Genomic DNA, 50,849 nt, shown 5'->3' with positions numbered 1-50,849 from the left:
AAAAATTAGGGTAAAAGAACACTCAAATAAGCATTCAATAGGATAAGGAAAGTCGTGTGATGTTCACACCAGATTTTTAACTATTTTTTCATTTGATAAACAGATTAAGAATAGGTATCTGCTTAGGCATTTTATACTACTATCTCCCTGCTACTAGAAGAAGACAAAAAAATACGAATAGATCTCTTTGGGATCTTTGCATACCTAGCCGTTTTTTTATACCTTGATCTACCGAAAAAGCTAAAAGTTTAGGCCGTTTTCACTCATTGAACTTTCTAACTTTCTATTATTAAATATGTAAAACGTCCGTCCGAGAAACGAGGCGTAAAACATTTTAAAATACCTAATAATTAATTGTACTGATAAAAAAACAGCATTTTTTCTACATAGGGTGTCAGTATCATTATCACTACTGTTGCATTCTGCATACTGATTACTGAAGTGTTTTCTTAGAACAGTAAAAACAAAAACGAACATAACGGTAAACAAAAACGGTAGACGAACATAACGGCAAAAAACGAACATAAGAGTAAAAGTACCTACTTACTTAGATAATATTGCATTTTTTTTTTTACCTATTTTTCATTTGATAAACAGATTAAGAATAGGTATAGGTACCTGCTTAGGCATTTTATACTACTATCTCCCTCATTAAAAGATATACCTACAATAAGTACCTACTTTCTAAATAAATAAAAATTCGAGTCTATTGAATCGGTACAATTTTACCACAAAAAGAATTGGAAAATCCTTCGAGCTTAGAGGTCAATGCATCTCTCCAACTTGTGAACTTGCTTCACGCCAGTGTAAAAAATATAAGAACTGTGTCAGTATCATTATCACTACTGTTGCATTCTGCATACTGATTACTGAAGTGTTTTCTTAGAACAGTAAAAACAAAAACGAACATAATAGAGTAAGTACCTAAGATAGGTAATATTGCATTTTATTTTTACCTATTTTTTCATTAGATAAACAGATTAAGAATAGGTACCTGCTTAGGCATTTTATACCACTATCTCCCTGCTACTAGAAGAAGACAAAAAAATACGAATAGATCTCTTTGGAATCTTTGCATACCTAGCCGTTTTTTTATACCTTGATCTACCGAAAAAGCTAAAAGTTTAGGCCGTTTTCACTCATTGAACTTTCTAACTTTCTATTATTAAATTAAACGTCCGTCCGAGAAACGAGGCGTAAAACATTTTAAAATAGGTACCTAATTCTACTGATAAAAAACCAGCATTTTTTCTACATACCTAGTATCTACTGAAGTCCATAGTGAAAGCATTAAAAGAGAGATCATACTTCCCCTCTCCTCTTGATAAACATGTTCCTCTTATTGGGGTTCATAACTAGATAACAACATATTCCTCATATTCATGGTGTTCGTTACTAGATAGTAAAAGCTCTATTATTACTATGAACTACTATAACAGTTATGCAAATAAGGCACCTCGGTATCCGTCTATATCCGAGTACACAGTGGTGCGCCAAGTTCCATCTACCTGGGTGGTTTTAACCTTGATGTTGAAAGCTCTCATGATTACGTACTTTCAACTAAGCCAGCAGCCAGCATCGTGGCTACAAATTTCACGAGTACGAATATCTATGTCTAAATTATCTAGGTATAATAGATATTTTTAAGCAAGCCTAGTTAGCTCGGTGGGTAGCGCGTCTGCCTTTCAAGCGCTACGTCGCGAATTCCCTGCCGGGGCGGATTTTATCCTCAACAAATAAGGTTCGTTTCCGGTAAAAAGAACCTGGTTTATTAAATAAAGGGGAAATTAAATAATATTAAGTCTATTTTTATACTGTGCCCTAGGACCAGGTAGTTGCATCACTTTCGTACGCCTTTAATCCGCTAACTGCTGCGATTTCCGGTCCCCAAGATTATTCCTCATTAGAGTGACAAGATTAGTTCATTTAACATTATCTTAAAAGTGCAGTATATTGCTTAATATGAGTTTATCTAATCAATATAAATAATAAAGAAACTAAAAAAAAAAACTCCCTAGGTATTTATTAATACAAGTGGCTAATGGTAATAAAAAAAATAGCATCAATGCTCGCGAACATTTGAAAAAGATTGATTTGGACAAATTTATGTCTTTTTTATTAATATTCTCTTTTCATTTTTTACACATAAAACAAAGTTGTCCACTCGTCCCAACCAGGTTCCAAGCTGTGCCTAGTAAGAACTCCATTCTCCCAGCAGAAATTGGTTGGAACACATAAAACAAAGTTGTCCACTCGTCCCAACCAGGTTCCAAGCTGTGCCTAGTAAGAACTCCATTCTCCTAGCAGAAATTGGTTGGGCCACTCCAGCTAGCAACCTAGGTAATAATATAGTCAGGAAGTACTTTGGATATCAACATACCAACTTGCAATTCTCGTTGTCCCCTTGAGGGACACTATGTTCCATGGGAAGCTAAGACCAAAACCAACTTGCAACTTTCTCTCCATCATACCTTGCTCAAATGAGGAATTTATTTCGAATTTACTTGTTTGTTTAATTTTTATATGAATTAATTGTTGTCCAAAGAGAAAACATGGTGGCCTTTTGGGAGTGACATCTCATAAAATATTGTAAAATAAATAATATTCTACTCTAACTTTTCTAAATAATTTCTAAGAAATCGACATGATGTTGGTCTTTTCTTATTCTTCAGTGCTTTCAGAAATCCCTTTGAACGAATCTCCTAACCACTGAGATCATACTTCCCCTCTCCTCTTGATAAACATGTTCCTCTTATTGGGGTTCATAACTAGATAACAACATATTCCTCATATTCATGGGGTTCATTACTAGTTACTAGATAGTAAAAGCTCTATTATTACTATGAACTACTATAACAGTTATGCAAATAAGTTACCTCGCAGTGAGCACCAAAGTTGTGACATAATAACACAAAGAAATTGCATTTACAAATAAACAATATTCTATTCTAACTTTTCTAAATAATTTCTAAGAAATCGGCATGATGTTGGTCTTTTCTTATTCTTCAGTGCTTTCAGAAATCCCTTTGAACGAATCTCCTAACCACCCCAAATCTAGATTAATAAAATTAATATTCCCCTACAAACTATAACAACTTGGGACCTCATAATAAAGAAAATGGAAAGATTCCTAGTGAAAGTTTGGCTACCATCGTAAATTAATATGATTCGTGCTCATATTAATAAAGAAGCAATATTTTAATTAACATACATATCTTTATGAATATAAAACCTAATCCTACACTAACTCACCAGAACTTGTAAGTCCCGTGAGTATTCGTTGAAAGTCTCATATAAGTGAATGGAGAAAGAAACTCATCTGCCAATGGTGTTATGTAAACAAATGTCTAGTGCATAAGATGAGAGATAGAGACATTCTTCAGAATTTGCCTAGGCTTGAAATTTTTTAGCCTTCTTTAAACGTGGAAGAAATATTTTCTAATTTTTTAGAGATAGACAATGGCCGTCCAATGGGCATTGCAACATTCTGCGCGACCGCAGAAGCATAGAAAACGCCAAATAAAAAGGCATAATGAGAATGTACGTAAACCTGGGGGTTAATTTTGATACACCAATACATATTACTACCACAGTGTCATGTTTCCTACAATCTGAGTGTAACCCTTGATTACCTTAATTCATTTCTGATTCGCTAATGTCTAAGCTAAAATAAAAACCAATCCATCAGATCTCATAATCAGTTCAACTTGAAAGTTTATACCCAATTTATGGTCCGGGGTGTAGGGGAACGCGGGGCAGTTTTTAGCTAAATCCCCTTTAGGGGTGAGCTATTTCGTTAAGACCTCAGGAGCACTGAGAGCGCCATTTTGCCCGTGTTCCCCTGAGTATAAATGACCGATGACCGTACGAGTTGTTATCACATCACAAACATTAGTTTTGCATGCCAATAATCATGAGGATATACATACATCATGCTGATATGTGTGTTTATAATGTAATAAGACATCGGCTTATAGTATCATGTCATAAGCACCTAGTATATATAGTATCTTGTTACAGGGTGTCTAGAGAAAAGAGTTATTAAGGTCCACGCACGCTTATCCGTCACGGATACGTTCCGTATCCATCAAGGAATAATCACGGATAGTTACTGGTTCTAGGTAGCAATGGTAAGTGAGGTATCCCCTGCATAACATCCGGTATAAAAGTTCCGGTGATTTCGTTCTGACCATCAGTAATATCATTAGACGCGTATACAGGGTGGTCAATATTCAGTGCAGTCATACAGGGTGAATATGCTGTCAAAGTAACTGAAAATTAGTGAAAAATTGAAAATACATCCTGTCCCTAAAATTATGCCGAAAAATCTGGTACAGTGTAGTGTCATGAAATATTCGGCAGCAAAGTCTATCAGTTCTATAATTTAGTGTCCTTCGTAATATTATGCCCACTGGCCGAGCATGAACATGAATAAACGTATCTAGTATCTAGAATTTTAGACGACTTTAGTTCTTGCGGGGTGTTACATTCAATAAAATCCTGTTATTTATTATCCAACCGGTACACTTTATCCAGGATAAAGTCCGTTTCCGTGCTCTTCACACGTCCAAATCTTTTGACTTGGACCTGACGCGTATTAGATGGCATGGTAAGGCGTAAGATACGCTAGACGGTATAATCCCACGCATTGACTTCCAGCTTCCAGTCCTCGATGATGAAGTCACTCTGTATATCTAATTATTCCATGGACCGCAACCATAGCTATGAAAGTCCTGAGTTCATATAGGATACCCATTCCTTCCTTCCTCTCTAAATGAGTCATCGAGCTGGTGCCCAGTAGTAAATTCCCTACCTAACCTCCTCTTTCTGAAATACAACTTTCCATGTCCAACACCGTGAGATAGGTGCCATGCCCATCTCGCGGTGTTGGAACGATTGGGGGGTTTAAAACACTCTGCCAGCCTAGTTAGCTTGGTTGTTAGCGCGTCTGCCTTTTTTAAAATCTTATTTAGATTTTTTGGTATGACTTAATGTAAGTTTCAAATGGACAGCAACCATTTGCATTAGTAAACTTCGACCTGAGATGTTCTAACGGAAGACTAGTATGGCTTCTCTATTATGCTACTAGTGACGTCATGGCTAACAATACAACATGAGTATAGGAGTATGACTCTCATCACTCAGTATGAATTTCTATTTCAGTATTAAAATAAATTTCATTTGCGATGTAGTTCCTCTTAAAAAAGTCCAGATTCGAACCACCAACCTCCAGATTCAAAGTTCACCGTGCTAACCGCTGCACCACTGAGATTTGCATTTAGGTATTATTCATTTAATTCATTTCGAATTGAGGGATAAACTCTTGAGTTTTATCCAGACTTGACTGTGTCTAAGGTACCTAATAGCGATGTTTGATCTATGCTCCCATTTAGAGGGGCAATTTGGAGCTTTTTGAGGCCAAAACCAAATGTCAGCCCAAAGCAAACACAAGAGGGCTGTTTGAGAGGCTGACAAAAAACGGCGACCCCGTCTGAACACGGGAAAAGGCGAATGAAATTGGTTCATCTCTAAAGCGGATTTGACTAAAAAGAATAATGGTCGACAACAGAGAGTTTTATCTATGTTGTTATATGCATTTAAACTATAACATAACTCATTATCTGAGGTAAAAAGAGGCCTACTGGTTTTCTGTCTAGACCTCTAGGTCTAGTTTTACCTGCTAATCGGTTGCTACCTATTTGACAAATAGGATATCTACAACTACAAGTGCTAAGTAAATAGATAGGTATAAAGTATACAAAGTGTAGACATAATGGGACTTGGTGTCTGAAATAGTAACGGTAAAACCAACCTCAGTGGTGTAGTGGTTACCATGGTAAACTCTGGATCTGGAGGTTGGTGGTTCGTGTCCAAGCCAAGTTATGAAATTTAACGTAGTAGGCATAATAAGAGGGGAACGATATTTGTGACAAGCATTTATGAACAACACAGTTGAAAATCCTCCCTTAGTAACAGTAAAACCTCGGTGACCGTGTGGGTACCACACTAGGCACGGGTGAGTGTTATACTAGGCTTACGCTCTGGAGGTCCCGGGTTCGATTCCCAGCAAAAAACTCGAAATCAAAATACTTATCAAAATAGTAAATTTAAAGTTAGACATGGGAAATTAAAGATGAAAGGAAAGGAAGAGAGAGAAAAATAAAAGAATAGGTCAGAGCTTAAACGTAGAGAATTGTGTTCCCTGTTCCCATGTACTTAAACGTATGTACATTTTAACATCTTGTTAGAATGTGGCCAATGTGGCCCGCGGAGTACCTGCCAATGTAGCATGTGGCCCGCATACACATGGAAGTTGGAAATCCCTCTGCTAGGTAGCACGAGGTAATGGTAGATAGGTGTCTCCTATAATCCTACATCCTACCTCTGGTTACTGGTTCTAGGTAGCAATGGTAAGTGAGGTATCCCCTGCATAACATCCGGTATAAAAGTTCCGGTGATTTCGTTCTGACCATCAGAGTAATACCATTAGACGCGTATACAGGGTGGTCCATATTCAGTGCAGTCATACAGGGTGAATGTGCTGTCAAAATAACTGAAAAAAAAATTCTGTACCTGAAATAATCCCGAAATAATTACCTGAAGTCGTGTAGTTTCATAAATATTCGGCAGCAAATTTGAAATCCTCAGAGAAAAATGTCTATTAATTCTGTATTTTAGTGCCCTCAGTAATATTTTGCCCACTGCCCGAGCATGAACATGAATAAACGTATCTAGTATTATAGACTATGTAGGTACTTCTGTTCTTTCAGGGTGTTACATTAAATAATCTCATTAATAAAGAAGCAATATTTTAATTAACATACATATCTTTATGAATATAAAACCTAATCCTACACTAACTCACCAGAACTTGTTTTTGAATTTCAATTTCATTTCTTCGGATGATGTAAAACATTGTTTGACTTGACTTCTGTTATCTTGTTCACAAACATTTACAGAGTGGTATATGGTATAGGATTAATATGACCAGAAAGCAGAAAGTACCCACCGAAAGTTATTCTTTAAATTTCAATTTCATTTCTTCGGATGATGTAAAACATTGTTTGACTTGACTTCTGTTATCTTGTTCACAAACATTTACAGAATGGTATAGGATTAATATGACCAGAAAGCAGAAAGTACCCACCGAAAGTTATTCTTTCATTTTTTAAAGAAAATATAAACAAAGCTAAGATCAGAATTCGCCGAACAACTAATGCTTAAATAAAACCATCTCAAGAGCTCAGGACAAAAGGACGGTTCTTACATGACCGTCTTTTTTTTACATAAACCAGGTCATTTATTGATTTTTTAAGGAAAAAAAATATACAAAACGATCAATCTACAAATCTTAATAAGGGGATTAAAGTTTTTTCTTTATTTTTGTAATGGGTAATTATTACTATTAGCTATTTATTTTATTTATTTTTTACTACTTTATTCGCAGTCTTACACCAATAGATCAAATCAACTTTCACCCAGCATATTATATAGATACATACGAATTTCAATTTCATTTCTTCGGATGATGTAAAACATTGTTTGACTTGACTTCTGTTATCTTGTTCACAAACATTTACAGAATGGTATATGGTATAGGATTAATATGACCAGAAAGCAGAAAGTACCCACCGAAAGTTATTCCTCAATTTTTTAAAGAAAATATAAACAAAGCTAAGATCAGAATTTGCCGAACAACTAATGCTTAAATAAAACCATCTCAAGAGCTCAGGACAAAAGGACAGTTCTTACATGACCGTCTTTTTTTACATAAACCTGGTCATTTATTTATTTTTTAAGGAAAAAAAAATATACAAACGATCAATCTACAAATCTTAATAAGGGGATTAAAGTTTTTTCTTTTTTTTTGTAATGGGTAATTATTACTATTAGCTATTTATTTTATTTATTTTTTAATGCTTTATTCGCAGTCTTACACCAATAAATCAAATCAACTTTCACCCAGCATATACATACAGTGCTTGGAGGAATTCATGGGTGGAATAAGATAATGCAGTGTGGTCGAATTACACACATTGGAATAATTGGTTGGCCAATTAGAAACTTGAATACTGGAGTGGTAAGTAATGCTTCTGAATTATGCAACTATGCAAAGCACGTAATGTAATTCTTAATATTGGCTATTATGTGCAAAATATCGGATTAATATTGGCCATAATTACAGCTGAATCTATGAAAATTACGACTGCTCTTATTAGAGGAAAAACCTGTTTATTGAAATTTTCACTTTCAAGATAGAGCTTATCAAATTAAATCATAGGTATGGAAAGAATTTGTAGGTACCTACATATAGGTAGAAACTTGAATACTGGAGTGGTAAGTAATGCTTCTGAATTATGCAACTATGCAAAGCACGTAATGTAATTCTTAATATTGGCTATTGTGCGCATAATATCGGATTAATATTGGTCATAATTACAGCTGGATCTATGAAAATTACGACTGCTCTTATTAGAGGAAAAACCTGTTTATTGAAATTTTCACTTTCAAGATAGAGCTTATCAAATTAAATCATAGGTATGGAAAGAATTTGTAGGTACCTAAACTGGAACTACTCATCTGAAATTTGAATGGAATGTGTTAAATGCAGTACCTAATCTAAAGAATAATTTGGTGCTGACTGGTAAACCAGAATTTTCTGATTGATCTGCAGCAGTCACAGCACCTAAAAGGAATATAAGAACTCAGGATGCACTTACTTAAATCAATCGTCCAGCCAGCATTGCAATCCAAAATAATGAAACAGAAATCACACAAGGGGGGAAAACACCACTCAATTACGTAATTCTAAAAGAAATTTACCCTAAAAAATAAACACGAAAAATGTGTAAAAAATACACGCACTCTCACAGATTAGGAGATTTTTTTTAAGAATAAAACAATAAAAATATTTTATAAGAACTCAGGATGCACTTACTTAAATCAATCGTCCAGCCAGCATTGCAATCCAAAATAATGAAACAGAAATCACACAAGGAAAAATATTTACAGTTACTTCCGACGTAAACACAACATACCGGTCGCCATATTTGTTTCACCTCGGAGATCACAATAACTACTGAGGTCTGAGGTAAGGTAGAACAGGTGAGATAGAGGTAAAAATATTTACAGTTACTTCCGACGTAAACACAACATACCGGTCGCCATATTTGTTTCACCTCGGAGATCACAATAACTACTGAGGTAAGGTAGAACAGGTGAGATAGAGGCATGAATCACATTCATCTCAGGTAAAAAACACCAATCGTGTGGTGGGGGATGGTACTATCAGACAACCAACCTCAGTGGTGTAGTGGTTGACGCGTTGAGCTTCGGACCTGGAGGTTGGTGGTTCGAAACCAAGTGATGAAATGTATCCAGGTATATTAATTGGGTAACATTTATGACAAGCATTTAAGTACGCTGATTCATCTCAGGTAAAAAACACCAATCGTGTGGTGGGGGATGGTACTATCAGACAACCAACCTCAGTGGTGTAGTGGTTGACGCGTTGGGCTTCGGACCTGGAGGTTGGTGGTTCGAGACCAAGTGATGAAATGTATCCAGGTATATTAATTGGGGAACATTTATGACAAGCATTTAAGTACGCTAAACACGATTAAAATTCTTTTTTAGTGCTGTTAGACAGTGGTCTATGATGAAAATATATAAAGAGAAGCTGTTCTTTAATCTCGGTTCACAACTTCACACCTTCACAACGCTCGCCTGGTACACAGGAGGGCGCAGGTACGCTAAACACGATTAAAATTCTTTTTTAGTGCTGTCAGACAGTGGTCTATGATGAAAATATCTAAGGAGAAGCTGTTCTTTAATCTCGGTTCACAACTTCACAACGCTCGCCTGGTACACAGGAGGGCGCAGCACATTACCGACCGCTAGATCAAAAGTCCACTGACTGGAACGTTTTTCTTTTTCGTTCGAAGAGAGACAAAATAGGAGAAAGCCAGCTGCTCCGAGAGCGAACCTCATCTGTTTAGGATGAAATTCGCCCCGGGCCGGAATCGAACCCACGACCTAGCGCTTACAAGGCAGACGCGCCACCCTTCAAGATACATAACTAGGCTGGCCAAAGGGATGAGGAGAAAGATGATCTTTCTCTCTCCTCTTTCTTTAGAAAAGAAAGAGCATTTTCCATATGAGAGGAATAATAATAATAAGATACATAACTAGGCTGGCCAAAGGGATGAGGAGAAAGATGATCTTTCTCTCTCCTCTTTCTTTAGAAAAGAAAGAGCATTTTCCAGATGAGGGGAATAATAATAATAGATTTATTGATTACTTTCTTTTTACAACAATCTTTTCATGTTCCACTAAGTACACGTAGGTAGTACTTTTCGGGAACATGGATGATATCATAGAAAAGCACTAAACTGAAAACACTCAAATAAATTGACACTTGAGTGTCAGTATCATTATCACTACTGTTGCATTCTGCATACTGATTACTGAAGTGTTTTCTTAGAAGAGTAAAAAAAAAAAACGAACATAATAGAGTAAGTACCTACTTAGATAATATTACATTTTATTTTTACTTTCCTTATCCTATAGGAAGGAAAGTAATGTAATCGGGTCAAAATTTCGATGGTCAATTTTTAGTGCCAAAACACGTTTTGAGGTCCCTAGAGCCTAAATCCAAAGTTTCAGCCATTGGTCCGTGTGTGTGTCTGTGATCTGTTGTACAACAAAAATGGCAGCACCACAAACGTACCCAAAGTTCCTGGGTGTGTTGCACATTGCCTACACGGAAAAGTATTCAGGGTTTCATACAATTTCTAACTATAGGAATTTTAATTGTGTTAAGCATAAATGCTTGTCACAAATGTCGTTCCCTGCTTAATGCACTACGCTAAATTTTATGACTAGACTTGGACTCGAACCACCAACCTCCTGATCCGAAGTCCACCGCGCTAACCACTATACCACTGAGGTTCCATCTGAAGAACAACACTAGTTTAGTTCCACAGACAACTAGTTTAGGTCTATGATGATACCGTTCTTTGACTCTGATAACACAATTTGGGACACAAACATCAGACAGGACATAGACAACTATTTTTTACAAGGATAAAACCTCTACCTCACCCCAAGAAACAAATTTATGATAGGATTGGTAAAATCATCTTGGTGCTGGGTCGCAGGTTAGGTATTGGAACTCAATTATGTCCGACCAGACAGACCTGAGTAGCCTCGAGCCGACAGCATTCCAGACCTTGAGTCTTGAGAGGATACTAAACAGCTAAACCTAATACTTGTGGTCATACAGGCCAATCTCAAGACTAACTGTTTCCTAGCACGTCGAATCAATCAAAGCTACACTAGTCAAAGCTGCACTCAATGGTAATTGCTTCAAGAGTGCAATACAAATCCACTGCAAGAGTGCAATGCAGTTACGTGACAAGTCAAGATATAGGGAAATCTGCATGTAACCTACACCAGACCATATGCACCATGTACGTGACAAGACATACATGTCGGATCCTTAATGCTATCCGTGTCCTGGGTGAGAAATCTGGAGAATTGCAAGATTAGAGAGGATTTTAGAAAAGAGAAAGGACTTAAGAAGAAATGCTCCAAAGTAATTTTCTTCCTCACCATCAGAGGGCTATAAAGATGGCAAAGGATTTTAAATCAAAAATAGGTGCGTACAAAAAGGAACATGTATACTTCTGGAAAAACACTGTCCTAAGAACAGAAACTGAATGGAGCAGTGGTCAATCTTTCAGTTGTCAGTTTCCCGAAAGGAAAATACACATCAGCTAATGCCACTGCAGAGTTTATACACCTTTCCCGGAATGGAATTCCATGACTTTTCCAGGTTTTCTTTAAATTTTCACGATTTTCCATGACTTTTTGGCCGATTTTCAGATTCCATGACTTTCCATGTTTTCCAGGTCGCGTATAAACCCTGCACTGTAAACCGAGCTCATGTGAAAATTACATAAATCGCCATAGACATTATATTCATCAATCATCATACTATTTACCATGACCACACACATCCAGTACAATACAACCCTCACCACTGACCATCTACTTGTAATGCAGTGGAATGAGGTAATGTATTTGAGCATCTGATGATCCATTTCTCACACATAATGGTGTTAAGAGTTCGATATGTTACAGATGAATTACAATGCAATGTAGATCTAAGTAAGTTACTTACATTGGTTACAAAATAATAACATTGCAATGGAATTCCATGACTTTTCCAGGTTTTCTTTAAATTTTCACGATTTTCCATGACTTTTTGGCCGATTTTCAGATTCCATGACTTTCCATGTTTTCCAGGTCGCGTATAAACCCTGCACTGTAAACCGAGCTCATGTGAAAATTACATAAATCGCCATAGATATTATATTCATCAATCATCATACTATTTACCATGACCACACACTTCAAGTACAATACAACCCTCACCACTGACCATCTACTTGTAATGCAGTGGAATGAGGTAATGTATTTGAGCATCTGATGATCCATTTCTCACACATAATGGTGTTAAGAGTTCGATATGTTACAGATGAATTACAATGCAATGTAGATCTAAGTAAGTTACTTACATTGGTTACAAAATAATAACATTACGCAATACCTTGTGGCGCTCACAACAACACTCAACGCATAATGGTGTTAAGAGTTCGATATGTTACAGATGAATTACAATGCAATGTAGATCTAAGTAAGTTACTTACATTGGTTACAAAATAACATTATGCAATACCTTTTTAGGGCCACGTTATGTAGGGTTTGTGGGATGTCAATCATGTCAATAACCCTTTTTATAAAGTGGCTGTACGGGTTTATTTCTGGCCGGGAGGTAACGAATTCACTCCCGTTGACCTTTTTCTACCCGAGTTCACTCCGGCTCGTGGAAAGGTTCACAAATTCACAACGAGCTCACTCCGGTTCTTTTTTCCTGGTTCATCAATGAGCTCGGGTTTTAAAATCTTATTTAGATTTTTTGGTATGACTTGATGTAAGTTTCAAATGAACAGCAACCATTTGCATTAGTAAACTTCGACCTGAAATGTTCTAACAGAAGACTAGTATGGCTTCTCTATTATGCTACTAGTGACGTCATGGCTAACAATACAACATGAGTATGACTCTCGTCTTTCAGTATGAATTTCTATTTCAATCTATTATTTTCAATCTATGAATTTCTATTATAGGTATTATTTATTTATGTTATTTAGAATTGAGAGATAAACTCTTGAGTTTTATCCAGATCTGACTGTATCTCAGGATACCAGCCTGAAATTTCCCTTGCTAAATAAGTAACAAAGATTGAATGCGAAGGGCCCACTCTTAAAAATTTTGTAGCCAAAACCAAACAAATATAATCTTACATAGAAAACGCAGGTTCTCGTTTCTCCACAATTTCCATCTCTGAAGTATAAATAACACTTCCAAATTCTTGGCTTAGGCTGCTCCCAGGTGTTGGCTAAAACCTTTTTAGGGCCACGTTATGTGGGGTTTGTGGGATGTCAATCATGTCAATAACCTTTTTTATAAAGTGGCTGTAGGGGTTCATTTCTGGCCGGGAGGTAACGAATTAACTCCCATTGACCTTTTTCTACCCGAGTTCACTCCGACTCGTGGAAAGGTTCACAACGAGTTCACTCCGGTCCTTTTTCCTGGTTCATCAATGAGCTCGGGTTTTAAAATCTTATTTAGATTTTTTGGTATGACTTAATGTAAGTTTCAAATGGACAGCAACCATTTGCATTAGTAAACTTCGACCTGAAATGTTCTAACAGAAGACTAGTATGGCTTCTCTATTAAGCTACGCGTGACGTCATGGCTAACAATACAACATGAGTATGACTCTCATCTTTCAGTATGAATTTCTATTTCAGTCATTTAGGTATTATTTATTTAAGTCATTCATGTTATTTAGAATTGAGGAATAAACTCTTGAGTTTTATCCAGATTCGACTGTATTTATGCATACGGTACCTAATTCCTATGTTTGATCTTATGCTCCCATTTAGAGGGGCAATTTGGAGCTTTTGAGGCCAAAACCAAATGTCAGCCCAAAGCAATCACACGAGGGCTGTTTGAGAGGCTGACAAAAAACGTCGACCCCGTCTGAACACGGGAAAAGGCCAATGAAATTGGTTCATCCCTAAAGCGGATTTGACTAAAAAGAATAATGGTCGACCACAGAGAGTTTTATCTATGTTGTTATATGCATTTAATCTATAACTCATTATCTGAGGTAAAAAGAGATCAACTGGTTTTCTGTCTAGACCACTAGGTCTAGTTTTACCTGCTAATCGGCTGCTACCTATTTGACAAATGGGATATCTACAACTACAAGTGTTAAGTACATAGATATAAAGTATACCTACAAAGTGTAGACATAATGGGACTTGTCTAAAATAGTAACAGTAAAACCAACCTCAGTGGTGTAGTGGTTATCATGGTAAACTCTGGATCTGGAGGTTGGTGTTTCGAGTCCAAGCCAAGTTATGAAATTTAACGTAGTAGGTATCACAAGAGGGGAACGATATTTGTGACAAGAATTTATGAACAACACAGTTGAAAATCCTCCCTTAGTAACGAGTGAGTGTTATACTAGGCTTACACAAGGAGATGGCAGAAGAGGATGATGATGGTTTCCCTTGATTTATTAGTCCATTTTATATTTTATCTGCATTTTAAGTATTCATAGCCTTTCCTCCTTTGATGAAATTCAAATCACTTGCCTTCAGCAATAAAACAATATTTTGTCCTGGGAATGCAGACAATACCAGAGTTCCAGTGTTGACTGTCATGATGACAGGGTCATCTTTAAATCTTGAATGAACATGGAAATTAAATTAATAAACTGACAAAGAGGCACAGATTTTATTCAATTACTCTGTAAATATTTGTATGAACACCTCTCCAAAAAAAAGTTTTCTTGTTTTCACTTCTTTTTTATATTAAGTAAAAAAATAAATAAATAAAACAATCTTAACAAATTATTTAATAGATTGCAATGTGTGTTATTTTATCTGGGTACTGATACTGTTCTTGATTCTAATCTAATGGTACCTAATAGAAGATTGTAAATTTCTTTTTTAAGACGTTTGATAGTAGTAGCCCACCTCTGTGGCTGAGTGGTTAAGAGCACTCTCAATCTGGAGGTGCTGGGTTTGAATCCCGGCAAGGGCAGAACTTTTCTAACCAAACTTTTCCATTCTTGGATAGGCATGGATGTAGAAGAATGTGCCTAGAAGTAAAGTGAAAGCAGTTAAAAAGTACAATATCTTTCTTTTTTTCAAGGTTTGATGTACTTACCTTGTAACTAAGGAGGTCTTAATTACCTTGTGAGAGGCAAGTATATCAACAGGTAGAGGAGAGGTGCGAGGTAGATAAGGTACACTACGGAGTATGTTGGTGATTCCCTGTGCTTTGCCTATATGAGACAAAGTGTGGTCCACTTGAATATCTTTAACACCTGAAAAAAAAACACTGATTGAGTAGTCGGAAGAATTGGTCCGTCGCGTCGTGAAATTTGAAAGCAAGAAACCAGAAACCTGTTACCTGAGTCTTGAAATCTGAGCGGCTGTTTGTGTTGGTATAAGATAATAGTAGACAGTGAAGCTGATGTCTATGTGCCGTGTTGCGAACATCAAAGAAAAAGAATTGTTACACACAAAAACTTTGGAACTCTCTCACTAAATTAGGAAGAATTGGGAGTGGATGTCTAGCATTATTGCTAAATCACACAGTCATTGCCAGTCATATCTGCATTATGTAGTAGTCCAGTCTGTTATTAAACTGATTTATGGATGTAGAAATTGCCAAATTATCTGGTAGATTGTTCCATTTGTGAAACACTAGATTGGTCAAGAGAAGATTACCGACCGCTAGATCAAAAGTCCACTGACTGGAACGTTTTTCTTTTTCGTTCGAAGAGAGACAAAATAGGAGAAAGCCAGCTGTTGCGAGAGCGAACCTCATCTGCTAAGGATAAAATTCGCCCCGGGCCGGAATCGAACCCACGACCTAGCGCTTAGGAAGAATTGGGAGTGGATGTCTAGCATTATTGCTAAATCACACAGTCATTGCCAGTCATATCTGCATTATGTAGTAGTCCAGTCTGTTCTTAAACTGATTTATGGATGTAGAAATTGCCACATTATCTGGTAGATTGTTCCATTTGTGAAACACTAGATTGGTCAAGAGGAGAATAGGAAAATGTGACCAAATTATCACAAAAGCAGGCCAAAAACACACAACAATAAAACAAAAATTTACAGATGACTCACCTGCTACTTGCAATTGAAGGTAGAATATGCATGATACCACATTCTCAGAATGAGCTTCCAATTCCTCCAAGTTACAAAATCTTATGAAGGGAGTAATTTTTTTTTCTTCAGGCATCTAGCACTTCTAAAATTGTGTACACATATGTGTACACTCGGTCTGTAGAGGCTAGAAATCTAGACCATTTTCCGGTTGTGACTACTTCGGTCTCGGTTCGCAACATTTTTGTTTCACAAAATGATGAGAAAAAAAATGCTTGGGGTTCTGTGATTCTTTTTCAATTAGCAAATAATAGCAAGATGTGATACTTTGAATTTGTCTGCCTTGAAGTGCTGTTGTGGATTTTATCCCAAACAGATACGATTTGTCCTCAGAACAGCTGGCTTTCTCTTATCATGTCTCCTCTCTCACTTTGCTTTATAAGACCTTGGCAGTTACAGTTTCCCGTATCAAACCTTCACATCAGAATTGGACACAACAGTGACAACACTAGCAGAAGAAGGCCCCTTATTCTCACCTGACTAATTGGATACAATATTGTAAATCAGATCCTCTATGGGTAGATTTTGTTGAAACCTTCCTCCAGTGCTGTGCAGTAGGAACCAAGATGTTTCTGACACCTAAAAGAAAACTGGGGTTCACCATTATCCTTTGTGGAAACAGAACTGTCCTTTATCTGATAAGTCTGCAAGCATGGCTATGTAGATAAGGGTCAGGACATGAATATTTCTAAGGTCAGAATTTGAGGAAAACTTGTATAACTTGAGTTAAATGAAACAAGGCAAGAAAACACAGGACTTAACTTACAGTCTAGAGAAATACCTGGGAAAAACACTACAAAATAACTGCTCTTGAAAAAAGATAATCACTTGAATTTTGAAACTTTTCCCGTTTTTTCTTATCTGCAATCTGCTCTTTCGTAAGTTTTTCTGCATTTAATTTTTCCCGCCCTCGAACTAAATCGTGTGTACTGATCTTTTTAGTTTCAAAAAATTCCGCTAGTCTGTGCTTTGAAGTTGCTGGAGCGTGGTTGCTGTAATCTGAGTGCTTGTTGCTATCTTCACTTACGTTACTCAGCATTACAAAAAAAAAGAAAATCCCCCAGGATTTTTTTCTCTTGCTTTTTCTGATAGAAGTTTTCCAGTTTTCCCTGGAAAATAAAGTGCAGCAAGCCGCTTTTCCTGTAAATTGAAGATCACAGCAGTCAAAATAACTCTACATTAATACCTGTTTCTGAGAAATCATTTGCTGGTAAGTAGGTTGTCATTCATCTCTGCTCTAACGGGAAGTGCCCGCAGGGCATTTCACTGATTCCCACAGAAGTTTTAAAATTGATAGGAGTAGGTATATAAATGTTCTCACCAGAAGTACTGTACTTGGAGTATACTCGGTATACTGGCCAAACCCTGGGTGTTAAGTCTATCCTTTCAAATAGGTATTGAAAGTATCATATGCACGGAATAAGGGGCTTGCACAGTAATGTGACAGTGACATTGTTTAACATGTAGAATACATTATCATTCTGACATCAGATTATCTGAACAGACAGAACATTAAACTAGATGTCCCAATTGTTTAGGAGGTAAACTAGAATACATTATCATTCTGACATCAGATTATCTGAACAGACAGAACATTAAACTAGATGTCCCAATTGTTTAGGAGGTAAACTTATAATATAAAATCTTTCTTATCTATTTTCAGTGTGAAAAATGACTGTGTCTACTGATGTGGAAATGAAGAATGCCAGTAGTCCTGCTGCAGAGAAGGACAAGGAGAAAACCAAAGTTGATGTGGATGCTCAGAGCATTCAGGAGATCAAAGATCAAATCAAACAGATTGAAAAAGCTGTCCAAACTAAAGAACAGAGATTTGTATTGAGAGTGCTAAGAGCTCTTCCCAACACTCGTAGAAAACTGACTGTTCCAGTACTGAAAAGTCTCATATCAGATAGTTCTCTAAACTCTTTCTTGGAAGATGAAATGGAGACAGATGATCCCAGTGGCAGCAGCCAACCTAGCAGTAAATCTGGAAAGGTTTTACCTGAGGTAGATGCCTATATTCATCTGTTAGTTCTTGTGAGACTAATAGACAACAAGAGATATGAAGATGCTGTCATCTCTTGGAAGATGAAATGGAGACAGATGATCCCAGTGGCAGCAGCCAACCTAGCAGTAAATCTGGAAAGGTTTTACCTGAGGTAGATGCTTATATTCATCTGTTAGTTCTTGTGAGACTAATAGACAACAAGAGATATGAAGATGCTGTCATATGCTCCAACAAGCTCATGTCAAAAATCACTTCAGAAAACCGTAGAACTTCAGATTTGATTGCAGCCAAGTGCTACTTCTATCACAGTCGTGTGCATGAGCTTACCAACAACCTGGATAAGGTGAGATCTTTCCTCAATGCAAGACTCAGGATTGCTACATTGAGAAATGATTTTGAAGGCCAAGCTGTGCTGATCAATTGTTTGTTAAGAAACTACTTGCATTACAATCTTTATGATCAAGCTGATAAGTTGGTAAAGAAGTCTGCCTTCCCTGAGAATGCTAGCAACAATGAATGGGCCAGGTTTCATTTCTACCTGGGACGCATCAAAGCAGTAAGATTAGAGTACTCTACAGCACATAAGAACTTGGTTCAAGCTCTGAGAAAAGCTCCTCAAACTGCAGCTGTTGGTTTTCGTCAAACTACTCAAAAACTTGCTGTTGTAGTTGAGTTATTGCTTGGAGATATTCCTGATCGTCAAATCTTCAGACAAGCAGTGCTGAGACGTGCTCTTTCTCCCTACTTTCAACTGACTCAAGCTGTACGTATGGGAGAACTTCAGAAGTTCAATGAGGTTCTGACTACCTATGGAAATCAGTTCAGAACAGATTATACATTCAAGCTTATTCTGCGGCTAAGGCACAATGTCATCAAAACAGCAATACGCTCAATTGGTGCTTCATATTCAAGAATAACTCCAGCTAAAATTTAAACTATAACTCATTATCTGAGGTAAAAAGAGGCCTACTGGTTTTCTGTCTAGACCTCTAGGTCTAGTTTTACCTGCTAATCGGCTGCTACCTATTTGACAAATGGGATATCTACAACTACAAGTGCTAAGTACATAGATATAAAGTATACAAAGTGTAGACATAATGGGACTTGGTGTCTGAAATAGTAACAGTAAAACCAATCTCAGTGGTGTAGTGGTTATCATGGTGAACTCTGGATCTGGAGGTTGGTGGTTCGAGTCCAAGCCAAGTTATGAAATTTAACGTAGTAAGTATAATAAGAGGGGAACGATATTTGTGACAAGCATTTATGAACAACACAGTTGAAAATCCTCCCTTAGTAACGACTGAGTGTTATACTAGGCTTACAGTCTGGAGGTCCCGGGTTCGATTCCCAGCAAAAAACTCGAAATCAAAATACTTATCAAAATAGTAAATTCAAAGTTAGACATGGGAAATTAAAGATGAAAGGAAAGGAAGAGAGAGAGAAATAAAAGAATAGGTCAGAGCTTAAACGTAAACTCCCAGCAAAAAACTCGAAATCAAAATACTTATCAAAATAGTAAATTCAAAGTTAGACATGGGAAATTAAAGATGAAAGGAAAGGAAGGGAGAGAGAAATAAAAGAATAGGTCAAAGCTTAAACGTAGAGAATTGTGTTCCCTGTTCCCATGTACTTAAACGTATGTACATTTTAACATCTTGTTAGATAGGTAGTAAATACATACTTAAAAAAGTAACAGTAAAAACCCGATCTATCTTCACTCACCATTGGGTTAATCGGATTGTTTGAAGAGCCCAGACCAATAATTATCCCAATAATTAAATATTATACTCTACCTATTAATTAATTTTGTATTTTATTCTTCATCTACCTCCGTCGCGTCGTGAAATTTGAAAGCAAGAAACCAGAAACCTGTTACCTGAGTCTTGAAATCTGAGCGGCTGTTTGTGTTGGTATAAGCTTCACTGTCTACTATTATAGTAGACAGTGAAGCTGATGTTCTGTGAATTGTTACACACAAAAACTTTGGAACTCTCTCACTAAATTACCGAAATCTTTTGTTCTTCAATAGGGCAACACGAGATGTAACAAGCCTTCTCAGATTTCTTTTGGACAAATTTTCAACCTAAAAAAAAAAAGGAGAAAAAAAAAATATTAGGTAACATAGATACGGGGATCTTGGATGAGAATCATATACATCACACATAACATATTGCATAGTGTTAGGGGTGAATTTTGCCTTTCAAGGAAAAGATTATGACGAAAGAAGTGTATATTTTTCACAAACATAATTTTAACAAGGATTATCCCACTATACTAATCACCTTGTTTAATTCCTGGACTACAGGGTGAGCGGGAACTTGATCTGTGTAGAGTTTATCAATAGCATTTTCCCAGAATGTCAGCCTTGCTTGACCAGTGGTGACATCACTGACATTGTCTTGAACCTTGGCTGCTTCTATGTTAAATGCTCTGATCACAAAAGAAGCATTCTGTAAGGGTTTTGGCAGCAAGAGAGTGCAGAGGAAATTTTCATAGTCAAATTTTCTGAAAATGAGAAAATAGATGGTTATTATTATGAGGAAATAAGAAAAATGAATATCTAATATGTAAATCTAAAATGATGAGAAAAAAAATGCTTGGGGTTCTGTGATTCTTTTTCAATTAGCAAATAATAGCAAGATGTGATACTTTGAATTTGTCTGCCTTGAAGTGCTGTTGTGGATTTTATCCCAAACAGATACGATTTGTCCTCAGAACAGCTGGCTTTCTCTTCTGTGATTCTTTTTAAATTAGCAAATAATAGCAAGATGTGATACTTTGAATTTGTCTGCCTTGAAGTGCTGTTGTGGATTTTATCCCAGATAAGATTTGTCCTCAGAACAGCTGGCTTTCTCCTATCATGTCTCCTCTCTCACTTTGCTTTATAAGACCTTGGCAGTTACAGTTTCCCGTATCAAACCTTCACATCAGAATTGGACACAACAGTGACAACACTAGCAGAAGAAGGCCCCTTATTCTCACCTGACTAATTGGATACAATATTGTAAATCAGATCCTCTATGGGTAGATTTTGTTGAAACCTTCCTCCAGTGCTGTGCAGTAGGAACCAAGATGTTTCTGACACCTAAAAGAAAACTGGTCTGTGATTCTTTTTAAATTAGCAAATAATAGCAAGATGTGATACTTTGAATTTGTCTGCCTTGAAGTGCTGTTGTGGATTTTATCCCGAACAGATAAGATTTGTCCTCAGAACAGCTGGCTTTCTCCTATCATGTCTCCTCTCTCACTTTGCTTTAAAAGACCTTGGCAGTTACAGTTTCCCGTATCAAACCTTCACATCAGAATTGGACACAACAGTGACAACACTAGCAGAAGAAGGCCCCTTATTCTCACCTGACTAATTGAATACAATACTGTAAATCAGATCCTCTATGGGTAGATTTTGTTGAAACCTTCCTCCAGTGCTGTGCAGTAGGAACCAGGATGTTTCTGACACCTAAAAAAAAACTGGGGTTCACCATGATCCTTTGTGGAAACAGCACTGTCCTTTATCTGATAAGTCTGCAAGCATGGCTATGTAGATAAGGGTGAGGACATGAATATTTCTAAGGTCAGAATTTGAGGAAAACTTGTATAACTTGAGTTAAATGAAACAAGGCAAAAAACACAGGACTTAACTTACAGTCTAGAGAAATACCTGGGAAAAACACTACAAAATAACTGCTCTTGAAAAAAGATAATTAATAATTAATCACTTGAATTTTGAAACTTTTCCCGTTTGAAAATCAAAAATTCGAATTTCCCGCCAACTTTACACGCAAAAAGTCCGACGATGTCCTACGATGGCCCTGTTCATAACCACGGCCTGTGAGCCGCCAAATTTATTACGGAAGAGAAATGCGTATCGTGTGAACGACCCTAAAAGTAAACAAAATTTCGAGATACCGCGAAAATTTGAATTTTGATTGAGTTTTTGATTTTCTACTGCAGTGAAGTGCTGAAGTGAGTAAAATTTTGGGTTTGTGACATTTTAATCAAAAGAGGAAGGAAACTAGGAAAGAGAGAAATTGAACTTGAAAGTAAAAGCTTATTATATTTTACTCAAATTAACATCCCCAGAGGAAGTTGGATAATAGGGAAATTCAAGACATTTCTTTGGTGTTCTTTCTACGATTCTACTTCAGGTGAGTTAGGTAGTTTATTTTAGGTAGATGGCTTCTCAAAGGATTGTTTTAGAAGTGATTCAACCATATCCCTCCAACCTAACGGGAGAAGCTTACTTAGCCATGTAGCAATCAGCACTAACATAAACCCCTTAAGTTTGATCAACAGGGACATAGGTAGGCCCCTTGAGCTGATATAATTAGGTACCTAGGTATTAAGTGACATTAATAAACCCCTATTAAATAAACACAATACTAACTTGTGTCCAATTTCACATCACTGCTTACTCATTGTCAAGGGTTTACTTTGACATCAACCATTCGATTTACACAGGCCATTATTTCTTTATGCTCCTTACTTAATGTTCTTAATTCATTCATAAAGTAGGTACCTACAAATAATGGAAAACGCAGTTTTACTGTCAAACTATGCCAAGGTAGGTATATAATGAAGCTTTTTATTTATTTTTGTATTGATGCAATTATTATTAACAAATAAGTTGCATTAGCTATTTTTATATTCCTATAAGTACATATCTATAGGTATTAGTGAACCCAGTAAGTATTAGACATTTTCTTTATTCACACTTCATTCCATTGGCAAATTAGGAATTTGGAATAGGTAACTTCCTATTTATAATGTAAGTTAAAACAAACTTATACCTAGAATAGTAATACTTTAGTGTCACATATGTCACATGCTTATTATTCTAATTGAAGGAAAGATAAATATTAATAAATAAATAAATAAAACTACTTAGTTCACAATCCTAAATTTGAAATAATAGGTAACTTAAGTATAATTTATTAAAAAGGTATGTGTATATCAATAAATATTAAAAATAAATACAATAAAGCTAAAATTTAATATCTAAAATGTAGTAAATTCGTTCGTTACTTCTAAATTCCAAAAAGAGAGAGTAGGTATTGATTAAAACTAAGGCAAAGGCAGAAACAATGCCGATATTGTATTTTGCATTAATTTACATGCATAGAAAGCAAAATAATATTAGGAGACACACATTCATTCTTTAATTCATCATTCATTGAACTAGGTGTAATAAATTATTACTTACGGATTGTTTTTAATGACAACATTACACATAATCATGATTTACACGAAGAGAATAACAAAACAACAGAAAAACTAATCTTATGAATGGAAATTTCACTCTGAATTTTTGTTGCAAAATTTCCTTGTATAGCAACCTAACTACCTATAAAGGTCCATCTCGAAACTGAAATTTTCTCTTTCAATCAGAGTTCTTGACATAAATATAACATGAATAGTGTCATTTTGGATCAAGTGCCTATAAAATATGGCAAGAAGAGAAGTACGAGAACCCATTTGATTAAGTTATTTGAGTTCTTTTTCCGCGCAGTGATGAAATAAACACCAAAAATGTCTTTGACTCTCTGCATGGTTTTGGCCTTAGCTCCGAGCAGAGCTACTAGCGTAGCTTCACTAGCTGTACCCTGGGATCAGAATAAGAAAGGGGAATTATTTAATATGTTGATGTTCATGGCGGTAATGAAATGTCCCGTGATTTCGTTGAAATATAAGAATGAGCAGTGCTTTGTTTAGAGGTTTAGACTGTCAGCTTGTACGGGGCCCTCTCGCCCCCTTAAATACGGCCCTGCGTTTAAACTAATACTTGAGTCACCAACCTCAGAGGTGTAGTGGTTAGCACGGTGGACCATAAAATTTAACATAGAGTAAAGCGGGGGAAAATCCTTATAAATACCAAAGATGAGAGTCAATTTAATTTCTCTAACAGGAAGCTCAGCGCTTTCCTCGACCAGTTGAAAGTTCAAGCTTTTTCCTTTTCCTCCTTGAGTAGTTCTTCGGTGAGAGTTTTGATTTCGTTCCACGAGTAAATCATATCTGAAGATTCGCTGTAACGACTGCATACGGCCATACGCAGGAAATAGACATCACGGATTTTCGACGGCACTAGATGGATCTTGCCGTTCCCGTTGATACGTTTGAGAAGTTTCTCGTTGATCTCGTTTGGTCCCTGAAATGTGGAGATTTCGACGGCACTAGATGGATCTTGCCGTTCCCGTTGATACGTTTGAGAAGTTTCTCGTTAATCTCGTTTGGTCCCTGAAATGTGGAGCGTAAATTGTGCTTACACACACCCATCAAATATACGACACCTTATTTAGACTGCCGGGGTAAAGGGACTTTTCAATCCTATTCGGGCAGGATAAACAAGATACAAATATTCTAATATAAATTCTATTCTACACTAACAAACTATTCTCTCAACCTTGCGTACGTATTGATACCCCCTTACACACACCCATCAAATATACGACACCTTATTTAGACTGCCGGGGTAAAGGGACTTTTCAATCCTATTCGGGCAGGATAAACAAGGTACAAATATTCAAATATAAATTCTATTCTACACTAACGAACTATTCTCTCAACCTTGCGTACGTATTGATACCCCATAAAATAAAGGGGTAACTTCTGGGGTAAAGGCACTTTTCAGTGCTATTCGGGTACGATAAACAAGGTATATTCTACAGATAATTACTTATAGGTATATTTTGTACACGATTACTTTAAGTGACGATAGTGATCCTAAAATTATCGTTTATTTCGAAACCCACCTACCACGATGAAATATTGACCAAATTACCAAAACCAAACCTCAGTCCTACCTTGGCAGTCTAAATAAAGTATGTACTATGTTACTATGTATTTGTAAAGAAAGTACCTACACCTATTTGTAAAGAAAGAACCTTAATAATAAGTTCTTATCTTAATTTTATATTTGTATCTCTTAGAAAGAGTTTATGGACCTATGTAATTTATTGTAATTGTAGATAATATTAAGTCTAAAAAAAAAATTCATCTAAATATATATCTGTCTAAGATCTTACCTTGAGTCGGAAACACACCAGTCCCATGAGCACCTCATAGATGACCTCAAACCTGTCATCCGATCTGACCAGCTGTTCAAATTCCTTAGCCAGGCTGATCTGTTTCCGGATGTACTCCTGAAGATATTTCACTCCCAGGAGACGAAGTACGAACCACAGCTTGAGGGATCTGAACCTACGGCCTAGTGGTATTTGCCAATGCTAGACAGAGCAGAGACAATGAATATCGTTTATTTCGAAACCCACCTACCACGATGAAATATTGACCAAATTACCAAAACCAAACCTCAGTCCTACCTTGGCAGTCTAAATAAAGTATGTACTATGTATTTGTAAAGAAAGAACCTTAATAATAGTTCTTATCTTAATTTTATATTTGTATCTCTTCTTAGAAAGAGTTTATGGACCTATGTAATTTATTGTAATTGTAGATAATATTAAGTCTAAAAAAAAAATTCATCTAAATATATATCTGTCTAAGATCTTACCTTGAGTCGGAAACACACCAGTCCCATGAGCACCTCATAGATGACCTCAAACCTGTCATCCGATCTGACCAGCTGTTCAAATTCCTTAGCCAGGCTGATCTGTTTCCGGATGTACTCCTGAAGATATTTCACTCCCAGGAGACGAAGTACGAACCACAGCTTGAGGGATCTGAACCTACGGCCTAGTGGTATTTGCCAATGCTAGACAGAGCAGGGACAATGAGGGCCTTAGTATACTATCTCTTGATAGTGTTTGTTAACCTTGGAGCATGCTCGAAAACTACGCCCTAACAGGAGATTAAAATTGAGGATTCATCCATCGAACAGTCAGAGTTTAACACCGTTTTGTTTTGTTTTTTATGTTTTCAGCCATCTCTACGTCAAGTTACTGGCACAACCTCTTCACAACAGAAGTTGGAGCATGCTCGAAAACTACGCCCTAACAGGAGATTAAAATTGAGGATTCATCCATCGAACAGTCAGAGTTTAACACCGTTTTGTTCTGTTTTTTACGTTTTCAGCCATCTCTACGTCAAGTTACTGGCACAACCTCTTCACAAGAGAAGGTCTAAGGTTTGAAGACGACACTTCACAAGAGAAGAGGCATAAGGTTTTAAGACGCGAATTCACAAGAGATCTTATATAAATCTTTAATAAGCCCGGCTTCGCTTCGATCTTTTGACGTTCGCGCACCTCCCGGCACACTAGATTCTACTGTTGAAGTAAGTATGTCGTTCAGTGTTTCTTATCAAGGTTTTTCCAAAATATCCACCTTAATACACCTACATATTTTGTATCAAATACATAAGACTGTGTTTAGACTGCGGGAGTAAAGGGACTTTTCAGTCTCATTCTTTCTCAGAAGAGGTCTAAGGTTTGAAGACGACACTTCACAAGAGAAGAGGCATAAGGTTTTAAGACGCGAATTCACAAGAGATCTTACATAAATCTTTAATAAGCCCGGCTTCGCTTCGATCTTTTGACGTTCGCGCAGCTCCGCACACTAGATTCTACTGTTGAAGTAAGTAGTCGTTCAGTGTTTCTTATCGAAGTTTTTCCAAAATATCCACCTACACCTACATATTTTGTATCAAATACATAAGACTGTGTTTAGACTGCGGGAGTAAAGGGACTTTTCAGTCTCATTCTTTCTTGTTTAGACTCAGGGAGTAAAGGGACTTTGCAGTCTCATTTTTTTGTAGTATAAACAGGGTATATTCTATTTTAATACTGTTCAATTTAAAAGTCTTACCCTGTAATCGGGAGCAGATCCTTGCTGGTCGTGCTTCAGATAAAGGGGATCCACATTGAACGCATTGACAACCCAAGAAGGATCCTTCAACCTGTCAGCACAAAGTTAGTTAATAAAGACCAATCTGCCCGGAAAGCTGAGGTTCTTCTGAAATGACTTGGATTTCTTATTTATCCTTTCTGGATTTCTTATTGATGTCGATCTACCATCGACTTCGCCCCGAAAGCGAAGAGAGAAGGAATACAGGATTGGAGAAAGCCAGCCGTTCCAAGAACGAACCTTGCCTATTTAGGATAAAATTAGCCCCGGGCGGGAATCGAACCCGCGACCTAGCGCTTACAAGGCAGACGCACTACCCTCCAAGCTAACTAGATCCTTCAACCTGTCAGCACAAAGTTAGTTAATAAAGACCAATCTGCCCGGAAAGCTGAGGTTCTTCTGAAATGACTTGGATTTCTTTTTAACCTTTCTGGAATTTCTTATTGATGTCGATCTACCATCGACTGACTTCGATTCACAATAAATTCACATCGATCGACGGCCGTCGGCTATGAGTGGAAACACCTTTATCGTCCCGAAAGCGAAGAGAGAAGGAATACAGGATTGGAGAAAGCCAGCCGTTCCAAGAACGAACCTTGCCTATTTAGGATAAAATTAGCCCCGGGCGAGAATCGAACCCGCGACCTAGCGCTTACAAGGCAGACGCACTACCCTCCAAGCTAACTCAGCCATGTAGCAATCAGCACTAACATAAACCCCTTAAGTTTGATCAACAGGGACATAGGTAGGCCCCTTGAGCTGATATAATTAGGTAGGTATTAAGTGACATTAATAAACCCCTATTAAATAAACACAATACTAACAAGCTAACTAAGCTCATTAGTTTCTTACCACATAGCAGAGCAGTCGAATGTAACCAGCATCCATTTGTGTGGATTGAAATTGAAGGAATCTGCCAGCTCCACACCTTTCATGAGATAACGATTTTCTGGGCAGATAAACGCAGAACCTGGAAAATAAAACCAATGGAAAGAATAGTGAAAAAGAACCCTGCACTTCAAGGCACCTTTTTTCCTGCTAGAAAAGTATAGGTAAGCAATACTAACTTGTGTCCAATTTCACATCACTGCTTACTCATTGTCAAGGGTTTACTTTGACATCAACCATTCGATTTACACAGGCCAGTATTTCTTTATGCTCCCTACTTAATGTTCTTAATTCATTCATAGACCTTTCATGAGATAACGATTTTCTGGGCAGATAAACGCAGAACCTGGAAAATAAAACCAATGGAAAGAATAGTGAAAAAGAACCCTGTACTTCAAGGCACCTTTTTCCTGCTAGAGAAGTATAGGTAAATACAGGGGATTAGGCTCCACTTGTACGAGTATCTCTAAAACCATAGTGTTTTTAGTGGTTAGCGGTAGCGCGGTGGAGTTCGGATCTGGAGGTTGGTGGTTCAAATCCTAGTCAAGTCATACAATTTAGCACAATGTATCAATTGAGGAACGACATTTGACATTTGGTCCGCCAGGACACAGAAGTTGTATTTTTAATTCGGGATTTCCCCTCTTCTGAAGCTCATTTCTCCTTTTTTGGCTTTTTGTTATCGCGTGTCCTGAAGATTCAAAGATATCAGCGAGTTTTTGCAACCAAAATTAGCGTCCTGTCCAATTGACTAATCTCTTTAAGGTTATCCAACGAAAACTCGTTTCTACACATGCGTAGCTTCCCTCTAACTTACCAGCATAGGCCGCGTCCACATGAAGCCACACATCTTTCTGTCTACACACTTGGCCGATTTCCTCTAAACAATCAAAAGCACAACAGTTGGTTGTTCCCAGAGTTGCCACCACCTGCAAAAGATCAGACAGTTCCCGAGTATTAATAGAGGAGTAGTACATACCTACAATTCCCTGGACGTGGGAGGAAGTAATAAGTTGGAGAGATAAGGTGGAAGAGGATTTGAGAGGAAGGGAATTGAGAAGAGAGGAAGCAGTAAATAGAGGATTGTGGAGAGGGAAACTAAAAGAGGGAAATACCGACCGCAAGTGAAATTGGGGAAAATGCAAAGTGAAGAAAAAGAAGAAGTGTTTTTGCCGAGTATGAATGATGAGCTGGAAGTAATGATAATTGATAGAGAGACGACGTGTATGGCTAAAAACAGAGTAGAGCAGAGAGCTTTCTGCTCTCAGATGAGTCAGATGTATGCGGTTTTGAAGTTGTTGTTGGCCTCTGTCGTTGCTTCCGTCTACCTGCTCGATGCTCTATGCGCTGTGCTCTCCTCTCTGTTTTGAGCCTATGCATGTTTCATCATTGAATGGATTTATTTACCTCTACATTGGGGTCGAGTGGATTAGACCACGTGACATGCCTTCAGGCACTCTCCATTCAAAGGTTTTCCTTGCCCTTGCGATCAACTTAATTTGAAGAAACCATTTACTGACGAAAATTTGTAATGAAACAATAAGTTGAACTCACGTAAAATGGGATCTTTCCCTTCTTCAAGTCTTCCTCGATGTTTTCTGGGCAGATAAACGCAGAACCTGGAAAATAAAACCAATGGAAAGAATAGTGAAAAAGAACCCTGCACTTCAAGGCACCTTTTTCCTGCTAGAAAAGTGTAAGTAAAACTCCATTTCTAATATTGATTCTCCAAAAAATATTCAAGATCTCTTTTTGTTATCGCGTGTCCTGAAGATTCAAAGATATCAGCGAGTTTTTGCAACCAAAATTAGCGTCCTGTCCAATTGACTAATCTCTTCAACGGTATCTAACGAAAACTCGTTTCTACACATGCACAGCTTCCCTCAAAAATATTCAAGATCTCTTTTTGTTATCGCGTGTCCTGAAGATTCAAAGATATCAGCGAGTTTTTGCAACCAAAATTAGCGTCCTGTCTTATTGACTAATCTCTTCAACGGTATCTAACGAAAACTCGTTTCTACACATGCACAGCTTCCCTCTAACTTACCAGCATAGGCCGCGTCCACATGAAGCCACACATCTTTCTGTCTACACACTTGTCCGATTTCCTCTAAACAATCGAAAGCACAACAGTTGGTTGTTCCCAGAGTTGCCACCACCTGCAAGAGATCAGAGCACATTTCCCTGTCCGATTTCCTCTAAACAATCGAAAGCACAACAGTTGGTTGTTCCCAGAGTTGCCACCACCTGCAAGAGATCAGAGCACATTTCCCAAGTGTTAATAGAGGAGTAGTCCATTTCCCTGGACGTTGCGTTGGAGGGAGGTAGGGAAGGTGCAAGAGGACTTGAGAGAGAGGGAATGGAAAAGAGAGGAAGCAGTGAATAGAAGATTGTGGAGGGAAATGCCGACCGCATATGAAAGTGAGGAAAACGGCAAAGTGAAAGAAGAAGCTTGAAGTTATGAAATTGTTTCGTGTAATATTACACACTGTGTGCGTTAGGCTGGAACTTGGCCTGGCGCACTGCCGTGCGCCTAGATAATTGAGCTCGAAGTTATGATAATTGATAGAGAGATGACGGGTATGGCTAAAAACAGTGGAGCGAAAAGCACAGAGTTTTTTGCTCTGAGGCGTGTTCGGTTTGAATCTCCGGAGAGGCACAACTCCGCTCCGGAGAGTGCGAACTCATTTGTATCAGCAAAGAAAATTTAGCGTAGTGCATTAAGCAGGGAACGACATTTGTGACAAGCATTTATGCTTAACACAATTAAAATTCCTTTTCCATAGGAAATCCATCGGAATCGATTCCGTTTCCGAAAGGGAAATACAACCGCCCTACATACTTGGTGTTTCAAGATCACTTCCCTAATTTCCCTTGCGTGAGTCATATCGCCAAACAGCAGGTTATACTTGACCCAAACTACTGATATTAATACTCGTAGGTACCCAATACCCATACAACTTTCATGTATGTACTGCATACTTACTTCTTGTATCTACTCTGTAAGTATGTATGAATATTCAGTAGATTTTGTATTTGGTGGGTGAAAACCACCATTGATTCATATTCTAAAATTGGCACCCATGAAAAAAACCTTCCATCTGATACTCTAGGTCTAGAATTTCCGTTCCTATATTTGTTTAGTTAATTCCTATAATCATTAATAATTCGTATAATTATAATGAGCTTAATGTTGTGTAAGTTTTTCTTTTAATATTTTAATACTTCATTAGAGTGCCTGCAGGCTATTTGGTCAACCAAAAACTCTCATTCTCAAGATAGGTTTTGTATAGCCTTGTACCTTGTATCTCGTGAGTTAGGATAAGGGTCGCCCTCAGCCGAAGTCTGTTCACCCCTTAGTACCCTCTAGCTTGGCCTGGTCCGCCTATTGATACTTTTGCTGAAGTCTATGAATATAAGGTTTTCTATTAAATACACTAAATACAGATAAGGTGTATTTTATTTTCGGGACTCTGTCAGAATAGGAGCCAATTCTCTTTTGGAAACTGAAACCATCCTTAACTGTTGAAAATGCGCCATCTTGGATATCCAATGATTTTAATACAGACGCTACGCCACCTAATAGTTTTCGTATTTTTCTTTAAAAGAAGAGAAATGAGCTCCAGAAGAGAGGAAATCAAAACTGGTAGGTAGGTAGGTAGGTAGGTACTTCAGAACCCTGTAGCTGTAAGTATATTGTTTATGAGTAGGTATATTTACGTAGATCAAGTTCCTTCCTGATTTCAAGATAGGTGAAAGATTAATCAAGGGCGACATTCAGAATGGAAATTTCACTCTGAATTTTTGTTGCAAAATTTCCTTGTATAGCAACCTAACTACCTATAAAGGTCCATCTCGAAACTGAAATTTTCTCTTTCAATCAGAGTTCTTGACAGAAATATAACATGAATAGTGTCATTTTGGATCAAGTGTCTATAAAATATGGCAAGAAGAAAAGTACGAGAACCCATTTGATTAAGTTATTTGAGTTCTTTTTCCGCGCAGTGATGAAATAAATACCAAAAATTCATCTCGAAACTGAAATTTTCTCTTTCAATCAGAGTTCTTGACAGAAATATAACATGAATAGTGTCATTTTGGATCAAGTGTCTATAAGAGTTGGGCAGATCCAACATCTTGCCCAGCCAATCCAGCATGACTACTTCCAACTCTGTGCAAGCAGGACTGGCAATCTGTGGAGAAACCAAAACGCATCTCTTATTTACAGATAGGGAGAGCTGAGGAATCTCTTGTCAGGCCTTGGTCCCCCTCTCTTTCTTCTTCTTTTTCTTCGCCTTTTCCCGTGTACAGACGGGGTTGGCGTTTTTCCTTTGTTCTCTTTCTCTTCTCACCTGAATAACGCCACCTCCCTTTCCTCCAGAGCAGGCTAAGAATTCCTTGGGCAGATCCAACATCTTGCCCAGCCAATCCAGCATGACTACTTCCAACTCTGTGCAAGCAGGACTGGCAATCTGTGGAGAAACCAGAACGTATCTCTTATTTACAGATAGGGAGAGCTGAGGAATCTCTTGTCAGGCCTTGGTCCCCCTCTCTTTCTACTTCTTTTTCTTCGCCCCGTGTACATTTGGGGTTGGCGTTTTTCGTCAGCCTCTGAATTAGCCCTAACTATGGTGATTGCTTTGGGCTGACATTTGGTTTTGGCTACAAATTTTACGAGTGGATGCCCTTCGCACTCAACCTTTGCTATTACTTTAGGAAGGGAAATTCAGTATGGTGTACTCCCTGTTTAAAGTCCCCCAGCCAGATTAAGCTGGTCTACGGTCAGAGATAGGTACCTACATATCACGCTTAAATGCAAATTTCGAGACGGGTTTGTCAGCCTCTGAATCAGCCCTAACTATGGTGATTGCTTTGGGCTGACATTTGGTTTTGGCTACAAATTTTACGAGTGGATGGTGGATGCCCTTCGCACTCAACCTTTGCTATTACTTTAGCAAGGGAAATTCAGGATGGTGTACTCCCTGTTTAAAGTCCCCCAGCCAGACTAAGCTGGTCTACGGTCAGAGATAGATAGGTACCTACATGCAAATTCATAATCCGGCCCGAAGGACCACTTAAACAAGTCCTATCTAAGCGATAAAGCCGTGAAGGCACTGGGACACCCTGTAGTTGAGTGCTTACCTGAGCAGTATCCGACCAGGTTGGCAATGATGTCGGAATCTTTCCAGTCTGGATGAGCCTCTTTGACTCTCTGCATGGTTTTGGCCTTAGCTCCGAGCAGAGCTACTAGCGTAGCTTCACTAGCTGTACCCTGGGATCAGAATAAGAGATTGAAGTATTATTTAACATGTTGATATTGGCTCAAAATCAACATGATATTTTCAATTAAATGTCCCGTGATTTTGTTGAAATGTACCGGGCCACCTTATGTACGGCCCTGCGTTTAAACTATACTTGAGTCTTTTGTTTATCTTTGTAATAAGTGAGACAAGTACGGCTGAGAAGGTCCCCTTGTCTGGTCTACCTGATGAGCACACACACTATCAAGTAGACCTGACAGGCGGACCTGATCAGGTGTACCTGATAGTTACATGATTTCATAACCAGTTCGAATCATCGGATCTCGTATTAGATTTTACTTTAATTTTATGAAGAAATTGTGATCCTTGGACTCTTTTTCCGTCAATAGTTCTTTCTCTTCCGGGGGATTGAGGCGAAAGCCGGCAGGCGCCCCCTTTCAATCGCCCACCAGGGGGGGATGGAGTTATATAAGAATGAGCAGTGCTTTGTTTAGAGGTTTAGACTGTTAGCTTGTACGGGGCCCTCTCGCCCCCTTAAATACGGCCCTGCGTTTAGGCTATTACTTGAGTCTTTTGTCTATCTTTGTGATAAGTCTAAAGTGTATGTAGCTTTTCATATCTATGTTTTATGGGAACAACCAAATTGGGAAAGTTTCAATCGGTTAATTATCAGATTCATCAGTTTTTGAAATCCACGCATTGATTTCGCAACGTTCGAAGCATCGCATCAGGTATCGTATTAGATTAATACTTACATTTTGTTGAGAAATTGTGATCCTTATGTTTCACCAATCTTCGTTTCAGCCCCTAACCACCTGTTAATTTAACAGGCCTTCTAAGAAGGAACAACCAAATTGGGAAAGTTTCAATCGGTTAATTATCAGATTCATCAGTTTTTGAAATCCACGCATTGATTTCGCAACGTTCGAATCATGGCATCAGGTATCGTATTAGATTAATACTTACATTTTGTTAAGAAATTGTGATCCTTATGTTTCACCAATCTTCGTTTTAGCCCCTAACCACCTGTTAATTTAACAGGCCTTCTAAGGTCTGATAAATTATTGGTGAAATCCACCATTAGACTCTTGCCTTTCTTCGTCAATTGTTCTTTGTTCTCTTTCTCTTCTCACCTGAATAACGCCACCTCCCTTTCCTCCAGAGCAGGCTAAGAATTCCTTGGGCAGATCCAACATCTTGCCCAGCCAATCCAGCATGACTACTTCCAACTCTGTGCAAGCAGGACTGGCAATCTGTGGAGAAACCAGAACGTATCTCTTATTTACAGATAGGGAGAGCTGAGGAATCTCTTGTCAGGCCTTGGTCCCCCTCTCTTTCTACTTCTTTTTCTTCGCCTTTTCCCGTGTACAGACGGGTTTGTCAGCCTCTGAATCAGCCCTAACTATGGTGATTGCTTTGGGCTGACATTTGGTTTTGGCTACAAATTTTACGAGTGGATGGTGGATGCCCTTCGCACTCAACCTTTGCTATTACTTTAGCAAGGGTAAACAAGTCCTATCTAAGCGATAAAGCAGTGAAGGCACCACTTTTACAAGTCGGCGTTGAAGGCACTTACCCATGTGAATCCTATGCAGGCGATAGAGTCACTCAGGATATCGGCTACGATGGCGGGATAGGAGTTGGCTGTGGGGAAGTAGGCATGGAATTTGGGTGAGTGCCAATGGGTGACTCCGGGCATGATGACCCGTTCAATGTCACTCATGACTTCTTGCCAGGTGTCCGGAGTGTCAGGGGCGGTCTCAGGGATGAGGGGTCGCAGATAGCCGGGCTCGACGGTTGGCAAAACGCGTCTAGGGGTAAAAGAAAAGGAATTACCTATTAATGTAGAATTTAGAATATTTAGACATGAATTGTTTCAGGTATGTCCACACAAAGTCTTCGACCATCGATCGACGCCGGCAAATGGACGTGACGTGGCAAATCGACCATCAAATCGACGGCAAATGGACCATCGATCGATGGCGACTGAAACCGTACACTGCTTCGACAACATAGATTCACCTCATCGATCGACGGCGTCGAGTAAGTGTGGACACAGCTTTAGAAATTATTCGTCAAAAACCTAACCATCTGAGAAAATCTTTGAAGTTGGACATACCTATCTCGAATATTTTCCAAGTAGTTTCCGACATAGTCCACCATGGCTTTGGCAAAGTCTTTGAATTCATTCACGTCTCCCATGATGATGGAGCCCTGGGAAAATAAGGAAAAATAGTATCAATATTATTAAAAGTCAATAACAATTATACGATACTTGTTTGTTTAAGGGTATTATCGCTGTTTCCTTATAATTTTCTTCGAAGATCTGATACCTATCTATTAGCTCATTCACCTACATGTGTACTACATACTCGTATAATACTTAATATCATTTTCATGATTTTCATTGTTTTCTTACTGACTCAAAGTTCTTTCAAGATTTTTTTTCTGCCTAGTTCTGTTGCAATCTGAGGAATCCAAGGTATTCTTAAGCTTGGGTAAACACGTACGCTCAGATGTGATGTTGTGTTCTTGAACCAAAGCTATTGGGTTTCCTAGGCTTCATACTCTTCATAAGTTTTTCGCAATAAACTTAAGGAACTTGAAGTTTACTACGGGACTGGAAGGGACCTTGGAAATGTCCTTGATGTACCTGGATACAGAGCATACGCACATAGCTTGACAAATCACATGAATTTATTATATTTATTTTTATAAAAATGTTTAATCCTACAATAATTATTATTTTAATTACGTATCACCCACATTCTTTATCTTCTTATGGATCTGATCTTGCATTTCTGCATTGACATTCCTGTGTCTTTCTCATGTATTAATACTGAGAGATAACTTAGTGGGCATATTGTAAAGCTCATTAGGTATACTTGTTTTTCATGTCAGTAATATCAGAAACAGCAGGAATTGTAAAAATTTGATTCCTTTCCATTTTTAGATGTTGCCAAACTGACCGTGAGCTCTTGACCATGTTTTGTGGACATGTATCTATGGGAACTTAAAGTGACCTTTGGCTAGAAGAAGAAAACTCTTGTAGTCAACTACCATCTAGACACCTATAGGTACCTACTCTTTAACTTAAACTAACCAAAGCTTGAAATCAGGCCTGGATTCGAAATCAAATTTAATTTGTTCAAGTCTCTAGAATCATTTTCTTACTTGTAGCTTAGAATTGTCAATTAATCTTTTCTTGACGTAAAAAATTGATTCCTTTCCATTTTTAGATGTTGCCAAACTGACCGTGAGCTCTTGACCATGTTTTGTGGACATGTAGGTATCTATGAGAACTTAAAGTGACTTTAACTTAAACCAACCAAAGCCTAGTAAAAAATTGATTCCTTTCCATTTTTAGATGTTGCCAAACTGACCGTGAGCTCTTGACCATGTTTTGTGGACATGTAGGTATCTATGGGAACTTAAAGTGACTTTAACTTAAACCAACCAAAGCCTGAAATCAGGCCCTGGATTCGAAATCAAATTCAATTTGTTCAAGTCTCTAGAATCATTTTCTTACTTGTAGCTTGTACAGATAAACAATCTTTTCTTGATATGTCACTGACAGTTTTCCTGATTGTTATAGTAATTAAAAGCTCATTTGTACCGGATATCAGTTGACATTCGACCTCAACGGTTGACATTTGTGTCAAAAGCTGATTCATGTCCAATATTTTAGCTTATTCCTGAGATACAGTCTGACATGAGCTCTCGTGTACATTAGTTCTGTATTTCATTGGAGCAAGGTTAATGGTGTTGTCTATAAGAAAGTAAATAACCTTAGCTTGTGTTTATGTCGTGCTGTACCAAAGTTGTCCTATTTATTGGATCATTGCTACGTTGCTAGAGTACAGGATTAGACTCCACTTGTACGAGTATCTCTAAAACCAAAGTGTTTTTAGTGGTTAGCGTTACCACGGTGGAGTTCCGATCCGGAGGTTGCTGGTTCAAACTATGGTAAAAGTTAGGATAAAATAATACTCAAATAAGCATCATTCAATAGGATAAGGAAAGTCGTGTGATGTACACACCAGATTTTTTACTTAAAGCTAAATCAAAATTTTGAAGGTGTACCTTCAAAATCAAGCCCCCCCAAAAATTTAGGCAAGAACCGCCTATGGTGGTTCGAGTCCAAGTCAAGTCATAAAATTTAGCGTAGTGCATTAAGCAGGGAACGACATTTGTGACAAGCATTTATGCTTAACACAATTAAAATTCCTTTTCCTTTTCCATAGGAAATCCATCGGAATCGATTCCGTTTCCGAAAGGGAAATACAACCGCCCTACATACTTGGTGTTTCAAGATCACTTCCCTAATTTCCCTTGCGTGAGTCATATCGCCAAACAGCAGGTTATACTTGACCCAAACTACTGATATTAATACTCGTAGGTACCCAATACCCATACAACTTTCATGTATGTACTGCATACTTACTTCTTGTATCTACTCTGTAAGTCTGTATGAATATTCAGTAGATTTTGTATTTGGTGGGTGAAAAAACCACCATTGATTCATATTCTAAAATTGGCACCCATGAAAAAAACCTTCCATCTGATACTCTAGGTCTAGAATTTCCGTTCCTATATTTGTTTAGTTAATTCCTATAATCATTAATAATTCGTATAATTATAATGAGCTTAATGTTGTGTAAGTTTTTCTTTTAATATTTTAATACTTCATTAGAGTGCCTGCAGGCTATTTGGTCAACCAAAGACTCTCATTCTTAAGATAGGTTTTGTATAGCCTTGTACCTTGTATCTCGTGAGTTAGGATAAGGGTTACCCTCAGCCGAAGTCTGTTCACCCCTTAGTACCCTCTAGCTTGGCCTGGTCCGCCTATTGATACTTTTGCTAAAGTCTATGAATATAAGGTTTTCTATTAAATACACTAAATACAGATAAGGTGTATTTTATTTTCGGGACTCTGTCAGAATAGGAACCAATTCTCTTTTGGAAACTGAAACCATCCTTAACTGTTGAAAATGCGCCATCTTGGATATCCAATGATTTTAATACAGACGCTACGCCACCTAATAGTTTTCGTATTTTTCTTTAAAAGAAGAGAAATGAGCTCCAGAAGAGGAAATCAAAACTGGTAGGTAGGTACTTCAGAACCCTGTAGCTGTAAGTATATTGTTTAAGAGTATATTTGCGTAGATCGAGTTCCTTCCTGATTTCAAGATAGGTGAAAGATTAATCAAGGGCGACATTCAGAAGTCACCACTTGGCAATAGGTAGCTGGTAGCCAGTTTAATTCTCGTAATGACATAAGATACCTCATTCTTCAGGTGCTAAAAGTAGTTGTGATTTATTTATAGCATTAGATTGGATAGTTACGCCTACTCACTAATGATTCTAATGAAGTTCGCCAGGAAGGATTTTCTATTGCAAGTACTTTCGTAGGTACTTAGATTGAGGGCTGGTAAACAGAATCGTGATTTTATTAGATTGTATATCTGATTTTGTTCCTCGGTCTGATTATTTTTATTGGCAAAGATGCCAAAGACGTGGTCAAGTTTATCAAATCAAAACTGGTCATAAGGTAGACGTTGGAATTTTCATCGATTGTGAACTAGATTCTTGGAGTTATTTTTATTTATAGGTATATACATCCAATTCTATTTTCTCACTTTGACAGTAAACTTTTTCTAATTAAAGCAATCAGTCTGATCTGATTGATGTCTTCTTCCTCGCCTTTTCCCGCGTTCAGACGGGGTGTGCGTTTTTTCGTCAGCCTATCAATCAGCCCTAGCTTAGGGTGATTACTTTGGGCTGACATTTGGTTTTGGCTTCAATTTTTTTCCGAGTGGATGCCCTTAGCACTCAATCTTTGCCATTTCTTTAGCAAGGGAAATTTCAGGCTGGATCCTCCCTGTTTAAATTCTCCCAGCCAGACCATGAACCTTAACTCATAATTTGTCAAAAAATGTGACTCCAGGGTGTCCTTTTTTGCCTCGTGTCAGTTTATTAAAGCTCACCTAGAGCGCTACTCAGTTTTGCTCCTCACCGGGAATGTCTATTGTTCTATTGTATTAATTCATTGTGGTGTAATATATCTAAAGTGTTGAGACTCTGAGGTTATTAGGTCGTTAAATACAACTATCCGCTAATTCTATGTTACACATCCATACAGGGTGTAATCAACCTCAGTGGTGTGGTTATTGGATATTTGACCTGTTTGTCAAAACTTTCTAGAACACCCTGTAAACGACCATTATGGAATGTGAAAAAATTCGGCCTCTATAGTACCTACCCTTAACCTCAAGGGCGCCATGTGATAAGGAAGCAAATTAAGGAGGTGTGAAGTGATAAGAAGAGACCCAATTACGGGAAACAATGAAGCAATAATAGTTAATGTTATTATGTATTAAAATGTATATAAATTGTTTTTACCCGTCACATCAGTTTTAATCGCCTGATTAATCATTAAAATCGAATTAAAATCAAGGTCAATTTATGATGCTTTACCTGATTATTTATGTACCTAAATTGGACAGTAGTTATCACAGGACGCATGGACACCAAAAGTTTCAAAATGCCTTCTTGAGCTATACATGTATAATATTAATCAATGAAAGTTTACATAACAAGACGAAGAATAGGTAAAAGTAGTTCGGGTGCTCTTCTTCTTACTTGTGAGAATTCACCGAATTAATAGAATTTAAGAATTATCTAACTTCTCAAGCGTTGGGGCTTGGGGCCCAGAAGTATTATACGAGTAGCACTGAAATTATTAAAACAAGAGACAAGAACGCTATTATCCCACTATACTAATCACCTTGTTTAATTCCTGGACTACAGGGTGAGCGGGAACTTGATCTGTGTAGAGTTTATCAATAGCATTGTCCCAGAATGTCAGCCTTGCTTGACCAGTGGTGACATCACTGACATTGTCTTGAACCTTGGCTACTTCTATGTTAAATGCTCTGATCACAAAAGAAGCATTCTGTAAGGCTTTTGGCAGCAAGAGAGTGCAGAGGAAATTTTCATAGTCAAATTTTCTGAAAATGAGAAAATAGATGGTTATTATTATGAGGAAATAAGTAAAATTAATATCTATGTAAATCTAAAATGATGAGAAAAAAATGCTTGGGGTTCTGTGATTCTTGATACCCCATAAAATACCCGAAACCTTGTTTAGACTTCTGGGGTAAAGGCACTTTTCAGTGCTATTCGGGTACGATAAACAAGGTAGGTATATTCTACAGATAATTACTTATAAGTAGGTATATTTTGTACACAATTACTTTAAGTGACGATAGTGATCCTAAAATTATTGTTTATTTAGAAACCCACCTACCACGATGAAATATTGACCAAATTACCAAAACCAAACCTCAGTCATACCTTCAAATTACCAAAACCAAACCTCAGTCATACCTTCAAATTACCAAAACCAAACCTCAGTCATACCTTGGCAGTCTAAATAAAGTATGTACTATGTTACTATGTATTTGTAAAGAAAGTACCTACACCTATTTGTAAAGAAAGAACCTTAATAATAAGTTCTTATCTTAATTTTATATTTGTATCTCTTAGAAAGAGTTTTAAAGGGGTAACTTCTGGGGTAAAGGCACTTTTCAGTGCTATTCGGGTACGATAAACAAGGTATATTCTACAGATAATTACTTATAGGTATATTTTGTACACGATTACTTTAAGTGACGATAGTGATCCTAAAATTATCGTTTATTTCGAAACCCACCTACCACGATGAAATATTGACCAAATTACCAAAACCAAACCTCAGTCCTACCTTGGCAGTCTAAATGAAGTATGTACTATGTATTTGTAAAGAAAAAAACCTTAATAATAGTTTCTATTTTATATTTGTATCTCTTCTTAGAAAGAGTTTATGGACCTATGTAATTTATTGTAATTGTAATATTAAGTCTAAAAAAAATCATCTAAGTCTATATCTGTCTAAGATCTTACCTTGAGTCGGAAACACACCAGTCCCATGAGCACCTCATAGATGACCTCAAACCTGTCATCCGATCTGACCAGCTGTTCAAATTCCTTAGCCAGGCTGATCTGTTTCCGGATGTACTCCTGAAGATATTTCACTCCCAGGAGACGAAGTACGAACCACAGCTTGAGGGATCTGAACCTACGGCCTAGTGGTATTTGCCAATGCTAGACAGAGCAGGGACAATGAAGGACTTAGTATACTATCTCTTGATAGTGTTTGTTAACCTTGGAGCATGCTCGAAAACTACGCCCTAACAGGAGATTAAAATTGAGGATTCATCCGTCGAACAGTCAGAGTTTAACACCGTTTTGTTTTTTATGTTTTCAGCCATCTCTACGTCAAGTTACTGGCACAACCTCTTCAAAAGAGAATAGGTCTAAGGTTTGAAGACGACACTTCACAAGAGAAGAGGCATAAGGTTTTAAGACGCGAATTCACAAGAGATCTTACATAAGTATATAAATCTTTAATAAGCCCGGCTTCGCTTCGATCTTTTGACGTTCGCGCACCTCCCGGCACACTAGATTCTACTATTGAAGTAAGTATGTCGTTCAGTGTTTCTTATCGTCCAAACTTAGAGAGGTAAAAGACACTATTTTTCCTTGGCCTTCATCCAACCTCAAAACTCATAGAGAAGAAATAGTCATCACTAGGCTTCGCATAGGACACTCTCGCTTAACTCACGGTTACCTTATGTCCAAAGATGATCCCCCTTCCTGTCCTTTCTGCCTATCTGAATTACTTACCATAAAACATTTACTGATTACTTGTACCTCAAACCGTTTACACTCTATTAGATCAAAACATAATTTTGGCAGCTCACTTTCTATAGCCTTAGGTGATAACACCAACAACCTGACCAATGTTATTTCGTTCCTCAAAGACATAGACCTTTACAAACATATCTAATTTTTTTTTTTTCATTTTTTTTTTATTATTATTATTATTTATTTTATTTTTTTTTTATTTTTATTTATTTTTTTTTTCTTTGATTTATTACCTTTTTTTTTTTCTTTTTTTTTCTTCTCCTACCACTCCCTTTCCTTGTCTTTAATCCACTCCTTTATTGACATTATTTCATCGCCACTTTACTACCTGGCTGCCTGATCAACTATTAATCGTACTCACAATGACCTGCTTCTGAATTCAACACACCCCCGCCGTCTACAATCAGCGATCATCAAGACTCTATGTTCATCAAGCCCCAGCTGAAGTGGATATTGTGCAGTTACATGTGACCGCTATACAAAAACCTGTTCATCATCATCAATGCTGAAGTGAGTAAAATTTTGGGTTTGTGACATTTTAATCAAAAGAGGAAGGAAACTCAAATTAACATCCCCAGAGGAAGTTGGATAATAGGGAAATTCAAGACATTTCTTTGGTGTTCATTCTACGATTCTACTTCAAGTGAGTTAGGTAGTTTATTTTAGGTAGATGGCTTCTCAAAGGATTGTTTTAGAAGGGATTCAACCATATCCCTCCAACCTAATGGGAGAAGCTTACTTAGCCATGTAGCAATCAGCACTAACATAAACCCCTTAAGTTTGATCAACAGAGACATAGGTAGGCCCCTTGAGCTGATATAATTAGGTATTAAGTGACATTAATAAACCCCTATTAAATAAACACAATACTTGTGTCCAATTTCACATCACTGCTTACTCATTGTTAAGGGTATACTTTGACATCAACCATTCGATTTACACAGGCCAGTATTTCTTTATGCTCCTTACTTAATGTTCTTAATTCATTCATAGGTACCTACTTACTTTTGTTACAGAATGTTGGGAAGTCTGAGTATGATTGAAAGTAAGAATGAGCTCCTTCAAACTATGAGTGAAGCTGATCAAGTAAAATACTTCAAACTTATGCAGCTCTGGTTTCAACAGAAAATCAACAAAACAACTTATGATAAAGAAATTACCAAGCTTCTGAACAAAACTCAGAATGAATTGCATTAGAAGTTTTCCAGTTTTCCCTGGAAAATAAAGTGCAGCAAGCCGCTTTTCCTGTAAATTGAAGATCACAGCAGTCCAAATAACTCTACAATCTCTACTGAATTGCATAAGAGATTCATTCTCATTTTTCTACACAAGCATGTGACTTATAGTAAACACAAGTACATGAACTTTCATTATGATTAGAAGTTTTCCAGTTTTCCCTGGAAAATAAAGTGCAGCAAGCCGCTTTTCCTGTAAATTGAAGATCACAGCAGTCCAAATAACTCTAAATCAATACCTGTTTCTGAGAAATCATTTGCTGGTAAGTAGGTTGTCATTCATTCATCTCTGCTCTAACGGGAAGTGCCCACAGGGCATTTCACTGATTCCCACAGAAGTTTTAAAATTGATAGGATTATGATGAGGAGAATAATAAGCAAGAATTTGAAAGCAAACCTAATGTAAATGTGAATGGTGCTAGTGAACAGTTTGCCCATGTTGATAAGAAAATGAAAGTCTCCCATGAGACAGAATATTACTTTGAACCTGCTGATATTTTCCCTTTTGTTCCACCTGTCAATGTGGATTATGATCAAAATTCTTTACTGATGTTGATAAGAAAATGAAAGTCTCCCATGAGACAGAATATTACTTTGAACCTGCTGATATTTTCCCTTTTGTTCCACCTGTCAATGTAGATTATGATCAAAATTCTTTACTAACAACAAATAAAGACAGCTACCTCATGGGATTGTTACAAGTCATCGCCTGGCAGCAAGGAATACAAGATGGAGCCCCCAATAAAGAAATAGGAGCTCTTGTCCAGTATGCTGTGAATACTTTCATTAAAAATCTTCTTACAACTATTGTGACCCAGAAGAAAACTTTCAAAGTAAAAGGAAGCAACTTCATCTGTGATATTGGAAAACATATGCCTAATCCTTGGTTGAAATCTTCACACATCTATAGAACTCAGCAGAGTTCAAGGTATCCTCTTGTCAAGATCAAAAGCTATTTGAGTGAAAAAAGATCACTCCTGAAGAATGAGAACTTTCATACTGCTATGGACATTGCAAATTCTGTGCAGTTCAATTTATTGAATAAGAAACCAAACCATAGGGTTAGCTTGGAAGATGTACTCTATGTTGTAATGAACAATGTGAATAATGTAATTCCGTTGCAAGATCTTCAGTATACTCTGTATGAAAATATTTTACCCACCAGGACACCAACCTAATAGACTAGTCAATTTCTTACCACTGTCTTCATTAGAAAGAAAGTAAGTAGGTACCGTATTTTATTTTCGGGACTCTGTCAGAATAGGAGCCAATTCTCTTTTGGAAACTGAAACCATCCTTAACTGTTGAAAATGCGCCATCTTGGATATCCAATGATTTTAATACAGACGCTACGCCACCTAATAGTTTTCGTATTTTTCTTTAAAAGAAGAGAAATGAGCTCCAGAAGAGAGGAAATCAAAACTGGTAGGTAGGTAGGTAGGTAGGTACTTCAGAACCCTGTAGCTGTAAGTATATTGTTTATGAGTAGGTATATTTACGTAGATCAAGTTCCTTCCTGATTTCAAGATAGGTGAAAGATTAATCAAGGGCGACATTCAGAAGTCACCACTTGGCATTAGGTAGCTGGTAGCCAGTTTAATTCTCGTAATGACATAAGATACTAGTTATAACAAAATAATGACCCTTTCAAATCTTGCGTTCTTATTGGGACACCCTGTAGTTGAGTGCTTACCTGAGCAGTATCCGACCAAGTTGGCAATAATGTCTGAGTTAGACAAGTAGGTACCTTTTGTTGAAATTCATTTAAGTTTTGGTATGTGTATGTGACCACTCGTACCAGTCGTACCTATAAGTACTCGACCATAATAGTAGGTATACTTATTGAAGTCAAAATAAAACTTTAATCGATAACAAACACCAAGACAATCGATAGTAAAGGTCGCGCCAGAACCAACATTCCCGCCTAATTGTTCATCAAGCTTATGACCAAATGACCAACCTAGAGTCACTATCACCCGAGATAAATGCAGTTCCAAGGCCAAGACCTCTCTACTTGAGCTGGACACAACTTTCATACCTAATCTTGTCAGATTTACGGACTCGGGACACGCCCCCTTGTGAACTAGATTCTTGGAGTTATTTTTATTTATAGGTATATACATCCAATTCTATTTTCTCACTTTGACAGTAAACTTTTTCTAATTGGAGCAATCAGTCTGATCTGATTGATGTCTTCTTCCTCTCCTTTTCCCGTGTTCAGACGGGGTGTGCGTTTTTTCGTCAGCCTATCAATCAGCCCTAGCTAGGGTGATTACTTTGGGCTGACATTTGGTTTTGGCCTCGAATTTTTTCCGAGTGGATGCCCTTAGCACTCAATCTTTGCCATTTCTTTAGCAAGGGAAATTTCAGGCTGGATCCTCCCTGTTTAGGTAAATTCTCCCAGCCAGACCATGAACCTTAACTCATAATTTACGAGTATCAAAAAATGTGACTCCAGGGTGTCATTTTTTTGCCTCGTGTCAGTTTATTAAAGCTCACCTAGAGCGCTACTCAGTTTTGCTCCTCACCGGGAATGTCTATTGTTCTATTGTATTCATTCATTGTGGTGTAATATATCTAAAGTGTTGAGACTCTGAGGTTATTAGGTCGTTAAATACAATTATCCGCTGATTCTATGTTACACATCCATACAGTGTGTAATCAACCTCAGTGGTGTGGTTATTGGATATTTGACCTGTTTGTCAAAACTTTCTAAAACACCCTGTAAACGACCATTATGGAATGTGAAAAAATTCGGCCTCTATAGTACCTACCCTTAACCTCAAGGGTAGAACCAGGTAGAACGACACAATTAAAGTGGTTAAATTAGCAAGATATGGGCAGGAATTCTGCAACAATAGGTACAATTAAACAATCTTATCTACAAAAGTAGGTATTATCAACTTTATATTCACAATATCTGATTCATGATTTTACACCTCAAATCGGAAATAACTTTCTGCGAAGCCTTGGTTCTGGTGATCAATTGACTATAGTATGTCGTAAGATATGTCACAATATCTGATTCATGATTTTACACCTCAAATCGGAAATAACTTTCTGCGAAGCCTTGGTTCTGGTGATCAATTGACTATAGTATTAGGTTCGTAAGATATGTACTTATTGGTTATTTGGTTCCACCTGTTTGCCTTGAATTTGTGGGAAGTTAGCTATCAAGGGTAGGTGATAATTTGAGTGAAAGAAAATCCGTAATCCGGTGCCTGATATTCAATTTTTTAATTATCCATTGTTACATTTTAAATTGAAACTTTTAACAATTATTATAATTATCCATTGTAATGTATTAAATTAACGACTTCTAATTTTAATTTCTATAAAATTGAGAGCAAGAATTTGAAATTTTTATAGATTTATAGTGATGTTGGTACATAATTTGTAAGCAATTTCGTATGCCAATTCTATACCAATGTGACTAGTTCAAAGAACTTGGTGAATCAAATCACGAATGGGAGACCCCAGATGAAAGAACCTACCTAGGAAAACCCAGAAAGAAATGGCTAAACTTCATCAAAGATGACTGTCTCGTAAAAACAAAACAGCACAGGTTTCACAAAAGAGAAAGATGTGAAAATACCCAGAACTCTCAGAAGTAAAAAAGTAGTTCGGGTCAAGAATCCAAGTGGGAATCCCGACACATTCACATTTGAAGACATGGAAGCAAACGAACCTGCTATAGTTACGTATGCCAAGACTCAAACGATTTCCTTGGCAAATGGTCCAACCAAATTTTCTAGTCAACACTCCATATCAACACTCCATATTCCCATGGTCTTCAGAGCGAAGATTTCCCACTGATTTTTGGATGCCCAGTGTGACTGCTTTTCTGCAACTCTGCCAATGCAACACAGGGCAACACTGTATATTCTGCTAAAAATGACTCGATAAACTTTGCCAATTAAAATACTATGAATGAGAAGATTATGTTCAATACCTACATTGGTAATAGGTAGCTATATTATGTAGGTAAATAGGTATAGCTAATATCTATATTTCTGGATGTAACTTTTACTTTGAGACCTTGCCAGTTTTACATCACAAAGATTACAAGACTTATTGGTCAATGCCTACAAATATTACCTTCCTACCTTCGTCTATGTCATACTTCTGTAGGTATCTAACAACATAATCCAATTATGTTCTATTTACATCATAAAAATAAATCTATTAATAGATTAGCGTCTATGTCATACTTCTGTAGGTATCTAACAACATAATCCAATTATGTTCTATTTACATCATAAAAATAAATCTATTAATAGATTAGTGCGACTCCTATCCTCATTGAAGTAGGAATATCCTGTTCTCGGTACTGGAAAAGTTACACTCTAATCATTAGAGTGTAACTTTTCCAGTACCGAGAACAGGATATTCCTACTTCAATGAGGATAGGAGTCGCATGAGAGTCGGTCTTTACGTCGAGGTCCTCCGGGGGGGGGCTGATTTGTGGCGAAAAAAGTTGCACATTATTGTATTGAAAAGGGAAATCTTGGGAATCTCTAGGGCCGGGCAGCCCGGCCAGAGATTCCCAAGATTAGAAGATTCGATTGGACCATTTGGGTAGCCACGGTCCCAGAGATAAAAGTCCTTGCGGATCGCGGCCACCACGCCATCGCAAGTTGGAAATCCGTGAGGACCTATGAGTTACGAAATCTTTAATCTTGGTTTCTCGGGCCGGACGAATTTTTGGGGGGAGATATTCTAGAATTTAAAATATTAAAACATACTCGAAGATAAATTGACTTCATAATACTCGTATGTACTTTTTAAGGTAATTAGGATCGCGGCCACCACGCCATCGCAAGTTGGAAATCCGTGAGGACCTATGAGTTACGAAATCTTTAATCTTGGTTTCTCGGGCCGGACGTATTTTTGGGGGGAGATATTCTAGAATTTAAAATATTAAAATCTACTCGAAGATAAATTGACTTCATAATATGTACTTTTTAAGGTAATTAGGTACCTACATCTGGATTAATAAAATTAAATAATAAATAAATTATAGATAGGTCCTTGTTCTCACGCTCAAAAAAAAAAAATCTAAAGTTTAATCTTACCTGATTAAGTAATATCCAAATTAATTAACAACAAACAAAACGAGTTCGTGAATAAATTAAGTAAACACGAAAAAAAAAATCGGCAATGTCAATTAATAAAAAATAAATAAATGATTTAAATAAATAAATACGGTGTTTTTGTTCCTTCCCCGAAATGACTCAAACTAAAATGCGGGTGACTCGAACAAAAATTCCTCAAGAGTTGACTTCTTGAAGAGTTAACTGGTAGTAATTTGAAATTTTGAATTTGAACTGATAGTCTGGTAAAGTTGAGCTTACTCTGAACAACCCTCCCGCTAGAAAGGAAAGAATATCCTTGTGGTCACGCATGCGTAGTGAGAACTAAAATTACCACTCTACAAATTTACCACTCTTTCCAAAGTTGAGTCAAGACTCATTGATGATGGGACTCGTGACGGGCAGAATCTGGGTGATAAGAGGTGCCATGTGATAAGGAAGCAAATTAAGGAGGTGTGAAGTGATAAGAAGAGACCCAATTACGGGAAACAATGAAGCAATAATAGTTAATGGTATTATGTATTAAAATGTATATAAATTTTTTTTTACCCGTCACATCAGTCTTAATCGCCTGATTAATCATTAAAATCGAATTAAAATCAAGGTCAATTTATGATGCTTTACCTGATTATTTATCTAACTAAATTTATCACAGGACGCAACTAAGTTATCACAGGACGCATGGACACCAAAAGTTTCAAAATGCCTTCTTGAGCTATATAATATTAATCAATGAAAGTTTACATAACAAGACGAAGAATAGGTAAAAGTAGTTTGGGTGCTCTTCTTCTTATAAAACTTATGACTTATGAGAATTCACCGAATTCATAGAATTATTTAACTTCTCAAGTGTTGGGGCTTGGGGCCCAGAAGTATTATACGAGTAGCACTGAAATTATTAAAACAAGAGACAAGAACGCCTCACTATACAACGGAGTAGGTCACAATGAACTCTAAATAAATCCAATTACCCTCGTCACGTCAGTTCAAAAGACGTTTCAAAAGAGCACTGATAGCTGATAGGTAATTGAATTAAAAAGTGACGGAAATCAGTGCTGGAGATTTTATGAGGGGATCAATGTTTGAACCCTTTAAATCCCTCTGAAGTATGGAGCGAACGTTGGATTAAAAGAAAAACGACGTGTTTTGGCACTAAAAAGAGGCTCATCCAGACTGGAAAGATTCCGACATCATTGCCAACCTGGTCGGATACTGCTCAGGTAAGCACTCAACTACAGGGTGTCCCAGTAAGAACGCAAAATTTGAAAGGGTCATTATTTTGTTATAACTTGTTTTATCTAGCGTAATCTTTGACATATTGATTGTAAACAAATTAAATTTAGTAATCATGGAGCACTAAACTATTTAACGCGTTTACATAATAAAATCGACACATTGTCACTTTTGTGAGAACATTTTCCTTGCCGTGATAGTGTGGCCGTTTATCACGTGATTTCACATTGACAGGGCCAGATAGAAACAATCAATAACAATTTATTGATGAGCTGCCCAAAATTTGGGTTGCCAGATGACACAGCATACTACTCAAACAGAATGGTTACATTAAAACCAGATTGAAATTATTAGTCCCAATAAGAACGCAAGATTTGAAAGGGTCATTATTTTGTTATAACTTGTTTTATCTAGCGTAATCTTTGACATATTGATTGTAAATGTAAACAAATTAAATTTAGTAATCATGGAGCACTAAACTGTTTAACGCGTTCACATAATAAAATCGACACATTGTCACTTTTGCAAGAACATTTTCCTTGCCGTGATGGTGTGGCCCTTTATCACGTGATTTCACATTAACAGGGCCAGAGAGAAACAATCAACAATTTATTGATGAGCTGCCCAAAGTTTGGGTTGCCAGATGACACAGAATACTACTCAAACAGAATGGTTACATACTTACTTACTTTCCGTGTCCTCTTCTCTCTCAAACCTTGAATTTCCAGTACTCAAGCCAATGGTTACATTAAAATCAGATTGAAATTATTAAAAAAATTAACCAAGGTTCACCAAGTTTCCTGCTATTCCATTTCATTTTCCAGATCAAGCTCATTCGTCCGTAGAGCGTGCTGGTCTCCTAGGAGGAGTTACTATTAGGGGACTCCCAGCTGACGACAGCTACAAACTGAGAGGTGACGCTTTGGAAGCGGCTATCGAGGAAGACCTGAAGAAGGGAAAGATCCCATTTTACGTAAGTTTCTGGATGGAAATAAATCCATTCAATGAAGAAACATTCATAGGCTAAAAAAAGAGGAGAGAGGAGAGCATAGCGCATAGAACTCAAAATTTCACATTAACAGGGCCAGAGAGAAACAATCAACAATTTATTGATGAGCTGCCCAAAGTTTGGGTTGCCAGATGACACAGCTGACAGCATACTACTCAAACAGAATGGTTACATTAAAATCAGATTGAAATTATTAAGAAATTTAACCAAGGTTCACCAAGTTTCCTGTTATTCCATTTCATTTTCCAGATCAA

General features: G+C 37.4%; 4 protein-coding genes and 1 long non-coding RNA gene across 5 annotated transcripts; 3 read left to right on the top strand and 2 right to left on the bottom strand.

Moving 5' to 3' along the window:
• The first annotated feature begins 17,349 nt into the window (after positions 1 to 17,349).
• LOC103510319 (probable 26S proteasome non-ATPase regulatory subunit 3) lies at positions 17,350 to 19,264 on the top strand. The gene is made up of 3 exons (XM_017444525.2): positions 17,350 to 17,532; positions 17,986 to 18,258; positions 18,411 to 19,264. The coding sequence occupies exons 2-3, from the start codon at positions 17,994 to 17,996 to the stop codon at positions 19,262 to 19,264; spliced, it is 1,119 nt and encodes a 372-aa protein (XP_017300014.1). The 5' UTR covers positions 17,350 to 17,532; positions 17,986 to 17,993.
• Positions 19,265 to 20,343: 1,079 nt separating this feature from the next.
• On the bottom strand, positions 20,344 to 40,285 carry LOC113467906. Its single transcript, XR_003391828.1, has 2 exons — positions 40,065 to 40,285; positions 20,344 to 20,413 (listed from the first exon to the last, which is right to left on the bottom strand). It is a non-coding gene; the product is annotated as an uncharacterized LOC113467906 (long non-coding RNA).
• Positions 24,240 to 48,579, bottom strand: LOC103510318 (aromatic-L-amino-acid decarboxylase). Its single transcript, XM_017444526.2, has 13 exons — positions 48,336 to 48,579; positions 35,397 to 35,491; positions 34,854 to 35,088; positions 34,411 to 34,530; positions 33,140 to 33,288; positions 32,437 to 32,454; positions 30,628 to 30,683; positions 29,571 to 29,635; positions 28,834 to 28,945; positions 27,981 to 28,098; positions 27,090 to 27,180; positions 25,838 to 26,038; positions 24,240 to 24,472 (listed from the first exon to the last, which is right to left on the bottom strand). Exons 2-13 carry the CDS (start codon positions 35,477 to 35,479, stop codon positions 24,266 to 24,268), a joined length of 1,455 nt encoding a protein of 484 aa, XP_017300015.1. The 5' UTR covers positions 35,480 to 35,491; positions 48,336 to 48,579; the 3' UTR covers positions 24,240 to 24,265.
• On the top strand, positions 42,596 to 44,487 carry LOC103510313. The gene is made up of 5 exons (XM_008474963.3): positions 42,596 to 42,668; positions 43,042 to 43,219; positions 43,328 to 43,402; positions 43,624 to 43,809; positions 43,923 to 44,487. The coding sequence occupies exons 2-5, from the start codon at positions 43,043 to 43,045 to the stop codon at positions 44,436 to 44,438; spliced, it is 954 nt and encodes a 317-aa protein (XP_008473185.2). The 5' UTR covers positions 42,596 to 42,668; position 43,042; the 3' UTR covers positions 44,439 to 44,487.
• LOC103510317 (aromatic-L-amino-acid decarboxylase-like) lies at positions 48,490 to 50,624 on the top strand. The gene is made up of 3 exons (XM_026824392.1): positions 48,490 to 48,510; positions 49,516 to 49,573; positions 50,411 to 50,624. The coding sequence occupies exons 1-3, from the start codon at positions 48,490 to 48,492 to the stop codon at positions 50,611 to 50,613; spliced, it is 282 nt and encodes a 93-aa protein (XP_026680193.1). The 3' UTR covers positions 50,614 to 50,624.
• Positions 50,625 to 50,849: the final 225 nt, after the last annotated feature.

Source organism: Diaphorina citri, unplaced genomic scaffold, assembly GCF_000475195.1.
Source record: "Diaphorina citri unplaced genomic scaffold, Diaci psyllid genome assembly version 1.1 scaffold582, whole genome shotgun sequence".
Taxonomy (NCBI): domain Eukaryota; kingdom Metazoa; phylum Arthropoda; class Insecta; order Hemiptera; family Psyllidae; genus Diaphorina; species Diaphorina citri.
This window is presented reverse-complemented; position numbering and strand designations above follow the sequence as displayed.

Bases quoted from the DNA above. Each gene is read 5' to 3' on its own strand.
- LOC103510319 (XM_017444525.2), top strand. From the start codon at position 17,994: ATGACTGTGTCTACTGATGTGGAAATGAAGAATGCCAGTAGTCCTGCT. The intron at 18,259-18,410 runs ATGAAATGGAGA...ATCTCTTGGAAG, and splicing joins TCTAAACTCTTTCTTGGAAG to ATGAAATGGAGACAGATGAT.
- LOC103510318 (XM_017444526.2), bottom strand. From the start codon at position 35,479: ATGGGAGACGTGAATGAATTCAAAGACTTTGCCAAAGCCATGGTGGAC. The intron at 35,089-35,396 runs GTATGTCCAACT...TTTTACCCCTAG, and splicing joins TTGGAAAATATTCGAGATAG to ACGCGTTTTGCCAACCGTCG. The intron at 34,531-34,853 runs GTAAGTGCCTTC...GTTTCTCCACAG, and splicing joins CCTGCATAGGATTCACATGG to ATTGCCAGTCCTGCTTGCAC.
- LOC103510313 (XM_008474963.3), top strand. From the start codon at position 43,043: ATGTTGGGAAGTCTGAGTATGATTGAAAGTAAGAATGAGCTCCTTCAA. The intron at 43,220-43,327 runs TAGAAGTTTTCC...ACTGAATTGCAT, and splicing joins AAACTCAGAATGAATTGCAT to AAGAGATTCATTCTCATTTT. The intron at 43,810-43,922 runs ATGTTGATAAGA...AATTCTTTACTA, and splicing joins ATGATCAAAATTCTTTACTG to ACAACAAATAAAGACAGCTA.
- LOC103510317 (XM_026824392.1), top strand. From the start codon at position 48,490: ATGACTCAAACTAAAATGCGG. The intron at 48,511-49,515 runs GTGACTCGAACA...CACTAAAAAGAG, and splicing joins TGACTCAAACTAAAATGCGG to GCTCATCCAGACTGGAAAGA. The intron at 49,574-50,410 runs GTAAGCACTCAA...TTCATTTTCCAG, and splicing joins CCTGGTCGGATACTGCTCAG to ATCAAGCTCATTCGTCCGTA.